Genomic DNA, 72089 nt, shown 5'->3' with positions numbered 1-72089 from the left:
TAGGTTATGTAAAATCAACATTCAATATTGGAAAGTATTTGTTATCATGGTTATTTTAATATTCATTCTCTTTTATAAAAAAAATTTATTTTTTGAATTATTTATCCAAACGCTACAACTTTAAAATAAGTACTTTTATAACTAAAAATCCAAACACAAAATAACTTATTTATAAGCTACTTTTAATAAAAGTCCTTATGTTTTAAGTTCATTTTCTAAAAGAACTTATTTAAGTTATTTATCCAAACTGGGCCTAAGTTTACCTTTTGGACTAAACACTTTGGATGACCCATTATTTATTCAACAACTAATGCTTTTGTTTGTAATATCATTACAGAAATATAAATATTTTAAAAAACTACATCGTCTTTGTCATGTCATTATAGATTATGACACAAAAGATTTATAAAATCAAACTATTTTTATAAAAGGGATGCAAAGGACAAAAATATCCCGTCGACTAAGAAGATCAAGGTCTCTGTAGATTAAAAAAATTAAATAATAAATTTTTTAGTTATAATTTTTGTGTGAAAGAATTTAATTTTTTACTACTAATTTATTTTACCATTCATTATCTAAAACATAAAAGAATTTCATCTGTATACTTTTATATTTGATTAGGTATTAAGTCTGTTGCACAAATAAAAATAATTAATTTTCACACTTGTTATTTAAAAATAATAATTTTTCTCTCTATATATAAAAATATAATTAGATATTAATATAAAAAATTTATATTGATAGTTATAAAATTAACTTAAAATCAATTTTTTTGAAATAATTGAATCTTGATTCAAGTTAATGTTAATCACAACATTAGTATATTTTTCTCCAAATTATATGTAATAAATATTTAAAAGAAGACAAGTTAAAATATAGATTAGAAAGATAAGTGGTAAAAAAAATTAAAACTAAATAAAAAATATGTATATAATAATAATAATAATAATAATAATAATAATAATAATAATAATAATAATATTATTATTATTATTATTATTATTATTATTATTATTATTATTATTATTATTATTTTGTGTCAATAATATTATGGAATAATTTTTAAATTAAATTAAATGTATTTTTATATTTTTATGAATTTATTTAAATTATATTATTTTATTAATTTTATTTTTTGTAGAGTAGAAAGATAGAGAAAGATAGAGAATGAGGGGAAAATGAGATAAAGATAAAGAAGAAGGAAAGAGGGAGTTTGTTAATTTTGGAAAAAAAATTTATTTTAATTATAATGAAAGAATATCTTGTGAAATATTTTAGTTCGTCAAATTAGTAATATAAAATATAAATTATAAGCTATATAAGAGTGTGAATGGTAGAGAAAAATAGAGAAGGAGAGAGAGGCGGATAAGAGGATGGAAGAAGAGAGTTTATTAATTTTGAAAAAAAAATATATTTCATCTCAATTTTATTGAAAATGTCATGTGACACATTTTAGTTGTTAAATTTGTAAGACTCAGAGCTTTTGAAAAGTCTTATTATGAACTATATATATTTATTTACAGTTTTAATTTCAGAAATTATTTTATTAAAGATAATTAAAGGCAGTTTTGATTAATTGGATTTGAAACAAATTAAGGCTTTTATAAAAACTCTATAATTATGGATTATTTTTCTATTTACAATTTAAAGTCATAGAAATTCAAAAATAATGATGCTTAGCTATTTAAATTAGAATTTTATCTAATTTTATAATTATTGAATTATTTTTCTATATTTAAATTATAAAGTTGGTAGTTATGAATTAATAAAATTTTTATATTGATTTGATTTAAATAATTTATATTTATATAATTTAATACTTTAAGTTTTAAGGATAAAGAAAATTAATTATAGTACCATGTATTTTCAATTAGAGTAATTGATTGAGAATCAATTAGTATGTTAATATAACAAATAATATTTTCAAGTAATTTTTTAGAAATTTAATTAGATTTCAAATTAATACTTATTCTCCAATTTTATTAAAATTATCCTATTCTAATTAAACCAAAAATTTCCAAATTGAAATCCTAACCCTAACTCAACACAATACACTCTCACACACACTCTCCAATCCAAGCTCTAGTCCCGTACCCACGGTCAGCAGAAAGAAAGAAAGAAAGAAAGAAAGAAAGAAAGAAGGAAAGAAAGGGAAGAAAGGAGAGGGGAGCCGCAGGAGAAAGAAAGAAAGGGGGAAGGGAGAAGATGGATATCCGAGAGGGGAGAGGGCATCGGTGGAGGGGAAGGGGCCGTCTCACCACCACCGCCGTTGGGTCGCCATTTCCATCGCAAGGGAGCAGAGAGCGTGCGCGAGGAAGAAGAAGAAGGCCATGCCATCGTGTCCGTCGTTGTCTTTGCGGGTACCTGTCGCCGCCGTCGTCCTCGTCGCGAAGCCAGTGCCATCGTTGTCATCATTGCAAACAATTGCTTCACGTGTGGTCGCCGCCCCCTCTGAGTCCGTCGTCAGGGAGAGAGAGCATCTGCGAGTGAGAGAGATAACTTGGAAGGGAAGCCGTTGCTGGAGGAGGAACCAACCACGCCGACGTGCTCTACCATCGGGAAATGCCACTGCCGCCGCTGAGATCCACTTCCGGTAAGGGTTTTGAGTTTGGTTTTCGTTTCTTTTGAGTTTTCGGGAGCTTTATCATCATTGCATGTTTGTTACAGTCACCATCCCTGAAGTTCTGGTTGTTGCTATCACTTGGGATGGCTGCCGCCAAACCGGTTCAGCATCCGCCGATGTTTCGTTTTCTTATTTCAATAAGTGTTTATGTTTTGAAAACTCTTGCGTTAGTATTCTGCTATGCTTCGTTATAAACTCTGAAGTTCTGATAACGTAAAGTTTTACTCTAAATGTTGCATGTCGCTTTAATGTTGCTGTGGTTGTTGCGACTATGGTTTGAGTTGAGGTTACGGCTTCCGCTGATCGCAGATTGAGACAAAAGATTTTCTATGATGCGTTTGGATTACGGGTTTGCTAATTAAGGTAAGGGCCTTTTCTAAAAATTAATTTATTTTTAATTGAAAATGTTATAAATTGATCTGATGTGCGAAATGCATTTCTGGTGATGATGTAAGTCTTATGAATTGTCTGATTTGTCTTGGATAAATATGGTTGTTTATTTGATTGGAATATTGTATGATTTTGTTAAATTAGAGATCTTTGATTGGTTTGATTTGAAATTATTTTTAATATTTGAAAGTCTGAATTTTTTTTATTGGAAACTGATTTGGTCTACCTGTTGGAATGGGTTGAGGATTGGTTTGGTTGGGACCCGAAAAGAGTGGCAAAGTCCAACTTTTAGGGAAGGTGCTGGTGAGATTTCTATAAAATTTGAGACTTTGTTTGAAACGATATTTTGAAAATAATGAATTATGTTTTGAATTGAATTATTGATAAATGAATTATGTTTTAAATTGAATTATTGATAAATGAATTATATTTGAACTTATTTTATTAAGAAAATTATTATATTTTGAATGTAATTTATTTAAGAAAAGAATTTTGTTTCACAGTCGATTTAAAGATGAAAATACTTATGTTTTAGAATTTGATTAAGTAAGCAGATCTGGAGGAGTTTTAGTGGATTTAGAAAAAAATTTAATTTCAATTGACTAATTTCACTTTACGACGTTTTAGGAAAAATTTGAAGTATTTTTTTAAAATTTTGAATTAGCAAAACTAAAATAATTTTTGGGCCTTTGGAAACGCTTCAGATTTAAGAGTGAAAGTAAAATTGGTTTTCGGTTTAAATGATTTGGTTTTGGTTTAAGTAACTTGGTTTTGAAATTAGTTTAAAATATTTGGATACATGACTTGGTTTTGGTTTAAATTCTATTTTATTTATTCAAATCAAGAAGCTAAGGTTTTAGAGGTTTTCAATGAATTTAAGAAAATGAGTTAGGTTATTCTTCCCTAAAGTCTTGAGACTCTACTGAGGAATTCTTTCACCAAATCTTGATTTAGAATGAATCATTTTGAGTCTTTCAGAAGAGATTTTGAATTTATCATGGTTTTGAAGTTGTTTGGAAGTTTTGGAAAGATGTTGCAGAAAGTGGCTCTGTTTTGAAAAGAAAATTGATTTGAGAAAAGTGGTTCTTGGCGAGATGTGAACTGAATACGTTTGTTATTTGAAAGTAAATGGGCCAAGCATAATTTTTTAAAATAAGATTTTGAGCTTGATTGATTGAAAGAGTGTGTAGGGCATTATATCCCTGGAGTGGAAGATCTTCTACTGCAAGAGTGTACCCGGCACTATATCCATGGGTTATGTGAAGACAGAGGTAGATAATCCTGCTCACATCCTTTCAGATCACAAGAGTGTACATAGAATTATATCTGTGGGTAGTGTGCCCCGCACTATATCCGTGGGGGTGGGGGAGGTTCCATTTATATATTCATGATCGAAAGACGACATTTCCATGGGAATGTGTCGGATTGGCAGTTGAACCGACAATGTGATATCACAGCCAGTAGAATAGACATTCATCATATGTATCTATATGACATTGTTTAGGTGTGCATATTGTAATTAGTTTGCTTATTTGAATAATTATGTTTAACTGCTAATTGCTATACTTGATGTAACTGCTTTGATTGTCTTTGAACCTCTTTACTTGTGTTTGTGACTGAAATTATTTGGATTGTGGTGATTTGATGTTGATTGAGTTGTTTGGGCCTGAGGCTGTGTTTGATTATGTGATGGGCTTGAGGCCGTGGCTGGTATGTGTTTGAGGTCTAATTCTGTATAAAATATCTAACTAGTTCAGCATCGACTTAATGAACCTATATTTGGAACAGGATGATCATCTATACAACTTAGGTAACTTCCTTTATGTTTATGGTCTAGTAAGGTATGAAAAATCAAACTGGTTCAGCATAGACTTAATGAACCTATCCTTGGAACATGTTGATTATTCATATTGTCTAGAAAAACTTTTAAAATTTTACAAAAAAGGAAAAAAAGGTTTTTTATTTTGAGAAATTAGCCAATTTCTTTTTAAAACAGGATTTTTGGATTTTGAATGTGAACCTTTGGTTTTTGAAGAGACACATAGAACGAGTAATGATCACTATACATTAGAAATATTTTATGTTACGTATCTTATTATAGCAATTCTATAATCCTATAGTGAGAACCAGCGAGGACGATGTTCTCACTCCCCTACAGATTTTTTCTTTTAACGATGTGGGCGACGAATTTTTAGAAGAGTTTATTTCATTTTATGTTTATTTGATATTTTTGTATTATCTTAGTTATTATTATTTTTCCTCGTCTTTATCTTTACATATTTTGTAAGAGGGATAGAAATTTGTGATATGTATGTTTGTAAGTTATTGTTATGTATATATATAATTTTAAAGTATTGTATCTAGTCTGTATATGTGTTTTTAATGAAAAAATATTTTTGAAAGGTTATGAGGTTTTAAGTTTTAAACATGCTCCTATTTTATTATTAAATATGTTTAGAGTCGTCGTAATATTCAAGCTATCAGAGTGGTACAAGCAGAAGCATGACATTCTGATAGTGAGGGTGTTACAAAATTAGTAATAAATATAACTTTATTTCAATTTTAATTACAATTAGAGAATGTCATATTGCATATTTTAGTTATTAATAATAATAATATGTAAGAGAGATAGAGTGAGTGAAGGAATGAAAGAGATAGAGAAAGAGAGAGAAAGGAGAAGATAACTTTTAATTTTAAAGAAAAAGATTTAATTTTAATTGTAATGAGAGAATGATATGTGACATATTTTAATTGTAAAATTAGTAATATATAATAGATGTCTTTATTAAAAATTAGAGAATTAGCATCTTCTTAAAGCCTAGAGTTCTAACAGAAAAAGGATGAATTGGTAACTGAAAATGATTTTCGTAATAATAATTAGGCCAATTCTTCGATATAGATGCAGAAATAAATTTACACATATAGATTTGGGTTGGAGGAGCATCTGATTGACAAGTATCCGTTTAAAAGAACAATTTCTATGGATCATTGAATGACAGCTATACGAATGTCAGTAGGAGTCAATAAAAGCTGATGCAATTTTTGAGACTAAGATAGGTTGATTAAATTAATTAGAAGTGGTGCCATTAGCCATTAGTTGAGCACATTTATATTATAGTGAATTGTACAAGATGTGAGCCAAAAAATCTTAGAACAATGTACGTAAAATTTTTTTATAAATGGGCCTAGAGATTTTTTGTAACAAAAGGTTTCTTGAATGAAACGTTGATTCAGCTATAACTACTAACACTATTAAGTATACTCTCAACAATAATAATATTTAGGCACACTTAATACTAGCAGTTATAAGCAGCAGAGGCCCAACATAGATGGTTTATCTATTTGCCTCATACAACGCTGTACCCGGATTCTAATCTCAGTTGTGGCTGGTTGTTGTTTTAAGAACCCATGATATCATAATAGTGTGTGTAAATGTGTGTGTATCCGGATTCTAATGCCTAGGATTGAGGGCTGTCTAATCCATTGACCAAAAAAAAAATAGATATAATAATAATAATAATATCTAAAAGATAAATAATGTTATTTATATTATTAACATTATGATTTAATACTTTTTACCTTCATAATTAATTTTAAAAAAATAAGTTATGGCAAATTTAGTGATTTAAATTTATAGACTAATTTAGTGATTAAAATTTGTTCAACATTAAGTTGTTCGATTAGTTATTTTTTAAGAAATGAATTAAGATAAAGGAAATATAAAATAGAAAAATTATGTGTAAATATTATGAAAAAACAGAAAAACTCTTATTATTTTATTAAGTTGCATTATTAACATTAATGTTAGTAATAATATTATGACTTTTGTTACTATTAATATTTTTGTCTTAACCATGTCGAATGATATGTACGTCTCAAACGAATTTGAGTTTTTTCCTGATATAATGACACGTTCAACAAAATCTTGTAACCAGGGTGGAGGGACCTTCAGTCTCTCAATGGTTCTCTTTTTTTGAACCGAAAACTCTATTAACCATTGAGATATTAATTATTGAATAGTGGTACTAGTGGATCAATCTTTCTTTTTTGTTTTGGTCAAGGGATTATTTTTTTATGCTAACGAGCTATAACTCAAATAACATAGTCTTTCGATCCTCATCTAGAGATCTCGAATTTGAATCTCACTCCAAAATTAAAAAAAAAATCATCTTTTCATTCAACTTAACTTTTTATTACAAAAAATAATTCCTGAGCCTATTTAACCATTTTAGTTGGACTTCTTCTCATTGATGGTTATTATTATTATTATTATTACCGTTGTTACGAATTTTGTTATCTGTACTGTTATTAATATTTATGATTAATATTAATATTATAACTACTAGTATTAAGTGTGCCTAAGTATTATTATTGTTGAGAGTATAATTAGTATAGTACTAGTAGTTGTAACTGGATCACATTTCATTCAAAAAAACTTTTTGTTAAAAAAAATTTCTAAGCCCATTTATAAACAAATTTTATGTACATTGTTTTAAGATTTTTTACCCCACTAATGTCACGCCCAATATAATATGAATGTGCTCAAATAATGGCTAATGGCACAACTTTTAATTAATTTAGGTGAATGCTATGGTGTCTATTACTTTGTACCTAAGTTACTAAAAGAGGTAAATAAATTATATTTAATAAATTTTACATGATTTGTTTTTTATTTTAAATATTTTATTTTTTACTTTAAAAGAGAAGTTAGACAATTTAGACACCATAACAAAAGCACCATAGAACTCACCATTAATTTAATCAATCTATCTTAATTTCAAAGTCACATCACCATTCCCTGACTATTACTGGCATTGGTATAGCTGTCATTCAATGATCCGCAAAATTATTCTTTAAATTGACACTTGTTAATCAGATGCTCTTCCAACATAAATCTATGTGTAGATTTATTCTTGCATTTATACCCAAAAATTTGCCTAATAATTATTGTGATTAACAATACAAATCATATGCACACAAAAAAACAAAAACAAAATTACATATCATATAAAGTTTGAGAAGAAATTAAACGGTAGCTAAAGCATGTGTATAAGTGTTGCTGTAGTTGCCTCTTAAAAGTGTCACATAGGGCTCGATACCAAATAGTAGTTAGGTTATAGTGAATTTTATGCGTGCATGTGTGTGAATAGATGTGTGTGTTTGACCAAAAAAATGAAGAAACTAAAACTGAATTGAACGCTTGTGGAAGTATGATCAAAAGTACTGAACCCTTGAGTTATAATATGTTATATGTAGCCGAAGATACCTAATAGAATCTATATATAGAAAGCAACGCTAACAGGTTTAATTATAACATCTTATCATACAAAATTTTATGTTTAAGTTGTAAAATAGAAGTAGTGAAGTATTATGACCTCTAAAATAAAATATACATATATATAGTAATAGTTGAAAATAATTTATAATGAAGGCCTTAAAGGATGATTTAAGCAAATTTGTGAAAAATAAAAACGCAACGCTCATGTACGAAAACTAGAATACGAAGAAGGCATATATATAATAAGAGCAGAATGTCAAAAGATACAGAATATCAAGCTCCAGATTCGACCTGCGAAGCCAAGGCCGGCCAGAGAATATGTACATACATACATATATATAAGTATATCCAAAACATCCCGACATACATAAAATAAGCACCAAGTTCTCCAAAAAGCTTCTAAATGGATTAAACATAAGTTACATATATATACATAGGAGAGTCTAAAAACATAAATACATAACCGACAATCCAAAATATAACATTCCAACTTTGCTTGCCATGGGAACCTCCAGCGCTCAGCGAGGTGCCGCTCGACCTGCATCTGAAAAATGACAACATACGTATGGAATGAGAACCGGAGATTTTCAGCATGATAGTGGTGCCCACATAAATAGTATATAAGGTGTCAAAAAAGGCAAAGGCAATCCTAGAACTCTGACACTCAGATTAAAAACTTAGACTTATACTTTAAACTAAAAACCACGTGAACTATCTATCGTACTTAGGTTCTAGTCCAATTTTAATTTAATACCCCAACCTCTCTTTTCTCCAACCCTCTAAAACACCGGTGAAACTATCCTCGTCACTTCTCCGCCAGACAAGGGATATCTCAGTTGCATAGACATACAAGACAAGCAAAGAAAACACAGATAGAATGCAATTATAGCAAGTAAATCGGATAGCAGCTAGTCATAGATAAGTAATTAGGCAAGCCAAAACAAATGCATACACAACCAAGTCAAACAAGTGCATATGATGCATGTCTATCTTTTGGCTAATGAGCTCATTTGTTGGTTATACAACCAATTACCCGACATGTCAGGTAGCTAACCTGTGCATTGTCTCTCTGTTGCCCACAAGTATCTTAGCACATCAGCAGACTGTTAGAGGAAGAGTGCCCTATCACCATTAAAGAGAATATGTGCCCTACCACTATTAGAGGGAATAGCTGCCTGTCACCCTTACAATCAGAGAGAAAACACAGGTATACTTATCATCAATCATCCTCAATCATGCCTCATTTATCATATTCATTCATTTTTAATCAATCATCATCAAGTTTAATTAGTCTTTTTCATCTTATCTATCATTCCTCACGTATTCAGCATTTCAACACTTTTCAAGCTTAAGTCACCACTTTGCAATCTTTCTTCACTCCCAAGTTATCACCCTTTCAAGGTTCAACCCCCCTCACCATTATTAAAACTAAGTTTTTGGGCCTTAGAGAGTAAAAATAGAGATTTAGAGGTTAAAAAATAGGTTTAAAATCACAAAATCCACTCTTTCCCAAAACACGGGTCTCGCATCCGCGGGCTCTGTCCACGTATGCATGCCATGTCTCGCGTACGCGAGGTTTAATTCACTATCTCGCATACTCGACCCTTGTCCACATATGCTAGTTCCCCTAGACAGTGGTGAATTTCTGTGTACGCAGCCATATGTCCGCGTACGCGGGTCCTGTATTTTCTCAAAAAGCTGTTACAAATCTGTAGAAACACTTTTTCACACCAAACTTTCTATGAGCACAAGTTTTTTTGTTAAAACCATTTTTAGTTCGTTCTTTGAACGATGTAAACTTCACGGACCCAATTTTCATATGAAATAAGTTTGGTAAAGTTTGAGCGTCCGAAAGCCGAGTTATAACTTGTCGAAGTTTGGTAAAAAATTAGTCTTTTGCCTAAAATTCTAAACCTCTATTTTTACTACTTTCTCAACTCAATACCAATATCCCAAGCTTCAAACAGCACCCAAAACAAATCAAATCATATCTCAACACTTATCATTCACTCCATAACACACCAATACATAATTTCATCATATTCAACCCAATCATCCATATTCAAGACAACTTTATATATAATCATCAATATATCAACACCAATCATTAAAATCATCATTTCTCCAACATCAACCACATTCGTATCAATGACCATCAATCCAACCATACCATATCAATTCAACACAATTTGCATAAACTAAAACTACTAAGACACCAAACACATAATTCAACTTATCCTAGGTCGTTTAGCCTAAGTTTTCACGTTACGCTATATATTACCTACGAAAAACCAAAATCATACCTTAGTCAATTCCTCGTTAAAGCCACAAATACTTCAATTTTACCATTCTTCAAGCTCCAATGCTTCAACTCCTCACCAAGTGCGAACTCCCAGCCATTAAGACTTAAATTCCCGCTTTCCAACACCACCAATTCGATCCAATAACTCACAAATTAATCTATACCAACAATATTACTCAAAATCAACTTAGAACTCATAATTATTAGTGATTTACAAGAGTTAGAGGTTTCTCACCTTACTAACGGAAATTTGGGACAAGACCTGACAAGTCCACAAAGCTTGATCTTAAACACCAAAATTACATAATCCCTCAAAATCAAAACCTCAAAATTTTGAAATTATGGAGAGATTGGTTGAGCAAAAAATAGTGAGATACTTATTACCAAATTGTTTAGTGAGCTTTGTAGAGTTTGACGCGGTGGTCGCGGGACTGCAAATGGTGTGGCGATCGGAGCTCCAAATTAAAAGTTATGTGAGGTTGAATGACAGGTTAGGTTTGGAGTTTCTTTCCTTCTCTTGGCTCGCTTTTAGCATTTTGCATGTGATAACACTACCACAGGAACGGAGGATAGCAGCAGATTATTAGTGTCTCTTTTGATAGCCGCCACTATCTGCTAGTTTAACAGCGATTCTGGCTGCGGTTTTGAGAAGAGCTGCGGTATAACTTAATTTGGCAGTGATTTGAACAAACCCGCCGCTAACCTGACTCTTTTAAGATTTGGCCTCAACTTGCCCTCTTTCTGTTTCATTCTATTTTTCACTCTCCCTGTATATACTCATTCCTCGACTTCTTTCGCTGTCGTCCCTAGTTGTTATCTACTCCGACTTTCATCCTAAACTTTTATCAGCGCTGCTTCTGCCGATGTCGAGGTCCTCTGTTTCATCTCTTCCTCCGGATCTGCTCGCCATCTCGTTCTACGTGTGCGTTCTTCGAATCTGCTGTAGATGCATGAGCGCCCTGCTTCTGTCGTCGCATCCAGTCTGTGTCGCCGTCAGTCTTTCACCATCACCATCCATCACTGGTTCTGCTCCTTCTTCCTTTCTTTGTTTGTTTAGGTATTCATTTTCTTATTTTGTCTTTTTTTTTCCTAGGTCATTGATTTCATTTTTTCACATACATTGCTGGAATAGCAAAACGAGGTGAATTCTTGAAATTTGTCCAATTATACTAGCTAATTGTGTTTGTTACAAATCCAATTTCTACTTTAGCCAAGGTTCTCAAAACCAAATAAATTGTGTTGAAAGATATCACCAGCGGAGCCCAGGCACACTCCGTTCCTTTGAAAAATCGGGTGAGTGTGATCTTGTTGTTCGAAGCTATATCTGAATCAGCAAAGGTATGTCTTCTAATTTACATTTTAATCCTTGCAATGGTGGTTGCCCAGTGTTAGTCACTTAATTTTGGAATTTTTATTTTGTACTCTTTATTTTCCTCAAAAATTGCTATACTTTATTGTAGGAAATCAAGCATGTGTTTCTTTACAAAGACTTGTGTATCTTACTTCTTTAAATAGCTAAAATTAAACATGAGGGATTTGGAGAGGAATTGTTCTGGTTTTGGTTGATAGCTATGCTGGAAATATCGACATTCTAGAAGCAGAATTTTCTGGAATAAAAGTTGGTCTGATGAAGGGATACGATCATGCTATTTGCTAGCCTGATTTTGCTACTTGTCTGTATTTCAATGGAAAATATAGTTGTTGTAGCATTACTTGCTACTTGGATTGGATCATAGATGAATAGATGAGTCCATAGACCTTATATATCATTGATGTTATTGAAAAGTTTGAGAGAAATAGTTTTTCATATTTTCCAAGAGTAAGATTCCCTTCACCTTTTGTCGAACGGCAAAAATTGATGCACTTTCTTGTTCTGTAGTGATGAACTGATGATCTCTCCTGGAGAGTTCGTGATTCTTTCTATATTAAATTTAACATTTTATGTTTTGTTTTGCTTATTTTGCTTTCTTAGCAGAGGTTTGGCAATGTTTCAAATACTTCCATCAATCTATTGAATTATTCTTTGTAGTGTGTAGTGTAGGACACAATTAGTCATGGGGCACCCCTTTAAAGACAAATAGTCAAAGATCATGAAAAAAATAAATAATAAGCATAAGAACAATTTTGTGGTTAGAATATCCATCAAATTATTTTCTCTTATGACTTATAGATGAATGAATAATATTTTTTTCTTTTGCTGAATAAATTAATATTAGTAATTTGTTATGACTCAGATAATATGCAAGATGACAGCTGGCTAGTTCATACTGCAAGTTTAATACTTAGTAATACATCAAAAGCAATAAATAAGCACACATGCCATCTTAAGAGGAATGAAAAATTATTACTCAATATTTTCTTTATTTGGATTTTATCTCAATTTATTTGTTGCTTTTTGTTTTGCATTATGCATGAAATCTATTCATACAGTGACGGGAAAGCTAGGTGATGTTTTGGCATGGCAATATCAATCAAATATGTTGCTTATTAAATAATATTCTAGTGGCTACCGTAGCTGATCATAATAGTGAGCAACTTGCAGGGTTTTGTGCTTTTATATTGGTATCGCTTAGATCATCTTGTGGAAAGTAAGTATTGGAATTGATTGTTGGCTAGTTAATTTTCAATCAACATATTTTTTCTTTTGTAGGTTTGTGGAGGAAAATGCTAAAAATAGAAAGCAAATGGCCATGGAGATCTTGTATGATTCAGTTTCTGAATGTGATTTTTCGCTTAAGCAGAAGAGATCAATGGTGTCAGACAAAAGTGTAAATATAAATTTTAGGCCATATGCCCACTTCCAAAGAATTCCTACATCTGATGAAGACAAAGATTCTGACTAGCTTCTTTGGTAATTGAATTTTCTTTTTCTTCAATGTTTGATTATATGTCATTATCTACTCTATTGTAACAATGGTGATATATTATCAAGTTATAAGCAGCTTCTAAATTTTTTCATATAATTGTTGAAAATTTTCCATTTTCCATATAGTTTTTTGATGGACTAATATTGTTAAAGTAGCTAGTTCTACGTTTTTTTCTTATTTGCTTCCAATGTTTTCTTCTTGTGATCTTCCACAATTAATGCTTTCCTAATGCCTCGAACCAATTACAAAGGGAATTTCTATCTTGCTTTGATTATTTTGCTTTTATATTTTAACATTTTGTAATTTCATTTAGTAATGTCTTTTCATTCTTTATTGCTTTCTGTAGCTTGTCTTATTCTCTCTTAATGATACCATTGGGTAAATATACATGCATTTTGATCAAGTGCCCTTATAGATAGCAATTTTTGTGCTCGAGAAGATTTATTTATTTATTGGTTGAGTATTTTTTTGGGGGGAGGGAGGATCAATCCACTCATTGACATTAAAGCTTTTACAGGGGAGCATTTATGGCCTCATTCTTATGGGTTGATGGCAGGTCCTGCTTTGATTGATTTACACAATATTCGCCCTTCTGATGTCAATGGTAAGAAAATCCACTGCTCGATATTTTAACAAATCAATATGTCATTTCATTTTATATTACAAGTTTCTTGCAGTCAAATCATCAAGGGGAAATAAGTATTACGATGAATGCATGACTAGTTCAAACAAATGTTTGAGTCCAGCAAACAAAGAAGCTCTGTTGGACACTGAAACAAACAAGTAGGGGTGGACACCGCCTGTAAGGGTAATCTTTTATGTATTTTTCAAGCCAATTGTAGTTAATTTCTAATCCTGCAATGAATTGAAAAGAGATATGACTTGGCAGTACAGTCATATCCCGTATGTCACTATACTCTTGTCACTTTAAAATTATAGCACCTGAGCTTAGCCATTTTAGTTGGACACATTGGATTTCTATTAAAATCGTTCTAATGATGTTCATTGGTAACTCGAATGGTACCTAAGGAGCTAATATCAGATGTTAAAGGATGATCATATAGGTATATGGTGGGAATTAAGTACTTAAATAAGTCTGTTTTCCAATTAGTTGTGAGCCTGTGATGTCAGTTCATATGGACATATTTATTCAAATTTTATTTTTAATATACATCTAAAGTTAGACTAATTAACCTCAGGTTAGAGGGGATATCGCAAGGGCTTTAATGTACATGGAAGTCACTTATGGGTTTCAACAATCAGGGGGAAATCCAGGTCTTTGCCTCTCAGATACTCCAAATGTTGGTAGGTTGGGCTATTGTTTTCAACATTGCATTTCACTGTAATGCTTAGACTGCTAACCAAATTTATGCTATACCTTAAAGTTCAAAGGGAAGTAACAATTGTGTGTTTTATGCAGAGAACAGGGAGATGGGGTTGCTTTCCGCTCTATTATCACATGAAGTTTGCATTTCTTGTTTGGCTACAGTATAAAACGCACGAATATTGTAATGTGTGTAGCTTTGTCTTAGTTGTGAGCTTTAAATTTTCTATTTTCTTTTATTTTTCCTTTGTTTCCATCATTGTACATAGGAAATTTACATATTGTATCCAATAAGAATAATGTTCTTGTCTATTGAACCTGGGAGTTTTTGCCACAAGTTTAGATTTAATATATGAAAAAATTAAGATTCATATTATTAAAAGATATATCTTTAAAATTAAACAAAAAAATCAGCATTTTTTAAAAGAAAAATCCAATTATTTTTTTTAATTTGTATTGAAATTAGCGGCGGTTTTATAACCGCCGCAATCAGTGCCAAATTTAAAAACGTAAGAACATTGCGGCGGTTTGTAACCGCCGGTAAAAAATGGCCTAAATCCTCATACTCATATATCGCGGCGGTTTAAAACCGCCGCTAAATTCATGGCCAGCGGCGGTTATACCAGCGGTTGCTGGAAACCGCCGCCAAACCTAATCCCGGCGTCCATAACTAGGGCGGTTTAGTAAGCCGCCGGCCTTTAATTTTGCGGCGGTTTAAAATCGCCGCCAATCATAAAAAAAAACCGCCGGTAAGTAGCGCATCTCCTGTAGTGTAAGAGGAAGAAGAAAGCTGAGTTGTGGTTTTATGTGTTGGATTATGGGTCCGATTTGGATTCGATTCGACATGTTTGTCTAATTTTGGATCAAATTTTTTAAAATTAATGTTAAAATTTATATTTTAATTATTTCTACTTTATTAAACTATAAAATTTAATTTTTTAATTTTTTAAATAATAATTAATTTATTGAATAATTATTTACTAATTTCGCAGATTTTATACTTACAAAACAGAAAGCTAACTAAAGGAAGCAAACTAATAGTGAACTAGCATCACTCCTAACTAATCTTTATCATAATTATATCCATACTTCTAACACCCTCTTCCAGTTCAAGCTTAGAGATTATCACACACTCTTAAGTTTAATCTTAAATTTATCAAACAGTCTTTGTGAGAAAGGTATTGTTAGAATATCTACCAATTGATATCTTGTGAAGGGATGTACACTATGTAAAGCTTCTTTTGAGTCACTAATTTCCTAAAAAAAATACAAGTCCAACTCTAGATGCTTGCACCTGCAGTGTAGAATCGGATTTACTGCCAAAAAACAAGAACTTTGGTTGTCATAATAAATGGTTGGGGGAGCATTTTGTTGGATCTTCAACAATTCAAGCAGCTAAGGTGTAAACATAATCTCAGTTTGAGTAGATCAAGGATCATGATATTTAGCTTCTGTAGAGTTTTTATTAAGCTTGGTTCGCTTATGACATTAGATTCGAACTAAGATATATTGTGTACCGTGATGGATTTTTTATTATCAACATTTCCGTTCTTGTCTGAATTTGTAAAGGCAATAATTCTATAATCACTGCACTTATTAAATGCTAACCCTTGACTCAACGCACTTTTGAAGAATCTTAGTATCCTGTTAACAGCTTTCCATTGCAGCTCTATTGGATTATGCATAAATTGAAAGATTCTATTTACTACATAGGACATATCATGTTTTGTTGTTGTTGTTAAGTATTGTAGAATGCCAACAATAAACGTATATAATTTAGGATCTTCACAAAGTTCTGAGCCTGCAGTGTGAAGCTTAGTAAAAGAGATCATTATTGAGTATTTGAGTTTGACATAACATTTGTTGTCAGTATCCCAGATCTGTCTAGCAATTCAGTTGCATTTTTTTTTTGGAATAACATTATGCTGCCTCCTTGTAAGTAAGTAACTTCAAGTAACTTCAAGACCTAGGAAGTAATTGAACTTTCCTGGATCCTTTAGTGGAAATATAGCATTGAGAGATGTGATTAAAGATTCAATTAGTATTTTACTATTTTTATCCGTAGTAATAATATTTTTTGAAATTATATTGATTTCGTCAATAGAAAAAAAAAAAAAGAAGACAAATAGCCACTTTTATAAAAGGATTGTGGAAAAAAATCACCTCAATTAAGAAGACCAGACTCTTAGTCCATAGACCAAGAAAAAAAATTCTAATAAGTCTTTTAGTTATATATTTTTTCTAATAATTTATTTTAACCTTCATTATCTAAAAAAATAAAAAATAAAAGAGTTTAATATGCATGCTTTTATATTTAATTAACAAAAATAATTAATTTTTATATTTTACTTAAAAATAATATTTTTTTCTATATAAAAGTATAATTAGATATTATAATAAAAAATTACATTGATATTTATAAGATTAACTCGAAACCAATTTTTTTTGGCATAATCGAATCTTAATTTAATTATATTATTATATTTTCTCCATATTATATGTCATGAATATTTGAAGAAAAGAGAAAAAAATATAAATTGAAAAGATAAATAGTTAAAATTTAAAAATAAAAAAAAAACTAAAAAAGTATATAGATAACAATTATATATTTTTTTTCCAAGTGATGAGCCATCAAATAGCTCTAAATATAAATTCTATGCTCTTTACATTTTTTCTAAATACAAATAAGATCCATAACAACTATAAAAAATTTAACTTTCAATAATTGCATTTTAACATAGGATTCCAAATACAGGATGCTTTTTCAACCAAGCCATTCAAGATGTAAGTGATTCTGAAATTGATATGAATTTGGCAAATTTCTTTATTACTATTTTAGGGGTATGGAATATTGGTAAATTATAGGAGTGGCTCTTTTAACTAGATATCTAGATTATTTTTTCCTCTTTAGAAGCAACCTAATCGTGTAGCTTAGAAGCTTACCCCCCCCCCCCCCCCCCCCCTAAATGAAGATTTTAGCATCAAATCAAATTTTGATGGAATTACCCTTCAAAAGGTCATATGAGTCTGAATGTGAATGAATCTCTTATCAGTTATCACTCATCTAAATTATGCAGCATGCACACGCCATGGTATGATTCGAAAGATATTAAACTTGCTTCTGCAAATAGAATTCAAAAAATAATGGAATCTGATTCCTCAATATATAGTCATTAATTTCATTAAAGATGGATGTGCAAATCCTCACCCATGTTATCTTCTTGTTGCTGAAATAAAAAGAAAGCATAGAAACTAATTTTTTTAGTTTGTTAACATTAGCTAAATTTAGTATTTAAGTATAATTTATAATTTAAGATTAAATATTAAATTCTTATTTTATTTTTATTTATTATTTTTTTTAGAAACAAAATTTGTTATACTTATCTTTATTTAAATTAGTTATATGTTTATTTTTTTTCTAATAAAATAATTATTTTAGCTTATTTTAAAATTTAAAACTAGTTTAGTATAAACAGATAATATTATTCTCTATATCAGATACAACAATAATAATAAAAAAAAATTAAATAAGTATATGTATATCTTTCATTAAATTTGAACGAACTTTCAACAACTGAATCATCATTCATTTTTTTTATATGGGGACTGAATCATCATTCATTGCCTTGAAACATGTTATCAAATGCGCAAACTACATTGTTCACTCTTATGAATAAAATGACTGGGATCCAATCCTTATGTACATTGTTCACTCTTATGAATAAAATGACTGGGATCCAATCCTTATGAATGAATTAGGGTGAATTTGAAAAGTACTTTTTGGAAGGGAAAAAACATATTTTACTTCTTAAAGCTTTAATTTTTAGTGATTTTATACTCAAAATTGTGTTTACAAAAAACAATCATTCTTAGTTTTTATATTTAGTTTTTAGTAATTGACATCTAATATTTATTTATTTTTATCAATTTTATTTTTTATACATATTATTGTATTAATTATAAAATTGTTATTATTTCTCTTTATATATGTTCTTTTTTTATTATTTATTATTTTTATTTTTTATTAATTTTTTGTTTAACATTATACATTTTTATAATTGTGATATTTATGTATTATATTCATTGTTATTTTTTTTATAATATGATTTATTGATTCCATTAGATAAAATAAATTAAACAAAAAAATTAACTATAAATAATAATAATAATAATAATAATAATAATAATAATAATAATAATAATAATAATAATAATAATAATTTATAACGTACTAAAAAAGTACTAGAATTACTAAAAATATACTATATGAAAAATATATTAAAAAAATTAAACATAGATAAAAGGGTAAAAAATGTATATGAGCCAAGGAGAGTTTAAAATTACCTAAATCAGCCAAACAAAATTTTGATACATCATTCTACCAAAAAACAAATTAATGTAATTCGAATCAATACAATTTGAATTAGATTTGTATGTAATTCGAATTGATATAATTCGAATTACTTGAAAGCATTGACAACACGTAATTCGAATCAACATGTCACGAATTATAAGCTTGGAGTTCGAATTGTATCAATTCGAATTAGCAGGGAGACGTGCTTTGAAGGGAGTTCGAATCAAGTTGATTCGAATTACTCCATTTTCGTAACAAATTCTAATAAATTTTTTTAATAAATTTATTTAAATTATACTACAAAAAATATTTTATTCTATGTAAAATAATTTTAAAAAATGGCTTAAAAAATGTTAGGAGTACTATAAAAATTTGTAATGTTCTAATGACTTAGGTACTCAAATTTTAAATAAAGTACTCTACATAGTCAATAATAATTTAGAAATTAAAGAAAATATTTTATTCCATACAAAACAATTAAAAATATATTTTATTTATTTTTCCACACATATTTCCTATCATTATATTGCCATTGGAATACTCGTATATTTTTAATTTCTCAACCTAACCTTCACAAATTCTAACACAATCTTCATATAATTTTACTTGAGATATGTGTCTCATATTTTGTGATTTGTACAAGTGAGTCAATATATATAAATGGGTAATAAACGTATCAGTACAAGTTTTATTATTGACTAATGATAACTCTATTTATATTAATATAGAGAGTAAATCAAATAAATATTTAAATTATTGGTCTCTAAAATTTGAAAAAAATATTATTCTTCGTTATAAATATGTTTATTATATTTTTTTTAATTTTTAAAAGCTGTTTTACCAAACACAATTATAGTACTTGTGCTTATTAAAAACTATTTTTAATGTGATTTTACCAAACGCAAGTGCTGTAGCTTTTAAAAAGTCGTCTTTTAAAAGACAGCTTTCATAAGCTACTCTTAAAAAGTAAAAGCTTTACCAAACCAAGCCTTATTCAAATTATACGGTGAGCAATTCGAATTTTATACAGTACTTTTCTGCCCATTCTTGATAGCTCATGAATATTTTTTAATAAATTTATTTAAATTATACCACAAAAAAAATATTTTATTGTATGCAAAATAATTTTAAATTTTTTTTAAGCTATTTTTTTAAAATTATTTTGCATTGAATAAAATATTTTTTGTAATATAATTTAAATAAATTAATTAAAAAAATTTATTAGAATTTGTTACGAAAAGGGAGTAATTCGAATTATATCGTTTCGAATTACTACTAGTTTCGAAAATAGAGTAATTCGAATCAACTTGATTCGAACTCCCTCCAAAGCACGCCTCCCTATTAATTCGAATTGGTACAATTCGAACTCTAAGTTTATAATTCGTGACATATTGATTCGAATTACGTGTTGTCAATGCTTTCAAGTAATTCGAATTATATCAATTCGAATTACATACAAATCTAATTCGAATTGTATTGATTCAAATTACATTAATTTGTTCTTTGGTAGAATGATGTATCGAAATTTTGTTTGACTGATTTAGGTAATTTTAAACTCCCCTTGACTTATATACGTTTTTTATCCTAGATAAAAAATAACGTTATAATTTAATATTATGTCTTTTTTAGTAATTAATTATTTAAAAGTGATTTTAACTAATATTATTTAAATAATATTATTTTATCAAAATTAATTTTAGTATAAAATTACCAAACATAAATCATGTTGACACAAACTTATTTTTACATAAATCAATTCTATAAAATTACTTTCATTCAAACTCTAATTTGACAAACGACAATTCAAATAGACTTAATTGGCTGAATTCTTGTATTGGCTCAATTTTTTTATTAGTGGAATTATTTGTATATTTTACTATTTTTTCATGTTATTTTCTAATTGTTGTGTTATACATGTATTTAGATTTTGAAAAGTAACATTTTATTAAAGATCAATTCGGCACTGGCGCACTGCTGTATTGTTATTTTTTAAAAAAATTTAATTCACTAAAAAATGATTTTGGCGTTAAAGATCAATTCAGCCCTGCCGTACTATTTTTTTTAAAAAAAAATTTAATTTGTTAAAAAATAATTTCAATTTTAAAAAACGGCATCGACCATATGGGTTGGAACTTAGGTTATTTATTTTGTATTACACACTGAAGTCCAACAATAAAAAAAAAATTCTCTTGTATTCTGTGTGTGTTCCTGAGAAAATAAAAATGGAAGGAACATAAACAATAACACAACCAAAATAAAAAGAGAAAGAAAGAAGAAAAGATAAAAAAAGAAAAAAGACCGTTTCTTTAGCGTACTTTGAAAAACCTAAAACCTTTTTGAGTTTGGAGCATGTAAAAATGAACCATGACACTACTAGAAAATCTACCATTTCATAGACAAAGGAAAAGGGTTTCAAATCCCGCCAACTCAATTTCAATTAAAATCAATTTGGCAAAATCAATTTTATACAAACTTTCATCTAAAAACTCTAATTCAAACACACACTAAAAGGATGCCAGTTGGTGTTTCTGCAAGTTCTGGTCTGTATACAGCAATCGTCTCTTCTTCGAACCATATCCTTGATACTGGTAGATGATACTGTAAAGGCACTGCTTCAGACTTACAATGTCAAACCTATCTATAAAGATTAAATCTCCATTCCTCGATTTAGCACCAGCAAATCGTTGGTACTCCTCAAACACAGAAGATAGGCACCAATTCTGCAATTTTCTCAAACAGCCGACAAGGCAACCTGTTCTATGCTTTCCTCGTTTGCAATGAATCAAAACTGGGTGATTTCTCACATCAATTAAAACTTTTAGAGCCTCCATAATTGAATCCCTCAGAATAGGTAAAGAAGCCTCCGTCTTCCCCTCAATTCCAAATTGAAAGAGCCGAATGTTCTGCGATCGAAGAAACTCCAGATTTTCTTCTGGATAGGGCTCTGGACACAAGTATATGATGGATCGAAGGTTTAGGGTTTGGAGAAAAGGGAAATTGGAAGGAGTGGGAAAACTGGATCGGAAAATCCAGTCCTCCACCATTGAGAAGTTCGGCGGCGGGACCAAAACGGCGGCGTCCTCTTCTACGGTATCAACCTCAACTATCAATCCCATTCTAACTAAAACCAAAAAAGAAGACTTTTTCGTTTTTTTCTCAAAAGAATTGAAGTTCTCTCTCTAAAATCGGAGACACCGATGGAATTGAATTAGAATTGGAAGAGAGGAAGGTGTTAGGATTCTAAATCCTAAATCTTTGAATCTTTGAGCTGACTTTGATGCATGGTTGATCTTTATACTTATTTTTTTATCTTATTTTTGTTATCTTATTTTTAAAAAAAAATAAAATCTGTTACACTTATCTTTGTTTAAATACTTATCTTTTTTTAATAAAATGATTGTTTTAGTTTATTTTAAAATTTAAAATTAATTTAATATAAATAAAATTATTTTTTTATAATATAACAATAATAACATACAATAAAAATTATTTACTTTTTTATAATTTTATTATTAAAGATTAAAGATTTATTATTTAAAATTTAAAATTTAATTGATTTTGGTTGAAAAAGGTTGATTATCTAGTATTATTGTGATATAAAAAACCAGGTTAACATATTTTATTTCATTCGATGAAAAAATATGCATCATGAAACAAATAAGTTATATTACGGGTACATTAAAATTAATTATTACTATAAATACATATTAAAATATAAATATATATTAAAAATAAATTAAATTATATATATTTATACATAAATATATTAAAAAATTTTATCGTACAAATAACATTTTTAAAAGCGAATAGAGTTGTTGACCTATTGATTCGGTTGCTCGTTAGAGCCAAGAACTATCTCTTGGACTTGGAATGCATGTTGCTATTTTTTTTTTTTGGTCGTGGAATGCATGTCATTGATAGAGAGGTTCGTGAAATCCAGTCTTTAGTTTGTAGACTTGAGCATTAATTAGTTTCTTCTTCTTTTGGGCCTTTGACCCTTTTCTTCAACCACAAAAATAAAGAATGATTGCCTTCAAGAATCCAAATAACATTGTTGCTAAGAAACAAAAACAACGTTCATGGTTAGTACCTTGTATTATATATGTTCACCGGAAAAAAAACTTGTATTATATATATTTTTGAAGGTTATCACAATTAACTTTGAGATATAAAAAATACTGTTATTTTATTGAAATATTCATATTACTGATAAAAATAAATAGATATATTAAATATATATTTTAAAAAATATTTTAGAGATAAGTTTTTAATATAATTTGCAAGTATTATTAAAAAAATCATTCCTAAAATTTAATAATTTTATACAAAGTAAATTTTATTAAAAAATTATTCTAAATGATTAATTTTTTTAAAAAATAAAAATTTAGAGATCAAATTTTGTCAGAATATCTCATCTATTATAAAAAATTAACAGGCATTATGAAAGAAAAAATTAAAAATAAATTATCTCTTATTTGTGTATCTTTTTTGTTAGAATATTTCATCTATTTGTTATTTTAAAAATAATTTTTTTTATACGTATATAAAATTGGCTATGCATTAATGAGAATAACTTAGTTGAAATTCGACATGTAATGATTGAGGAAATCATGAAGATGGGTTGAATAATATGCTCCAAAAACGTGAGTTACATATCTCACAGAAGACCAATTCAAAGCTTAGAAAACTCATCAGCGGCTTTTCTCATCAAGCTGACCCATCTTACGTTAACTGATGTCATTTTCGTTTGTTCTTGCTTCTTATACATATAATTGCATAATCCTCAACTAATCGAGCTTCTTCAAGGCACAGTTGCTTCCACATGAATTATCTATAATCTTTGATTTGTGTTCCACTGCAATGTGTTCTTTACTTGGAATCCAGTTTCTCGATCTAAATAAAACCTTTGTTCCCATGTGGTTCGTAGGGTGCCCCTCGTCGATGCAACAAACTCCTAAGAACTGATCACGAATTGTATTTCTTCAATCCTATACCCGATCCCATGCGTTTTTCCTCTAACAAAAATTTGAGAACTTGTTCATTTGCCAAACATTTTGTCACGGTACGGTGGTTCAATTTGCATGCATTCTCATTGATGAAAATCACTACAACTACATAGTTCTCCGGAGCTGGATAAAAAAAATTTTAGGGATAGGTTCTTGAAATTTTTAAAATCGCACACTTTAGTTTTAAAATACATAAAGTAGTTCTTAAGATTTTTTTCATTAGTTACTAACAGTAATTGCTAACGTAAAATATTGACTCACATATGTAGCCATCCATTAAGTGTCCACATGTGTAATTTACGGACTGTTTTGAAATTTTTTTAAATTTTTGGAGACTGTTTTGTATTTCATTTTTTGGACTGATTTGTCTACGTCGCACACGTGAATATTTAACGACTACGTGTGTGAGTTACCGTTCTACATCAGCAATTACCGTTAGTAATTAATGGAGGAGGACTATATTGTCTAATAGAAATAAACGTTGAGAATTATTTTATATATTTTAAAATTTAGGAGACTAAAGTATCTGATTTTAAAAATCTCAGGAACTGATTTTGGTATTTAGTCTTTTTTTTAGTTTCTCACTATAACCTTAATTTCGCAGGTTAAAGATTAATCCGTCGTAAATCTTGAGTTCTATTTAAAAATTTATCACTAGTTTATAAATTATTTACTGCATGCATAAAACGAAATTCAAATTTCTAACACTTAATTAAGAGAATTAATGAGCTAATCACTATAACCAAATTAATTTAGAGTTGGACTAATTTAACTGGCTTGATGAAACTTAACTGTCGTGGGAAAAAGTAGTTGTTTTTGTAGTAATGATTATATATACCTAATGTTATGGCAAGGGCACATAATATAGGTGAAGAACTATATACTATATTAATTTAGCTGATAAATTTGGAAATTCAAGTCAAATGAGAGATTTTCTTTTGGAATTTCTAGCGAAAATTATGAGAATATTGCCTTTTCTCTAAGAGTTTTTATTCTCAATTGGGGTAAATTTTAAAGTTGTCTTTAACGTTTAAATCATTCCATTTAAATCTCTAATATTTTAAAATTAACTCAATATTCTTCTACTGTTAAAGATCTGTTAATAAAATTGACGGCAGGACAAAACTGAGACAATTTTAAAACATTAGAGAGTTAAATATGATGAAAACGTTGGAGACAACAATAATATATAGAAATAAATCTTTATTTTATCCTTCAATAATATCATTTTTTACGGTACATAATTATTCAATTATTTTTTTTAATTACATCTAAGTAAATTACACTTAACCACATTACTTTTATTCTAAATAAATTTATTTTTTTATAATTTTACTCTTAAAGATTTTTACTCATCATGAAATATTTGTAAAATGACTAGAATCACATTACTTTATTATATATGTATCATTTTTTTTCGCAAGTTTATGTACTAGTCATTCTACAAACATTTCATGATAAGTAAAAATCTTTAATAGTAAAATTATAAAAAATAAATTTATTTAGAATAAAAATAATCTGATTAAGTGTAATTTATTAAAAAATAATTGAATAACTATATACCGTAAAAAATTGATATTATTGAAAAATAAAATTAAAATTTATTTTTATTTATCATTTTTGTCTCAACGTTTTTGTCCTATTTAGGTTTCTAATATTTAAAAATCATTTTAATTTTGTCTCGCCATCGATTCTGTTAACAAATTCATAATGACAGGACAACATTGAGTCAATTTTAAAATACTAGAGACTTAAATAGGACGATTTAAATGTTAAGGATAACTTTAAGACTCATCCCAACATTGCGAATAAAAACGATACTTTACTTTTAAAAATAAAATTTATATGAAAAATTTTGGAAGAAATTAAACATTGAGATTGGCTTAATAACATGTGTGATATGGGGAAAAAAAAGATTTTTAGAATTGAAATTGTTCACTAATACTAGCTGCTATAAAGAAATAATAGAAGCACAAATAACTAGAAAATTTAGGACAGTCAAAATTGGTGGTGGTTCTATTGTTATATCACTTTCTATAGAAAAAGAAGATAAAAAGGGAGGAGGAAAAGTTAACAAATTAAAGATGTCTAGAGTCCATGCCAAAAGAAAAAATAAAAATTAAAGATGTTGTGAAATATTTTTTATTGAAAAAAGCGAGAGCATAACTTTTTGCCAAAACCAAAAGTTATCATAAATTCATAATAGAGTGAAATTTAGCATTACATTTCATTTTTTTTTAATAATAATCAATATAAAATATTCTGACACAAAATATTATTATACTTAAGTATTTTTTTTTCTCATTTTTAACACATTCAGTATATAATTGTATGTTTATTTGTGTGTGAAAGTATCTATATAGATTATAGACTATTTATGGTCAAAGTATTCCTCCGTCTTAATATAAACACTTTTCTAAGAACTCAAATCCTAGAGATGTACTTTGAGGTCTTCCAATTTTAAGGTTGTAGTGTATCTCAACCTTTATATATCAATAAAGAGAGTGATAAGTATTGTTATTTGCGAATTTGATATTATTTTTCATCTATCTATGATTTTTTCATATTATCATTATTTTAATTTTTAGAGATAAAAGTAAAAGATGACCCATAAGAATTAAGAATAATTTAAAAAATAAATATAAATTTAGGCTTGATTATGATAAATTTTTTTTATGGTATTTCCAACTCAATGGATTAATAATTAATTTTTCGTTAATAGAAATTCTATTTAAAAGTTTATTGTTAGCTAGCCAATAAATTATTATATATACAAGATTAGATTTAAATTTCTGATATTTATTTAAGTGGACAAGTGATCTGACAGTTAAATAGACCAATTAGACCAACTGAAATTGGTTTGATTATGATATTTAAACTTTACTCAAAGATATATAGTATGACTTATGATAGAAGGAATTGCAAATCCCATAACGGATTATTGTGGCCCTTAATCCCTTTTTGGAATACTAATTTTTCTTCTTTTTCTTTTGGGTCAGAGGGCTTAGTTGTTTTTGAGTCATTGCCAAATGTGCCATGAAAAGATTAACAGCAACGTCTCTATTAAATCAGCTTCAGCTGTGTGACCCCTTTTTGATATTTTTATATCACTATCATGTTTTTTGCAGATAGCTATGTTATCCCAATTTTCATTGAATTTGGGCTCTTAACGGACCCATATCTGTGTTGGAAAGTAAGTCTATTACAGTCATTGCCAGTTTGCACCCTTGACCTCCTCAGACTAAGAAACAAACTAACAAAAAGTAAAAAGAAAGAAGAAGAAAATTAACTTGGCTTAGTCGAGTGATCAGCTCACCTGTCCGTTTAAGTAAATGTCGGAAGTTTGAAATCCGCCTATTGCATGCAGCAACCTATTGGCCAACAGACCCTTAAATGAAGGTGTTTTAGAAGAAATTCATTCATATCGAATTCCAGGAATATTACTCCAGAGAAAATGAAATTAAGAGTAGCATATATAATATAGAAAATAATTTCTATGCATTCAAAATATAAATAATTTTCTACACTATTAAAAACAATAAAAAGTGATTCCTTTAGGATGATTTGATATTTTTAAAACTTTTATTGATCGAAAATGTAAAACATTTTGGTACATAAAAAATAAAACCATAATAAGTTCAAGCTATTTTAATACAATAATACAAAATTATTCACAAGATATACTATCTTGCATTTTCAAGATTGGTTTCAGGTTAAAAATATTAGATATAAGTATTTATGTATTTTTATTTAACAGATTAAATTTTTAAAAATAATAGTATTTATAATATGATATTAAAATTTATACAATAAAAAAGTCTAATGTTTTAATGTTACTTTTGTTCTTAAAAATAATATAGAATTTTAACACAAGACAAAAATATATTTATACATAGCGACATACAAACAACAACACAAACACCTATATATATCACTCAATAAGATCCATAACAGAAGACATTGAATTGATGATCCAATTTATTGAAGAAGAACCTGTTGGCCCTCTGGATAAACTGGTGATTAAAATTAGGTGAAAATTGTCGATAAGCTTTAGTTTATATGGCATATCTCTTCCTTTCTACTTTAAAAGTCTCGGATTCAAATTATAAAGATTGTAATCGAAAAAAAATCTGGTAAATATATAAAAAACGTGTGGGTGTATTGTGTACTTAAAATTGAGAGTTATCTAATCTATCTGAAATACCTAAGATTGAGAGTTATTTAATCCACTTAAACTATAATTTATTGGCAATTTTTTTGTGTACTTAATTGGTAATTACTTGTATATGGTATTATATAATCAATTCTCTTTTGCCTTTATGGTTATGCCGAACCGAAAGGATAATGAACTTGCTTCATATAATAACTGGTAATGATAATGAGGGTTAGACAGAAATTATCGTAGTAGATTCTTATTTTTCTCAACATGTTTAAGTGTTATTTTACTTATACTCCTTGTACTTCTCTCCGTAAAGGGTCAAGCTTCAAACCAACTATGTCTATAAAAGAATATCGATTATATAAGTCAAAGACGTCATAATGCCTATCATGTATTATTATTATATCTAGAACATTTACACTTAAATTTCTATTGATCACTTTATTCAAAGTTATTAAGTCTTTTTCTACCTGCATGACTAACTTTTATTTAAGAGAAATGTTAGAAAATTGTTAAAATTTATTATTTTTTAATTATTAGTTAATTATAAATATTTAAAAATATAAATTAAAAATATAATATTAAATTATTAAACTAAAAGAATTGAATTAATAGTTAAAAATAATTGCCAAAAAAAAAATTCTGAATTCTGTGGTTCTCGAGTAGCATTTCTCATTATTTATTTCGTCCCCTTAATTGGCTGCTCTATTAATCTTCTCAGGTCATGTTTAAATAACCTAAAATCAAATTTCATATCATTGTGGGGCTATGATCAAAATATCAAAATTTTACAAATCACAAATCATAGTGCGAATGTTATCAGATTTAGTTCGAATTGATTGATTTCTTAAAAATAGATCTCAAATAATTCAGATTTTTGCTTATATATTTTTCTGAATCAAACTTGCACCATAATATAAACCTACGAGTACGGCACCTGTATAGACCTGGACATATATATGTTTGAATTGCTCCCCTGCATCAATGCTAGAGAAAATTGTGTGATTTTTAATGCAGGTTAAAAAATTTTAATACGAAAAAAATGTAAATTTTTGTTGGAAATAAAATTTTTTGTTGTATATATATATATATATATATATATACAAGTGGGTGAACGTTGTAAATACAACAAGTGTAACATGTAGGTCACGTGCTGATTTAGCACGCATACAGCGTGATGAACACGTGGCCCAATTTGCAGCAACACGCACTTTGCATGCTGTCCACGTGACGAACATCAAGCCAACACGTACTCTGCGTGTTGATGAACATGTGTCAGGCATGCAAGCAACACGCATACTGCGTGTTGGACACGTGTCAAATGCTGGTTGGATGGTTTTGCAACACAGAATATGCGAGGTAACTCCTCTACCTATAAAAACTGAAGCTCGTTACTATTTTACTGCATTGCGATAGAGGTATTTTTTTGTATTGTTGGTGTGATGGAGGGAACTGCAAATACAGTGGTTTACCACAATGATGAGATTATACAAAATATATATGAGGGCGTGAGCTTTGCTTATGAGAGTACATTTTCGTTTGTGGTTCCGTGCACTATAACATTTGTGGAACTACAATACGGGCTCTGTCAGAGCATAGAGAATGGTATTTTAAAGAGGGTGAGCAACATTCTCTACTGGAGTCCGGTTGTCGTATTTGGCGGCCTAATATAGTTTGAGGTTATGCCGATCGTTAACGAAACAAGTATTCAGCGGATGTCTCATATTCATCAGCAAACTCAGGTGAAATATCCAAGGATTGAGTTGTATGTTGAGTTTGAACATATAACTGCGGATGAGGTTCAACATGATCCAAATGTGCAAGATGACAGAACTAAAGCGTACGAAGTAATGAACAATGATAGCAATGAGGAGTTCGAAGCTACATATGAAGCCAGTGACGAGGACGAGGACAGCAATAGGAAAGGTGAGGCAGTTGCGAAAACTTTAGTGGTTTCACCCACAATTAGTCAACCGATGGACATTCCACCTTTTATGTGTAACTTGGAACTTGACGCCATGCATGCACTGGAATTTTCTGAATATGCGAACATAGGTATGTGAGCAGTGGGTAGTATGTTTTCTTAATTTTGTTCTGACAGATCGATGAGCAATAATTTATTCTTTTTATAGGTGTTGTTGATCCTGAGAACGAGTAGTTCAGGATCAGAATGGAATACGGTTTTAGAAAATCAGTCATTGCGGCAATTCGGAGTTATATTATCTCCAAATGAATCGATTACGTTGTTTAAGAATCCGAGCCACAAAAATTCTGTGCAAAATGCAAGACTTATGGACGTGGGTGCGATTGGCTTATCCGAGCTAGCTTGATATAGAAGAAAGCTTGTTGGGAGATTCAGAGATACAATGGGAGGCACACGTGTTCTATAGGAACGATCTCACAGGATCACTCTAAGTTGGACTTGAACACGATTGTTGAGGCTATGAAGCCATAGATTGAAGCCGACCCAACCATAAAGGTGAAATCTATAATTGGGAAAATTCAGATAAGATTCAACGATACTATTAGTTACCGAAATGCATGATTGGCAAAGCAGAAGTAGGTATCCAAAGTTTTTGGTGGATGCGAAGAATCCTACCAAACTTTGCCGTTATGATCAAGAGGGATGGCCTGTGTATGCAAGGGATGACTGTGCATACCCGTACTGGTGAACTACTCAGTCGCAAGATGTCATTCGACACACTCGAATGAAAGCAACGGCCCTATCGTGTCACACACATCAAAATGGGCATGTAGTTCGACTGGGGTGATAATGTCAATGTATGGCCGCCAGACAAACTACAAAATATTACATGCGCTAAGTTAGATTATTAATACCATAAATTATTCTTATAAATTAATATAGATACTGACCTCATCCATGTAATTTATATCGTGCCTAATAGACGCCACACTCCTCGACATCCACGCTTTGGTTCGTGGATGATAACTCCACCTACAATACACAAAATTATAACAGAGTTTAAATTACATATTGCCAATAAAACATAAATAAAATACGAGTCAAATTCCAATAAATTATGTACTATTACCTGCATGCAACCAGTACATTAGCTGGTGCAAGCTGCTGTCTTGGAATGGACGCAAGAAATGACATTCGCTCCCACGCCCAAACAAACAACAAATTAAGTGGGTGTCCATCTCCTTGCAATCGTATCACGATTCATGGCATAGTGACCTATAAAGATGTGCTCTCAACTCTAATTGCTGATCTACTAAAAAATTGGAGCAGTGGTAGGTACTTTGCATGGGCATATGCCGTCGACTTATCCGTGAAGAGGGTGGTTCCTAGCAGACAGAAGATGTGACACCTAACGTATTGCTGGACAGACTCCCAAGTTGTCTGTCTCTAATATGGTAAACCCAAGCCAGCTTTATGTAACTTTAGATGAATTACTCACAACGAGTTCGCTGCCGAAAATCGCCATGTCTAGTTGACCAAGAAGTCCTTACTGCTATTGGTCCAAACAGTTACAACCTCTCCATCAAGTGGTAGGCCAAATATGTGTAACACGTTCTCCATTGTTACTGTAATCTCACCAGCTGGCAATATGAAAAAATGAGTCTCCTGCCTCCACCTTTTCACAAGAGCAAATAACAACGCGGAATATCCTCTGATCTGTCACACTCTCGAAACATAGTAGAATCCTGTTGTTTGTAAGGTCTGGTCAACCGTCGGATGCCACTTCTCCGATGGATCAAGTTTACGCGGCAAAAGATTCTTGTTAACCTGGTATAAGACAACTGAAAACAGAAAATAAAAAATAATTTTATAATTGTCTAAAATTTAAAATCAAAATTAAATCCAAAAAATAAATAAAAATAACTACATAAAATTCGAAAAACTAATACAAAAATAATTACAGATAATTTGTGTTAGAGTTAATAATATTTATTCAAATTAATAAAATACAAATTACAATAAAATAAAAAACATTAAAACAAAAATTAAAAATAATTATATAAGATAAAAAAATTAAAACATAAATTAAAAATAATTATATTAAATACTAAACTTTAAATTAACAAAGATAATAAACTTACTACATTAAGTTGTCCAAATAATTAATGTGTTCTACTGCATCAGTATAATTACGAACCATAGTTATTAAACACACTACTTACTCTCACTCTCACCAAAACTCACCTTCTTTAGTCGCCTTTTTTCACTTTCAATCTCTTTCAATCACCTTCTATAAATTTTGAAATGGGAAATGAAAAACGAGAAATGAGATGTTGAAGCAACAACAAATTTTTTCCTCCCCTTTTAAAGGCACCATTATGCCGTTGCAGCATAATAGTTCCTAGAGCATGCCTGTTGGGTGCATAGAGACCAGCTGAAATAGTGGTCAACACGTAGAGTGCGTGTTGTCCGTTGCTCGACGCATGATGAGGATGTCTGAAAATTAAATGAATTATCAGAATCTTCAATACGCAGGGTGCGTATTACGTGCAACGTGACACATGGCGACTAATCACACGCAAAGGTGTCTCAAAACCAAGCGAGGAATCTCTGCTTTTTTAACATACAGAATACGTGTTGTTTTTCTGCTTGACACATAGCAAATTTCTGCTGAAAATACCTCAAAATTCTGCATAAAATTTCTAGAAATACAACACACTAGGTACATATTGTGTCAGTCTCCAAATAACAATATTCAACAAAAACTACTATATATTTATTTATATAAAAAATAATTTCGGTCTAATGCAAGACACAATAACAGTTCAATAAATTATTATGTCGTTTTGCTTAGAATATTATTGTTCCCACTAGTCATCATGCATGTTCTATATCCACGTCTTCTTTTCTTTTGGTACACAAATTTGTATATGGAAATTAATTGAATCAAGACAATAATAATTGTTTCAGTTCATGCTAAACTCGAAATAGAATTGTAAATTTCACTGTTCAACTAAAGCTGAATGCATGAGAGTTCATTTTCAGAACTCGCACTTATTAATTTTAGGTCCAGCTAGTAACCTATTCAACATGGTTTATATATGTGTGTATCATAAGTCGCTATTTTAGCTTTTGTGATTGTCTAAAACACCAACACAATTTTTCATGTGGGACATTGCCATATTCAGTGTCTTATTTTATATATATGATTATTATTTATTAATAATGCATGGAACTCTCTTTACACTACAACACTTGTAACATTTTGATACATCCACAATAATAAGGTAAAATTGTTAGTGATATCATGTTTGCAATTTTAAGAAATGAATTATTAAAATTTTTTTTCCATAAAAAAGCATTTGAAATTCTAAAATAATATTATAACTCGATTTTAATTATCATTTATTATTTTTAACTTATAACCAATGACTTTATTAGTTATCATTATCGATTTGTTGACCAAAAGATCTTAACATTAATATTATTCATCAATCTAACGTCTAAATAATAAAGTATATTTTTTAACTCATTTGAATTGGTTTAGTAGTTAACTCATTAGTTTATTTAAGTAAGTATTCAAAATTTAAATTTCATCTTATACATACAATAACCTAATGGCTAGAACGAGACTCATTTTTGAAAAAGTAAAAAATCATGAACTAAATAAAAAATACTTACATTATAAATTCATAAACCAAACAGAGCTCCTAACCTTCAACAGTGGAGGTTTAATGACTCATGATAAAGAAAAAACTAATCCTAATTATGAGAAATGGTATATAATCTGATGCTCTCTTCTGTGAACCTTGTTCACTTATTTATATCCTAAGTTCTATCTAGAATTCGAATTCAAAAACTCAATCTAATCTTATCTTTAAAGGATAAGATAGATAATTATCTACTTAAATTCAAATCAATCTTAACAATAATTCAAATCTAATTTAGAAATAAATCCTAACAACTAAATCTTTATCTCTCTAGAAGGAATTAATAATAACTAATCTCTTAAATCTTGAATCTTCGGATGAGATTAACGCTTCTCATGATTTGTATAATTGAAATTAGGTCTTAACAAGTGTTGCATCCTGGGAGTTGAGGCTTAGGAACGGCAGGCGTACTCCTTCAACTTAGACATTGGCCCAAATCGGTAGTTTAAATTCTGGCCGCCGAGCTTGAAGAACTGGCCGCCGAGCATGTGTGCCATTTAAGGAGGGTCGCAGGGAGTGTGAGCTGGCTGCCGGGTGTGTGTGATGGGCCGCCGAGCGTCCATACTGAAGGCTGGACATCTGGTTTTTATGCTCTTTGGGTCTGGATAGGCCTTCTTTGGATCGTTTTTGTGTTTTCTTTAAAAAGGCTTTAATCATTGATTACTTTGAAAACAAAAACTCTTGAAAATACAATAGTACTAACACAACTCTAAATATTTGAATAGATTTGAAATTTTACTAAAAACATAAGAAATTTGATTTAAATCTAAGAAAACAAATGAAAAAGAAACCTAAAAACTATTAAAGATGCCTAGGCATCACAACACTAACTTAAGACTTTACTTGTCCTCAAGAAAAAAAAAAGTAAATAGAGTTTATCTTAACGAAAAGAATTGAAAAGTTTGAAAATTTAATTTCAAAAAGTGGGATTTATGATAATCCTTGTGATTATATTCGAGCTTCTCTTATCTTTGATGAATCTCGCGTACTTAGAATTTGAGAATTTTTGAAAACTTAAGTTCGAATTGTATTATGAGAATTTTTTTTGCCTTATATGACTTGAAGGCAGTTATTTCACATTCTAATTCGAAAAAGGATCAATGAGGCTTTTGACTCTAAGTGTTCTGTCACAAGGCAGCTCTTAATAGGTTTTCAATTGATAATCCCAGGCCAGTTGACCCAAATTATAGAGTGATAAAGCACCCTACGCATCTAATTACCCAAGTCTCTCCTTGACACAATCACACTACAAACACATAACTGAAAAATTATTGATCCATACATTGATGCCCAGAGCCTCCTTGGACTCTAAATGTTTTGTCTCAAAGCGACTCTTAATGCGGGCTTTCAATCGACAATCTCGGGCCAGTTGACTAAAGTTATCGGGTAATAAAGCACCCCTTGGATTTATTTGCTCAAATCTCTCCTTGAAACACAAACATCACAGGAACATAACTGGGCCCTAGTCACTGGTGCTCAAAACCTTATCATTTTTTATTATTTTGATCTTTTCAGACTCTTGTTTTTTTCATTGCTTCAAGGAATTGATCTGAATTCTCATAATACTTTTTTCAGAACTTTGTTTTTAGAGAGTTCCCTTCCTTTTTTACAAAATTCAAATATCTTAAGTTCATCAAATATAACCACATATTTTTTAGCACCACCACTTTTGTTTTGAATTATTCAATTTTTTTATTAAGATATTCTCCATACAACTGATCACTGGAGGAGCAATCATACAAGTTTAAGTATTAAAAAAAAAGCAAAGTAAACAAAGAATGCAATTTATGCAAGGAAAAAGAAACAAAGTAAAATGAAAACAAAAGGAAAAAGATATAACTAACCACCAGAAAAGAGAATTCATCTTATCCAAAACACTTACTCATCCTCACTACTTTTCTAGTCCTCGGTCTCAATTATCACTTCCTACATTCGGGCATGCCACACTTGTTATCTCTCAAGTTCTTCTTGTATTTTTCTCTCAGTTTCCTCTGCCCTCTCAAGTTATGTAAATTTGACTTGAAGCTCTGGATAGCACATAACTTGTTGGGGATGTGAAATGTGTGCAGCCATACAGAGATAGTTGAGTTTAGCTATTGTTTTCAGCTAGTGTCGTTAGGTGTTCAGCTGGAACTATTGGAATTTCTTATAGAATTGTTGCAAGTCAATCACTTGAGCTTGAGATTGACTAGTCCTTGCTTGAAATTCTAGTGCAGGAGGAGGAGGAGACTCTGGTGCGTGAGGAGAAGGAGGACGAGAATGTTGTTGTGGTTCTTCCATTTGGTCCGCACAGATGTGCCTTCTTGCGGCCCTTTCCATCACTGCCTTAGTAATTGGCCTTTCAAGCTTGACAGGAATGCCTTCTTCAATGGATACTCCGGTCGCTTGGCAGAGCCAGTGAATGATGTCCGAAAATCCAAGTTTTATCCTTGATGTCTTGTTTTTTGCGATGACACTTATGTAGTAGAGGATGAGCTCCTCTACCCTCACTTCTTCTCCCCTCATAATGGAAAAGATGAGGACAATCATCTCCACTGTTACTTCTGAATGGTTGAAAGTTAGGGTTATATTATGTTGGATAAACCCAACCATCCTTTAGCAACATGAATGAGTTGAGTTCTTTTGAGTTGGATTGCCTCTCCACTTACTCTAAACTTTCACTACATCTCCGAGACACATATATCTTAGAGAATTTTTCCCAACCTTTTTTTACCAATCATCTTTATCCCACAGTCATAATAGTCATCCCCCAAGTTGTGAAATTAAAGAGGAATGTGGAGGACTCTTCGGACGTTTTTAGAGCCAAAATCAATACTTTTACCTCTTACATAGCACTTGAACGGAGGTTTTTGAGCTACGTCCTCTGTTGTCCTCCATGCATTTCCATAGAACTCTCGTACTAATGTAGCTCCCATTTGTTCTTGAGGGTACGCCAAAATCTTCCACTTTCTCTTTGTTGGTTTGGTTGGAATCTTCGGATATTCTCTGGTTTTCAAATCAAAATTTACTTTTGGATTGATTGACTTGTTTATCAACTATTGATTGTATTTTTCTTAATAAAGTTAAGAACAAAATCGGTGAGTGTCATATGAAAGGGTGGCCGGTTCCTTACCCTTTCTCTTTTTGAACAATAACATCTTTGGAATGATATTTCACACTACACAGAATGCTATCCAACACCAAATTTAAAATTTAAATGCGGGTTGAGAATGAAGTATGAACTAAATGGAAGAAGAGGAGTGTGTAATTTGGTGTGTGGTGTGAGTGATGATTTATGTGTGCATTTATAGTGAAACAAGAAGTGGAGTATGTGGCTATAGATACATGAATTAGTGTGTGGTATGCATGTTTTATAGAGAGAATCAACGAAAAATAAGAGCTATAGGTCAAGGTTCCAATTGTTGAGAGTTGAAATTATGAAGCAAAAGATAGTGTGTTCATGCATGTGAAAATATGACAAGGGCAGAGTTTAGGGAAGATAAATGTGCATGCATGCTAGATATGTAGTTAAAGTGATATGTCGTGAATGCATGGTGCTAACTCTTATTCATGGTGATAACTCTTAAAAGAAATCAGAAGCTTTAAATATGCAAGCAACTATCAAGATCTAAGCATAATTGAAAATAGGGAAAGCGATGCGCCGAGCGTTCAATGATTAGTTTGCTCCCCTGGGAGCTTGCCTTTGCCAAATGCCGGGTTTTCAAGATGGCCGCCGGGTGTGGCTTCTCTTTTAGCACATGGAGACCAGGCTTCCAAGATGGCCGCCGAGCATTCAACACCCCCTTTTCTTGATAAACTAAATAGAAAAAATTAAAAATAAATGCAATAAGAGAAAAAAAGGAATACAATTGTGGAATGCTTATAAGAAAAAGACAAAAATACTAACCGTGGTTGGGTTGTCTCCTAGCAAGTGCTCTTTTAACTTCATTAGCTTGATGTTTGAGTCTTCTAGGTTGGGAATCGAATTGTCTCACAACACTTTTGAGTGTTGTCCTCCATTAAGTATGCATCATTCATCTCCTCGTTGATTCAGTTTTTTAGAGTGATAGCCTCGCCTTCCCTCCTAAGATTATTAGTTGTCACTACTATCACTGCCAATGCCTCTTCAGATGTCCTTTTTTGTAATGAACCTCCAATCGATGAATCAATCGTCGTTCTTGAGACTTGGGAGACTCCATTATAAAAGAATTGGATTAGAAGCCACTCGGGTAGATCATGGTGTGGACACCCTCCGAAAATTTTTTTGTATCTCTCCCATGTTTCATGGAATGATTCACTCTCTTTTTGGGAAAAGGAAGCGATGTCTTTCCTTAATCGGACTAAACTTTTATTATCTTCTGTCGTTATTTCTTTCTCTTCTCCTTGCATGCACAAACACATAAAGAGATCAAACGTACCTTATGGAATAAAAGAATAAAGAAAGAAGGAAGAATTGAGCATAATATAGAAAAAGAAAAACTAAAAGAAAACAAAATAAAATAAAACAACATCTAATTTAATGATTTAATGGACATATGTTGTCAATCCCAATTATTCTCCGGCAACGGCACAAAAAACTTGATAAGAAAAAACTAATGCTCATGGATACTGGCAAGTGCACCAAATCGTTCAAGTAATATCGTGGTGAGTGGATATCATTCCCATGAGGATTAACGGATTGAAGCAAGCAATGTCTAATTAAATCTCTAAGAAAGAAAAGAACGGTGAAGAAGAGAATGGGAGAATGCTTTGAAGTTGGAAGAAAATCAATAGATGAGAATGTTGAAGGCCTCGAAGGTGGTTGATTCTTGGAAGAATAATGCTTATGCTTTCTTATTTATTTCATGCAAAAATCTTTTCACAGCAAATGATTTATAATCAAATCACAATCCTTTAGTAATTTAATTTCTCTAAACCTAATTAATCGCCAATTCCTTGGTCAAATAATCAAGAGAAGAGGTAAAAAACGGTTTCTATTTTAAGCCACATAATCTTCAAAAACTATCATTAGCTAAATTATGTCACTTATTCAAGACTAGCTCTAGATAATTGAAGATTATGATATGAGTTTCAAGCTAATTTCAAAATTAATTTTTCCATATGTAATACTAGAATCTAAGACAAAATTAGAATATTTCCTAATAGTTCTAACCATTAGTGATGAAGGACGAAATTCATTCTTGAAAAAATAAAGAAGTATGAATTAAATAAAGAAAACACTTACATTATCAATCCGTAAAGCAAAAAGAGCTCCTAACCTTCAACAGTGAAGGTTTAGTGGCTCATGATAAAAAAGAAACTAATCCTAAATGATGAGAAATGGTGTATGATCTAATGCTCTCTTCTGTGAACCTTGTTCACTTATTTATATTCTAAGTTCTATCTAGAATTCAAATTCAAAAACTCAATCTAATTTTATCTTTTGAAGGATAAGATAAATAATAACCTACTCAAATTCAAATCAAATCATAATAACAATTCAAATCTAATCTAGAAATAAATTCTAACAATTAAATCTTTATCTTTCTAGAAAGAATTAAAGATAACTAATCTCTTGAATCTTAAATTTTCGGATGAGATTAAAGTTTCTCATGATTTATATTTTTAAAATTGGGCCTTAACAAGTGTTGCATACTGGGAGTTGAGGCTTAGAAACGCCAGCCGTGCTCCTTCAAATTTGGGTGTTGGCCCAATTGGCAGTTTAAGGAATTCTTTTTTCCAGGCTTGGGGAACTGGCCGCCGGACGTGTGTGCCATTTAAGAAGGGCCGCCGGGCGTGTGTGCTGGCGGTTGGGATTGTGTGCTGGGCCGCCGGTCATCCCTGTTGAAGGTTGGGTGTTCGGTTTTTATGCTTTTTGGGTCTGGTTGGGTCTTTTTTTTTTTTTTACCATTTTTGTGTTTTCTTTAAAAATGCTTTAATCATTGATTACTTTGAGAACAAAAACTTCTAAAAACACAATAATACTAATACAACTCTAAATACTTGATTAATTTTAAAATTCCACTAGAAAACATAAGAAATTTGATTTAAAATCTAAGAAAACAAATGAAAAAGAAACCTAAAACTACTAAAGATGCCTAGGCATTAAAACCCTTAAATAGATTTCAGATCTGCACTAGATTAATCTTTGACTTGCAACAAAAAGATATTCATCAAGTTCTGCAAATGACATCTCATCTTATATTTCTATGCTCTTATTTCTAACATTCTATATTATTACAAAAATATTATTTTTATACTAAAATTAGCCATCAATATATTTATATATAGATATGTGTGGTTAATTTATTTTCAATGTGTATTTATATTTCAACATATATTTTATACTAGTGACTGATTTTAATATACATATAGCATGATTGATATTATTATACCTCTTAAACAATTGTTGACGTAAGCGTTGAAATATCTTTTACAAGTACACTCTCAACTATTCTCAATTCTGCTCCGACCAAAACCATTGAACAGCTCCCGACGAAGAACTCTTTAACCGAATTATAGCTCGGGGTCACTACTTTGCTTCGACTACATGCTTTAAGAGAAAATATTCAAACAAACTACATCTTCGACTAGTTATACATTAGGAAAAATATTACCAACATTGGAAGAGTACTTAAAATAAATTTTGTCCTTTAACATAAATGTGATTACACATGCTTGATGCATGGTAATATATAACATGTTAAAAAGTAATGCAATTTTTTGAACCATGTAGCTTAATTGCGTACTGTGTTTGATCTTTTACCATCTTAATCATTATTCATTTGTTGTTTAACTTAAGAATGATTCTGATATTTTACCTTTTATGATTCTCTATTTGTTTTTCTAAAACAAAGGAGGATCGATTTGTATGATAAATTCGGGGGTAGAATTGGAAAAAGGCAAAAACGGTTCAATGGTTTAGAAAGTTGTAGTGTTGAAACCACTACGTAACATAATTTACGTGGGCATTCATCTTTTAACTATGTAAAGTAATCTTCCAAAGAGAATTAGTTCTACTTTAATTAAAGCTCTTCAACTAACTTCTAATTTTTGTTATGCATTCTCTCACGTTTTGAACAATTAAATACATGAATACTAAATATGAGCCTAGATTTATAACCAAATCGTAATGGACTGAGATCAGTTTCAGTATATGCAGAAATTAACATACTTGTTTTCTTGTTTCTTATAATATCAATGATAAAAGAGAAAATATAATCTGCTATCACCAACTATCATTGATTCCTACTCTTAAGTCTTATTAATTATTGTGATGTTGCATGGCGGCAAGATTGGCATGCTTCCTATCCCTTTGAGTGAAAATTTGGGAACTTGTAATAGAAAAGGGAGAGGAAAAGCTGAAGTAATAGAAGTGCAAAATATAAAAAATTTGGGTAAGTTAGTTATAATCAAAGATGTTTTAACTTTTATATGTACCATATGTCTAAGATTGTGGCATAGAAAATTAATGCTCTTCGAAGGAGAATTTATTCATTTATTTATTTATCTATTTATTTATTTATTTGGGTCATGAGGAGAATTTATTTATTTATTTTGGGGTATAAAATAATTGATGAGCGAAAACTAATGATCACGTATGCTGGTAAGTATACCAAATCGTTCAAGTAATATCACGGTGAGTAAATATCATTCCTACGATAATTAAAGGATTGAGTATGTAAATATATGATTAAATTACTAATTAGATTGATTAAACCTGATTGATGAGGGTTGAAACTATGTCTTGCTTGAAACTTTAAATGCTTAAAAGCTTAAGGAGGCAGTGATGAACATGAGAGTAATTGAGAGAAAATAGTGATTGAGAATGTCAAGAATTTCGGAAATGTTTATTTTTCAAGAAAATTAAATCTTACGTTATCTATTTTGATGCATTCAAAGATCTTTTCACAACAAATAATAATAATTACATTCCAATTCTTTAACAATTCAATTTATCTTTAATTAATCAATCGCCAATCCTTTAGTCAATCGATTAATAAAAGAGGTTTAGCATTGATTTAATTTTAAATAATATTCAAAAGTGGTTCTAGATCGAATTATATGTCACGTATTTAAACTAGTCCTAAACAATTGAGAATTAAGAGAAAGACAACGTTGCACACTCTTTAAACAATTATTTCTAGTCAAATAAAAAAGTCATGATAAAAGTTTCAAGCTGTAATTTTAATATTAAATTTTTTAAAATAATAAACAGAATTCAAAATAGAGTTAGAATATTTTTTAATGCTTCTAAACTTTTAAAGAATGAAGAAGGAAAACTCAATTTTAAAAATAGATCAATGCATAACCTTAAAATAAAATAAAACTTAGATTAATAATCCATGAAAACATAATCAGAACTCCTAACTTTTTAACAAAGGAATTAGTAATTCATAGAGAAAGATGAAAAATAAAGATAAAAGAACAGAAGAAGAAGGTGTGGTATCGGATCCAAAGATCCTCTCCTCTTTTCCTGTGAACTACGTTCACTTATTTATATCCTAGGTTTACCTAAAATTCAAATTCAAAAACTAAATCTTTATCTTATCTTTTAGGAAGAATAAGATAACTAATAACAATAATTCATATCCTAATTAAAATCAAATCAAATAAAATTCTATCTTAACAGAATCTTCCATAACTTTGACTGAAATAAAGTTGGATTTTGATTGGTATTGTACTTGAGCTTGTGATGTGGTACGTCAATTTATTGAGGGCTTCAAGTGTTGCATGCCTAGGCTTGGCGTGGCACGCCAACTCTTGGCTTCATTGGGTGTTACATGCCCTTGGAATTGCGTTACGTACCAACTTATTAGGTTTCGAAGGCATTGCATGCCCTTGGTGGCGTTGCACGCCACTTGGTTCTTCCTTGAGAGCGTTACATGCCCTTTGCTGGTGTGGCACGCCAATTTCTTAGTTTCTGGAGCATTACATGACAACTTTCTTCTTTTTTTGGGTGCTGTTTTTGCGAGTTTAAAGATGATAGTTGTGCATGGTTCAAACTAAATATCCATTATAGACATATGCATATCATTTTAAAATTCTAGATGTTGGCTTTTCAATGCCACTTAAATTATCTCATTTGGACCTCTATAGCTCAAGTTATGATCACTCGAGTGTGAAGAGGTTAGGATTAACAGTATTTGTAAATTAATTACTTTTTAGTTGAAAATATAACCTGAATCCACAATAATTCCAAAAAATTCCAAATTTATAATTAGTAATGAAAACTTCATTTAAAATATAAAAACATATAAAAACTTTAATTTAAATAATAATACCAAACTTAAAATTTTATTTGTTCTCAAGCAAAAGAAAAAAAAAGGTTAAACTTAATGAAGAAGAATTGAATCTCTTTGTATGTTAATGTCCAACTCAATAGTGGAATTTTTTCAATAATTTCTTTGATCATAAACCGTCTTCTCTTATCGTAATAAATCTTGAAATCTTGAGAATCAAGAACTTTCACGACTCAAATTCGGATAGTATTATATTATGAGGTTTCTCTTAAACTTATTTGATCTTTAAAATCATTTACTTTATATTTTTAATTGGAAGAGATGTCCAAAGTGTTAACTCTAAATGTTTTGTCTTAAGGCAGTTCTTGATGTGGGGTTTCAATTGATAATTCTGGAGTAGTTGGTCTAAGTTACTGGATAATAAAACACTCTTCGGATTTATTAATTACCCAAATTTTTTTTTGACACAATTGCTCCACAAGCACATAACTAGATTTTTCTTTTCCCAGACATCGATATCCAAAGTCTCTTTGGATTTCTAAATATTTTGTTTCAAAGTAACTCGTTATCACGGACTTTCAATCAATAATCTCGAGCCAATTAACTTAAATTACCGGGTAATTAAGCACTTCTCAAATTTAATCACCCAACTCTTTTCTTAAAACAACAAGCACCACAGACATATATACAAAAATTACTAAAGATGTTAAGGTATCAATAACACCATTCCACCATATATGAGCCAGAGATAATGTAGTGAGAGGAAACATAATAACAGACTTAGCAATAATTATGATTTTATTTTGAGTAATTATCGAAAATTTTAATTTATTTTTTAATTATTTTTTAATATTTAAAAGAGTAAAAAATTTTAAATATATATGTTAATTATTAAAAGTATAAAAAAGATAAAAATAAATAAAAAATATTAAAAGTTAAAAAGATAATTAAAAAATAAATTAGAACTCGTAATTTTCATGAATTTTTATAAATAAAATGTTATTTTAATAATTAAAAGTAGTTTAACAACTAATAACTGAAGATAAATCATCTTAATTGTCTTCTTAAGTTTTGTTAGTATTTAACAACTAAAGGACAATTTAAATAATTTTATCTCTGGATTGTTGATTATATTATCAAATTATTTTTGGTTGTTGAAGTTATAGTTTTTTTAATTAGAATATTGCTTTTCCATATAGTTGATTAAGGATTATGGAGTAATTTAATTTATGATATTATTTTATACATACCTAAAATGTGTAAAATAAAAAAAAATCATAAATTCATGTTAATATTATCTTAATTTATTAACTTTATATTATAATGAATTAAAATATATATGTCAATAATTTAAAATTAAAGTCAAACAAATAAAATCTAAAAAAAATCTCTATAAAATTTGCTATCGATTCTATTATTGATAAATATAGATATTTTAAAGAATATTATATGCTATTTTTTAATCTTTTCTATAAATATACGATACACATTTTAATGTTTATTTATGATAAATTTAAAATTAGATCTTTTAAACGAGGAGTTTAATAAAAGTAATAAGGTGAAGTATTAATTATTATTGAATTTGTAATAACTTTTATCATATGTGAGTTTTATTATCTTAATTTAAGAGTGATTGATATTTTACTTTATTATTTTACTAATTCTCTCATTTTAGATGACTTTGATCTATTTTATTAGTATTAATATTTAGTTTTATAAAAATTTTTTAAATATTCTATGATGTCTATGTTTTTTCTTTCTTTCTCTTACTCTTTCTGTCTCTTTGTTAAAGGTAAAAATTGTATTTATTTTGATAAAATGAGTATATAAAATCTTTAGAATAAATGTCCATTTGTATTCATGATAAATAAAAATCCTGACATTTGTACGCATGATAACCTGAAACTAAAGTTATACCCATAATAGATGCCCTTCGTGGGACAAAAATGCCCTAACTTGGATCTGAACTTGGTTCGTGAGAATCTGATCCTAGGTGACACTCCCTTCCTTATCTTCAATCCCTCTCTCTTTCATTCACACTCTCTCTCTCTCTCTCTCTCTCTCTCTCTCTCTCTCTCTCTCTCTCTCTCTTCACTCTCCAATACCCACTATGACCCCTTCTTCCTCAACACTCTGCTCCCTCCCGGAGGTGACATTGCCGTCACAGGCGTGAGGGCGCTTCCTCGACGAGGATCTGTTGCTGTTCCACTTATGATTCTTCATCATTGTTGCTGTTTCCTCCCTGATGCTTCTTTTGCTGGTTACTTCTTCTTCTCTCTTCTCCGTAACTGTGGTAGTGGTGGAGAAGCTTCTGTTCATGCTGCATGGTTCTTCTGAGAGTTGAGACACTATCTCTGAGACTTCACCTTCTTTTTTGTTGATGATAATGGGGTTGAAAATGGGATGTGGGTTCTTTGATTCAATTTTGTCATCAGGATTTTGAAGAGGAGGCAAAAGGGTGTTCGATTGTGGCTTAAAAATTGGAACTTGATTTCGTTTGGCAATGGGTGTTTCTGATAGGACCTCTTTCACAGATTCTTCCTCTAACACTGGTGGTGGTTGCTGCTATGGTATTTGTTGGTTAAGGTTTGAGTTGGGGAGAGAGGGTGTAAGGTATTGTTGGGAAGTTTGATTATTTTGGTGATATGAATTTTGATTTTGGGTCTGGAATTTGCTGATGCAGCAACCCATATGAAGATTTGAAAAAACAATGCGAGAAGATAATCAAGAAGGAGGAAGAGGAAGAATAGGCAGCAATACATATGTAGGAAGAAAAAGAAACACACCCCATACTTGGTTAGAGACTTGATCTTCGTGCTCTCAAGCTCTCAAGAATAGGTAACTCTTGTTCGTGACCCAATTATCGAATTCATCATCACGCAATTGGGAATCGAAAAAACCGCTCCTTTTCCTATCCCTGTCCCTTTCCCTCCTCTCAAAACCGTTACCAATCATTGATTTCTTCGCGACGGCCCAATTATCAATCTCGTCGGCACGGGAAGGAGCCAATTCGCGGTTCGAATCTCTAAACCCACCATTCCGCCTCGACTCGTCAGAAACCCTAGAGGAACCCCACCTCAAATTGGAGGAATCATCACCACCACCGGAGCTTCTATTGGCGCGGTCACCACCGTAGTTTTTGAAGCCACCGCCAAGACGGTTGCGGTCATGGTCGAGCTCCTCGGCGGTGCGCTGGCGCGGACCGGTGGGGAGCACGATGGGATCTTGGTAGTCGATTTTGGCGGCAGTGAACTCAGCAAGGAAAAAGGTCTGGCCTTTCTTCTTCTTGGGTATTGGGGAGTGAAGAGAAAGAGATTGTGTGTGAGTGAGAGAGAGAGAGAGAGGGGTTGAAGATAAGGGAGGGAGTGCCACCTAAGATTGGATTCCCACGAACCAAACTCAGATCCAAGTCAGGGCACTTTTGTCACACGGAGGGCATCTATCATGGGTATAACTTTAGTTTCAGGCTATCATGGGTACAAATGTCAGCGTTTTCATTTATCATGGGTGCAAATGGTCATTTATTCAAAATCTTTATCAAGACAAGCAAAGGATAAAGTGGAAATTGATCCAAAACATATCAAGAAGAGAGATTTCACTTTGGTCTTTTCACGAAACTCTTTATTTATGGCGTCTGCATATTTCCAAATTTTTTATAATGTTGTTTTATTTCCTTCAAAGATTCACTTATTTTTTGAAATCCATATTTTTTAGATAAGTGTTACAATAAGACTTATCTTTTTTTTTTTTGTTGATTCTATCTTCAGACTTCTTTATACATTTTCAGCCACCATGTCCGAAAAGCTTCAACCTCTTTTTTAATGCTATGGATTTAAAATCTAACAGTTTGCCAAATGAATTTCGAGTGTAGACATGATAAGAAGCAATATTTAATCGATTCCACAACTCCATTGCAACATGCGCAGACAGGTGTTAGGGATAGCAGTAATCTTCGCGTTTAGCTTCTTCCTCACCAGAAGTCCTCGCGATTCATTTTCCAAAGCAAGATCTGTAGTTTTGTTGGACAATCCAACTCCCAAATAGAAGTTTAAAACTCTCTATTCTTGAAATGGTCAGCTAGAAACTTAATTGGGGGATGAAAGATCTGAAAATTCACTTTATATTCTGTACAAACAAAATAAACCCCTTTCTTCTCTTTGCACCACATTAATGTATCTCTTTGTTGTTGTATATGGATTTGCATGATGGGTTGAGCTATCTTTGGAGTAAAAGTGTTATTGCTTAATTACACATTCCATTCACCCGTTCAGTTATCAGTTGAAATATCCACACAAAATTTGGATTGTAATTCTGACACTGTCTCGCCATCAATGTTTTTTGTCTCCCGACTTAGCAATCCTCCAAAATCCTCACATTAGAGTTCCTCCTTAGTCCCTACTCTTCACAAAATACCCTTCTCGATGATTTACTTTCCTTCAAGAAGACTTCTCCTAACCCATGAAAGATTAGTATCTATATTAGCTTTTAGAAAATCAAAGTGCCTGAAGTATTTACTTCTAAACACTTTTGTCACCAGGGGGTTTGATTTAATAATCAGTCTCCAACTTTGCTTTCCTAATATAGCCAAATTAAAGCCTTGAGGTCTTTAAATTCCAAACCTCCTTGTGCCTTTAGTCTACATAGAATATCCCAGCTAATCTATTGTATTTTTCTTTTTTCCTATTTTTGTCCCCACCAGATCAGAATTACATGAGTAATCTCTAAATTTCTTTAATAAATGTTTTAAGAAATTTAAAGCATCCGAAGGTGTAGATAAGAATTGCAGCTCCAACTATTTTAATCATCTCACAACCATTAACTAAGAGTAAGGATTTTTTTTCATTGTTGCAATTTATTTGCCACTTTTTCTTTGACATAGCTAAATATATTTTTCTTGGATTTTTGTATAGTTGTTGGCAAGTCTAAGTATCTATTTTGAATTCCAACATTTGGCACTTGCAACAAATCTACCAACTCTTCTCTATCTTAATTTGGAGTGTTTTTGTTAAAGAATATAGTCGACTTATTCAAGTCTACTGTCCACTAATCTCTCCATATATTCTGTAAAATCTGCATAATATGTTGGCATACACTAGAATTTGCTTTGCTGAAAATAATAGAATCATCGGCAAAAAAACAAGTGGATAATTTTAAGACTGTTACTATTAATCTTCAAACTAATTAGGTCATTACTCTGTTCTCCTCTATAGAGCAGGTAGGATAATCTCTCTGTATAAACAATGAAAAGATAGGAAGAAAGAGGATTTTCTTGACAGATTTCACTTATAGGTTTAAAAAATTTTTTAGGTTGTCCATGCACAGTAACAACATAGGATACAGTAGTAACATATTCCCTCAGCAAATTAATCCGCCAATTATAAAAATCGAATGGTTCAATCACCTTCCAAAACAAATTCTATTCCATTCGATCATAAGCATTACTCATGTCTAATTTCAAAGCCATGTTTCAAACCTCATATCTCTTATTCTTTAGGAAATGCATGCATTCATGTGCAATTAGAACATTGTCATTGGTTAAGATACCTTTTATGAAAGCACTTTGATTATCACACATAATTCTATTCATAATAGGCTACATTTTATGCACTAAGACCTCTGAAATAATCTTAAAAAATATTGAATTAAGACTAATTGGTCGTACCTAAGCCTTAGTTAAAGTATTAGAAATCTTTGGAATTAGGCATATATGAATATAGTTGAAAGATTTTAGCTTTCTACCTCCAGTAAAAAACTTTCTACTGCTTTAATAGTGTCAACTTCAACAATATTCTAGAAAAATTGAAATAATCTTGCCATATACCCATCCTCTCTTGGGAATAAATATGGGTTAATTGAAAAATAGCTCTTTTAATCTCAGCCTTTGTTACTGGTCGTGTGAATACCAGTTGTTCTGACCTGCTACCTTTTTCCTCATAGATGAAATAACTTCCATAGGATCTACAGTGCTAGTCAATTGAAATAGAGTCTCAAAATAAGACTAGGTTATCCTACTTATTCTTTTTGAGTCCGTATGAGTCTCCCCCATTTTATTTTCTAGTTTTTAAATTTTATTGGAATTGTTTTTAATTTGCACCTTTGAATGGAAGAATTTTGTATTTTGATCTCCAGTTTAGTCATTGGACTCTTGCATTTTCCTTCCAATAGCGTTCTTCACACAGATAAGCCTCTGTCGATTCCTCTTCTAGTCCTAGAATTTAAATCTTGTCTACCTGTTCTGTTTTGTTTTTCTCTTTCCCAATTTGCTTTTTTAAATCCTCAATTTGCACCTAGAATTAGATTTATGAAGTTGCTACCATCTATTAGACGATGTTGGCAGCGCTTTAATTTTGTGTGTAGCTGAAACATCGGTGAACCTATTATTTCCTCCCTCCACACATTTTTCACAATATGATTCACCTCATTAACCTCACACTATCATTCTTAAAACCTAAATCTCATTTTAAACTTCTTTTGCTCTACCTCTGAGGATAAAATCAAAAGTCTATGGTTCGAGCCTTGGTCATCAAGATGCCTCACACCTGAGTTGGGATAGTATTCTAGCCAATTTGGAGTTGCTAGAAATTTGTCAAGCCGTTTCCGAATTAAAGCACCCCAAACTACCTATTACACTAATATGGTGTTTGAAAATCCCTTAAAATTCAATTTTTATGGGAACTGAATTCAATTCCAATATTTGAAATAAAAATAATTAAATTAGTTTAGATGGAATTCAATTCAATTCCTTTGTTTTCTCTCAAAATCAATTCCAACCCAAAAAGGTCTGATTTGAAATTTCATTCTATTGAGATTTCACTTAAAACTTAAAATATATAAAATGTCCTTATAATCTAGTTACTTATTCTTAACTTCCTTTACTCACTTTCTCTCAACGTCTCCCACCTTTCAACACACTCTCTCCTTTCTCACCGCCTTTATTCCCTTCCTTTCCCTTTTTTTTCTTCAATTCACTTATTTAATATATATCTATTTTTTTGAAAGGTCTACTATGTAAAAAAATATTCACACGTATAGATTTTATGTGTTTAATTTAGATTAATGACACCAATCATTTGTTAGTCTACTACGTCTGAACATTTTAAGCAAAGTTGTGTCAGTCATGACATCAACAAAAGTGAAATAATTTTGTCTCATTTTAATGACATTAATTAGTTGCTATAATTTGATATTAATAACTAGCTTTTTCTTTACTTGTTATGTCATTAAACCACTCAACAAGTTAGTTCTTAATAGTTCATGTTTGTTTTTTATTTTGATTTATCGTTGAAATCAACCATAGAGAATCATTTAATTTTTTTTATTAATAATAATATTTTTAAATTTAATATTTTTAGATCAATCTAATTTTTATTTTTTTAAAGAGATGAACAAATTTTATTTAAAAAATATAATTTTTTATTATTTCATATAATTTAATAAATAAGTATATTTATTATTTAAATATGATGTTAAATTAATAAAGGATAAATGTGTCCATTATAAAATTTGAATTCATTTGATAAACATTCCAAAATACTGAAATTCAATTAAATTCTATAGTTTTACTAATTCATTTCAAACACTAAAATTCAATTCAATTCTATACCATTAAAATTTTCAAACATATTGTAAGTAAATTTACTCCCTTAATTCATATCCTAGATCCACCAAGCTACTAGAATTGATAAATTGATTGAAGCCTTTATTAGATGATATCGTCTTCATTCTTCTCCTTTCCTTTTCGTTGTAGCACTATAGAATTACCCTCCATTTTTCTTAAAAAGTTCAAGATGACATATTGATATCTTAGTCCCTCCTCACTACTCAAATGAACCTCAATCATCTCCCATTTTATCAGTGTATTACGATTCTCTTAGCTCTAATGTATGAAGAAAGAGTCACAATCAGTTATTGAAATCTGCATATTTAGTTTTCATGCCAACACCAAACTATCTACTGTCCCTTATGAATCAACATACTGCACTCTATTACATCCCAATTTGTTGCATTGTGTCGTCACAAATGAAGAATTCTTTTTTCTCTCACAAAGAAATAATACCTTGGAAGAATGAGATTTATTGACCTCTTGTATTTTATGAACTGTTAAGAATTTTTTTCAAACCCTAACAGTTTCATATCATCATCTTCATAACTCCTCAAGTGTCATCTTTGGGTTGGCACCCTCCCCTCTTATATCTGAGTTGTCTTTTGTAGTACATTATTTTTCTTTTTTATTCTTTGTATTGTCAGCTCACTTCTCCTTTTTTCTCCACTAATCCTGTTATCATTCTCTTCTAATCTACTAGCAAGCTGTTTCAATTTAACTGATTTTTGTTTTTTATTTTTCTCTTTAGATTTTTTTTTCAATTTAAAAACTAGATTTGATAATTTTCTCCAGTTCTGCATCGTTACCATCCTTCTTTCGTTATGCTATTATCACTTTCAAATTTGCCTTGCTGCTTACCTCCTCTATCTCTTTTGTATTACTCCACTATAGATTATGTTTTTGTAGTGCAATAGACTCTAACTTATCTCTCCCTTTTTATTCCTCCAATTCTGTCCATAAAATGACATTCTTCCACATTATTTCTTTCACTTATTTTTCTGCATTGACAACCAAAAAAATTCCTTAAGAGGATTCACCAAAATAGGTTTGTGCGAGACCTCCCTCAGTTTCATCTCTATCTTTGGCATATTTAGATTAATATTCTTCTTTTATCCCTCAATTCTCCATCCCACTTGTTCAGCTTTTAACCAACTCTTCCATTATTCTTCCTTCACGTCACCTTTATTCAGCTCCTCCAAATCCAAAAACTACCCCCAACTCATTTTCTCATGGCCAATATGACCATAATAGTAACACAAATTTTCAATGCGCTCATATTTAGCTAACAGTTAAATAACTTGTTTGTTAAGTTTTGCAATCTTCAGTATTTTTTTCGGTGATTTGGTTAAATCCATTTGAATATGAATTTTTATGATTCTGTTCTCCCTCCCCTTCACTGAAAAGAAATCCACATCTAAAACCTCCTTCATACTCCCTCCTATCTTTCTTCGTAACTCCTTTGTCTAATAGTGCTCTGAAAATCTCTAAAACTGTGACCATATTGGCACCAAGAATAATTCATCATTTTTTTTATTGATGTCATTAACCAGTGCTTGAGATTTAATATGAAATTTTTGAACATCTACAGACTTTTCTTTTCAATTCTAAGCAAATTTATTTTTTTAGAGAAAAAAATTGAAAGAGATTGTCCCAACTCCATCATTTTAAAATCCTCCGGCTATGACTAAATTGATCTCATATCACTTTTAATTGTCCTTATACTGAATGAGTAATATGCTAAAAATTCTTTCAACAAGGCTTTTTAAATAAATCTGTATATTTTTTTCTATCTCCTCTTCTCCAAAATTAATGATCTCTTTTTCCTCTCCCCTATTATGATCCCTCACTTCCGGCCTCGTTGCCCCCTCTACGATCAACCATCACACCCAAAAAGATGCATTCAGATGTAGAAGAATTTGAATTCTGATATAAAAAAATGATTTAAAGAGACTCTCTCGAAAAAACTCTAGCAGGGCACACTTTTAAAAACTAAGCTAATCACTTTTTATTTATATTGAATTGAATTTCAATTAAATTAAATTAAATTATGTTTTCTTTCTTTCTATTTTAATATTAACTGTAGAGAACATAAAAATAAAAAAATATATACTCACCAAAAAAAATAAAAATATTATGCTATATAAATATGTTCTTAAAAAGTTAAAACTTGTTGTAATGAGAATAAATGAGGTGGATGACCATCATTAATATAGGCGGTTGATTTTGTTTTTAATACTTAATGGCTCAACTTTTCATGACAAACATAAGTTAATGAAATTGAAATTGTAAACTTCACACGCCTATAAATAGTAAAGCAATCTGAGAAACTATACACAGCAATAAAATAAATATTTCTCTCTCTCTTTACATTACAATATAAACTCTCTCTCTTTATCTCTCTGTGGTTTTAAGTTACAATAATTACAATATTAGTAAATATAGAGATTACTTCTATTATAGTGAGATAAGAGTATTGGTGAACGATAATACTAGAGTCTTCTATTTATACTTATTTATTTTATATTTTATTATATCTTTCTTATTTATTTATTTTACAACATGTTATCAGCACGAGACTCTGATCAAATTTTAGGAAGACTCAGGTAACAAATTTTCATTACGTCGAAACTCTCTTATCTTAAATTTAATGCTCTTGATATATCTAAAAATAGTTATTTATCATGGATACTGGATGCTGAAATTCATCTTGATTCAATGGATCTTGGAGATACCATTAAAACTGAAAATAATACATCCCAGAAGAATAAAACCATAGCCATGATCTTCCTTCATCGTCATCTTGACGAAAGATTTAAAAATAAATATCTCACATTAAAAGATCCTGCAGATTTGTAGAAAGACCTTGAAGAAAGGTGTAATCATCAAAAGATGGTGATACTTCCTCAAGCCCGATATGAATGGACGCACTTGCGTCTGCAGGAATTTAAATCCATAAATGAATTTAATGCAGCAATGTTTCGAATCACCCCATGAATGAAATTATGTGGGAAAAAGATAACTGATAATGATATGTTAGAGAAAACTTTTTCGACCTTCCATGCCTTGAATGTGCTCCTACAGCAGCAATATCGAGAAAAAGAATTTAAAAAATATTCTGAGTTAATTTCTTGCCTTCTTGTTGTTGAACGCAACAATGAGTTGCTTTTAAAAAATCATGAAGCACGCTCAAATGGCACCGTCCCATTTTCTGAAACAAATGCAGCACATCATTACCCTAGAAGAGGTAAATGGCAAAGTTTTAGTAACAAAAAAATTATGGAAGGAAAAAGAATTATGTTCACAAGAAAGGATCTCACCAAAGGTGGGATAAAGAAAGAAATAATGGGGAAAATAAATCAACAGAGGATAAATGTTTTTGTTGTGGTGAAAAGGGCCATTAGTCGTTACCTGTCGTACCCCAAGGCACCTATTCGATCTTTATCAAGCATCTTTAAAAAAAGACAAAAAAAAAGAAAACAAATTTTGTTTCAAATAATACTGAAAATTACACCACTCATTATAATGTATCTAATTTCTTTTAGGATCCTGAAGGAAATATTGGTCATTTGATCAATGATGAAATAGTTTAATATGTGAGATTGTTAAGTATTCATGTAAATAAATAATTTAAAGAACTTCTTGTTAAGTTTTATTTTCTATGCATCTGAATTTTAAGTCTGATGTATATAAATAATGTTTAATAAAATATTTATGAATTTCAAAATTACTGAAAGTGCCAAGATAATAATAATAAAATTTTTAGTATATATTATACTTCTTAGAAAAATATTTTCAATCAAGGAAATAATTTTACTATGTAAATATTTCTACTCATTTTATTATTATTTGTCTTTGAAGAAAATGGCAAGGGCATATAGTGAAGATGTTTTCTTTGCGGATAATGCAAGTTCGCACACCATTCTCAAAAGTAATATATATTTTACCTATCTTATGCCAAAAGAAGAATATGTTAATACTATTATTGACTCAGGCATGGTGATAGAAGGCTTCGGAAGAGCTATAATTTTGTTTCCTGGAGGAACAAAACTCATAATAAATAATGCACTATTGTCTACTAAGTCTCTAAGGAACTTATTGAGTTTCAAAGATATTCGTCGAAATGGATATCATATTGAAACAGTGAATGAGGGAAATCATTAATACTTATGTTTCACAACTCATGATTCAAATAAAAAGGTTATATTAGAAAAGTTACCCTCACTTTCATCTGGGTTATATTATACCAAAATTAGTGCAATTGAATCACATGCCATTATAAACCAGAATTTACTATCCCAAATGAAGTCATAACTTGGCATGATCGATTGGTTCATCTGGGAACAACTATGATGCGGAGAATTATTGAAAACTTCCATGGACATTCACTAAAGAACCAGAAGATTCTTAAATCTAGTAAATTTTGTTGTGCTGCATGTTCTCAAGGAAAATTAATTTTAAGAACATCACCAGTAAAGATTGGATTTGAGTCTCCTGAATTCCTAGAAAGAATTCAAGGCGATATGTGGACATATTCATCCACTTTGTGGATCTTTTAGATATTTTATGGTTCTAATAGACGCATCTTCGAGATGGTCACATGTATGCTTGTTGTCTTCTCGCAACCTGGCGTTTGCGAGATTATTTGCTCAAATTATTCGATTAAAAGCACAATTTTCACAAAATTCAATCAAAGTAATTCGTCTTGATAATGCTGGTGAATTTACTTCCCAAGCTTTTAATGCTTATTGTATGGCTAATGAAATAAGTATTGAACATCCAATAACTCATGTTCACACACAAAATTGGTTAGCATAATCACTTATTAAACCCCTCCAATTAATTGCTGGACCCTTACTTTTGAGAACAAATCTCCCAATCTTGGCTTAGGGGCATGCTATTTTACATCCCGCATCACTTATTCGTTTGAGACCAACAAGTTACCATCAGTTCTCTCCTATATAATTAGCTTTTGGTCAGCAGCCAAAGGTTTCCCATTTAAGAATATTTGGGTGTGCAATATATATTCCCATTGCACCATCTTCTCGCACCAAAATGGGACCCCAAAGAAAATTGGGGATATATGTTGGATATGATTCTCCCTCTGTAGTAAAGTTTTTTGAGATACAAACTGGGGATGTATTTAAAGTCTGATTTACGGATTGTCATTTTGATGAATCAAAATTTTCAACATTAGGGGGAGAGAATAAGCTTCCTAAAAAAGAACTTAATTGGAATGCATCATCCTTGATGCATTTGAATCCTTGATCAGGGCAATGTGAACTAGAAGTTCAAAAGATTATACATTTGCAAAGAATAGCAAATGAATTGCCTGATGTATTTTTCGATACAAGGAGGATAACCAAATCTTATATACCAGTGAAAAATGTCCCAATTCGAATTGATGTCCCAGTCAGACAGATAGCCACTGAAATAAATTCACGCTAAAATCGTGGCAGGCATGTCGGTTCCAAAGACAAAAATTCTCGAAAAAGAAAAGAGGTAAATACTATTCCTGTTGAAAAAGACATAGTAAAGAAACCTGCAGTTGTCCAAAATTCTGATATAGTTTTAACGACAGAAGAAGACGTTCAGGTACCTAAAAATTGTGAAAAATGACAAGATCTCGATAAATTATATTTTTACACGAGAAAAATGAGACCAAAATAAGACAATTATCGATGAAATATTTGCATATAATGCGGCATTGAATATCATGCATGAAAGTAAGGATTTTGAGCCAAGAACAGTCGAAGAATGTCGATAAAGAAATAATTGGCCAAAATGGGAAGAAGCCATGAATGCTGAGTTAGACTCACTTGCAAAACGTGAAGTCTTTGGACCTGTAGTTCGTACACCAGAAGATGTAAAACCTCTTGGATACCAATGGATATTTGTGAGAAAACGAAATGAGAAAAATGAAGTTGTACGCTACAGAGCTCGACTTGTGGCACAACGTTTTTCACAAAGGCCCATTATAGATTATGAAGAAACATATTCCCCTATAGTAGATGCAATAACATTAGGTTATTTGGTCAGTTTATCCACATATCATAAACTACATATGCATTTGATGGATGTGGTAACAGCCTACTTATACGGATCATTGGATCGTGATATTTATATGAAAGTTCCTGAAGGACTAAAGATGTCTAAACCATCCAATGAATATTCGCAGGGGTTATACTCAGTTAAATTACAAAGATCTTTATATGGTCTAAAGCAATCTGGACGAATTTGGTATAATCGTCTTATTGAGTATCTGGCTAAAAACAGATTTAAGAAATTTGCATCTAGATTCATTATAATTGCTATGTACGTTGATGATTTAAATATCATTGGAACTCCTGAAGAGGTTCCAACAATTATAAAAGCTCTAAAAGAAGAGTTTGAGATGAAAGATCTTGGAAAGACTAAATTTTATCTCGGCCTGCAAATCGGGCATACAACAAATGGGATCTTTATTCATTAAACAACATATACAAAAAAAATCTTAAAGAGATTTTATATGGATAAGTCACATTTATTAATTACCCCAATAATCGTAAGGTCTTTAGATGTGGAAAATGATTAATTTCGTCCTAATGAAGAAAATGAAGATATCCTTGGTCCTGAAGTACCATATCTTAGTTCTATTGGAGCGCTAATGTATCTTGCTAATAATACACGACCCGATATATTATTTGCTGTGAATTTTTTAGCAAGGTATATTTCCTCTCCAACCAGAAGATATTGGAATAGAATCAAACAAATATTTTGATATCTTCATGGAACGGTTGATATGAGATTGTTTTATCCCTATGGATCCAAGCCACAATTAGTTGGCTGTGCAAATGCTGGATACTTGTCTGATCTACACAAAGGGAGATCTCAAATAAGATACCTGTTCACATATGCTGGTATAGCTATATCATGGAGGTTTACAAAATAGACGATTGCGGCAACATCCTCTAATCATGTTGAAATACTAATGATACATGAAGCTATTCGCGAATGCTTTTGACTCAGAAGTTTGATCCAATATATTCTGTCATCATGTGGACTGATTGATCAAAAGATAGCTCCAACTGTCCTGTTTGAAGATAACACAGCATGCATTGCTAAACTTAAAGGTGAATATATCAAAGGTGATAGAACAAAGTATATTTCTCCCAAATTATTCTTCACTCATGATCTTCAAAATTAAGGGACAATTGATGTCCAACAAATCCGCTTAAGTGACAATCTAGTAGATTTATTTATAAAGTCACTCCCAAAATTCTCCTTTGAAAAATTGGTACATCAGATTGGGATGCACCGATTTCGAGACAAGAAGGGGAGACTGTACTCTTTTTCCTTTGTTAGGTTTTTTCCCATTGGGTTTTTCTTGACAAAATTTTTAATGAGGCAGTTATCATCACAAAGGATATTGTACTCTTTTTCCTTCACTAAAGTTTTTTCCCATTGAGTTTTTCTTTAGTAAGATTTTAATGAGGCATAATCCTAAATGGTCATTTAAGAGAGAGTGTTGTGATAAGAACAAATGAGGTAGATGACTATTATTAATATGGATGGTTGATTTTATTTTCAATACTGAATGGCTCAATTCTTCATGACAAACATAAGTTAATGAAGTTAAAATTGTAAACTTCACACACATATAAATAGTGAAGCAATCTGAGAAACTATACACAACAATAAAACAAATATTTCTCTCTCTCTCTCTCTCTTTACATTACAATAGAAACTCTCTTATCTTTCTGAATCTTTATGTGGTTTTAAGTTACAATAATTACAATATTAATAAATATAGAGATTACTTCTATTTATAGTAATAGTAAGATAAGAATATTAGTGAAAGATAATACTAAAATCTTCTATTTATACTTATTTATTTTATATTTTATTATATTTTTCTCATTTATTTATTTTACAACAAAACTTTTCATTTTTATATATATCGTATATATACTCTTCGTATCCGCTCCTGAGATTTGTGAATCTGTCTCTCCTTCAATAGATAGGCATCTTATGAGCATATATTATTATTATTATTATTATTATTATATCAGTTTCTATAATTTTATTGAATTTTTAATTAAATTTCTATTGGGTTTTTCTCTCCTTTGTGAGGCTCAAGCCCAACATTTTGGGGGGTGTATTCTTGCACCCTAGTGTCACAACCCTAATTCAGTTTTTTGAGGTTTTTTGAGAGAAAGAGAGTAGCCACAAAAGAGAGAAAGGGAAAAACAGAATTCCTATTTTTGTCCAAAGCAGCAAATTTCAAATAGCAGTTTCTTAGTTGTTCACCGTTGGATCGGCTTGAAATTTAAATTGCATGTTCCTATCATCTTGTTCTTCATTCTGGTTGGTGGAGATGTTGATTGGAGATTTTCAATAGGAGAAATTGGTTGCGCAAGAGAGAAATTAGGTTTCCCATTTTTACACAGAGCAGCAATCTTGGAACGGCAGTTTCTCATTCTTTCACCATTGGATTGATGTGAAATTTGAACTGTAGATTCTTCATATTTTGTTCTTCATTCTGAACGGTGAAGATTTTAATTGGAGGTCTGCAAAGGGAGAAATTGGCTTTGACATCAGCTCTATTTTTTTGGATATATTTCATCTTCTTGCCTATTATTTGTGAGCTTTGGTGCATTGATGTTTTAGCTGGTTATATGCACATTTTTGTGCTTTATTTGAGACTCTCTTGTACCTCATTTGATTATAGTGGAGCTATTTCATTGGTCTGGACGACCCGTGGTCTGGACGACCCGTTGTTTTTACTTCTCACGTTGAGGGGGTTTTCCACGTTAAAATCTCGGTGTGTTCTTGTTATTGCTTTACTTGCTATATTTGCTTGTTATAGTTGCTGCCATATTGTGTTGTGAGTGCTTCCATATTGTTCTTGTGTTGGATATTTGTGTCAATTTCGCTGCTAGGCTCTTTCAAACTGGCATCAGAGCTTGTTGGTATTTTTCTGGGCTTGTGATTTTATGAACAATGGAAGATAATACTAATACTAGTAGGATGATCACTCTTAATGGTTCTAATTATGATTTGTGGAAGTCAAAGATGGAAGATTTGCTTTATGTCAAAAATTTTCATCAACCAGTTTTTGGTACAGAGAAGCCTAATGATAAGTCTGATGATGATTGGACTTTGTTGCATAGACAAGTCTGTGGATATATTAGGCAGTGGGTTGACGATAATGTGTTGAACCATATTATTGGAGAGACACATGCTCGGACCCTTTGGATTAAACTTGAACAGTTGTATGCTCGAAAAACTGGGAATAACAAGATGTTTTTGATCAAGCAGTTGTTGGCTTTGAAATATACAGATGGGACATCAATGACAGATCACTTGAATAATTTCCAAGGAATTATAAATCAGTTATCTTCCATGGGTATCAAGTTTGATGAAGAGGTTCAAGGATTGTTACTTCTTGACTCCTTACCAGACTCGTGGGAAATTCTCAGAATGTCATTGTCTAATTCTGCTCCTGATGGTGTAATCTCTATGGATCTTGCCAAGAGCAGTGTTTTGAATGAAGAGATGAGAAGAAAATCACAAGGTACATCAACTACACATTCAGATGTTCTTGTTTCTGAGTCTAGGGGGACAAGCAAAAGTCGAGGTCCTAAAGGTAGAGATCAAAACATAAGCAAGTCTCGAGAAAAGTATAAGAATATTGAGTGTCATCATTGTGGTCAAAAGAGACATGTGAAGAGATTTTGTTGGCAGCTAAAGAAGGAGAAAGTCAAGGCAAGTAAAGATAAGAGCACAAATAAAGAAGATGGTAGCAAGGAGGACAAGGTTAATGTAACTCATGATGATTTTCTTGTTGTTGAGGAGTTTGAATCTGTTAACCTTGTTGATAATAGTACTAGTTGGGTGATTGATAGCGGTGCTTCTATTCATGTTACATCTAGGAGGGATTTGTTTACGTCCTATACTCCTGGTGATTTTGGTGATGTGAAAATGGCTCATCAAGGTGTTGCAAAATGTGCTGGTGTTGGACAGGTTTGCTTAGAAACCTCCAACGGTACCAAGTTGACTTTAAAGCGTGTGAAACATGTTCCAGATATTCGGTTGAACTTACTTTCTGTTGGTAAGTTGTGTGATGAAGACTTGGATAGCTCATTTTCTCGTGATCGCTGGAAGCTCACCAAGGGTTCCATGGTTGTTGCTAGAGGTACAAGACACTCTACTCTTTATTTAACTCAAGCAAAGATTATGAAAGATGTTGTTAATGCTGCTGAGTTTGTTGATGAAACTGATTTATGGCATAAGAGATTATGTCATATGAGTGAGAAAGGTATGAATATATTATCCAAGAGGAATCTTTTATCTGGTTGTAAGGTTGCTTTGCAAAAGTGCAATCATTGCTTTGCTGGAAAACAAAACAGGGTTTCTTTCAAGAGCCATCTACCTTCAAGGAAGCCAGAGATACTTGATTTGGTGCATTCTGATGAATGTGGGCCGATGAAGACAAGAACACTTGGAGGGTCTATCTATTTTGTAACCTTTATTGATGATCATTCTAGGAAATTATGGGTTTACACTTTGAAGACCAAATATCAAGTTTTGAATGTGTTCAAGCAATTTCAAGCTTCTGTTGAAAGAGAAACTGGGAAGAAGTTGAAATGCATTCGTACTGACAATGGTGGTGAGTACTCAGGTCCATTTGATACTTATTGTAAAGAGCATGGTATAAGACATCAGAAGACTCCTCCAAAGACTCCTCAGTTGAATGGCTTGGCTGAAAGGATGAACAGAACATTGGTTGAAAGAGTTAGGTGCTTGTTGTCACAATCTAGATTGGCAAAATCCTTTTGGGGTGAAGCTTTGAGCACTGTTGTTCATGTCTTGAACCGGACACCATGTATTCCCTTGCAATTTGAAGTGCCAGAGAAGGTATGGTCAGGTAAAGATGTTTCTTATGATCATTTAAAAGTCTTTGGATGTAAAGCTTTTGTTCATATTCCTAAAGATGAGAGATCTAAACTTGATGTAAAGACTAGGCAGTGTATTTTTATTGGCTATGACATGGATGAGTTTGGTTACAGGTTTTATGATCCTGTTAGCAAGAAGGTGATTCGAAGTAGAGATGTTGTCTTTGTTGAAGACCAAACATTGAAGGATGTTGATCATGCAGAGAAGCCAATGGTTCAGCCTAGTGATGATTTTTCTGAGATGGATATTACTCCCTCTATGCCTATGGTAGAAGATGGTAGAGTTGAAGCTCAAAATAATGAGCATGATACAGGTGCAGGTGAAGATGGAACAGTTGATCCGATACTTGATGAAGTTGGTGATGATGATCAAGATGAAGAACCAACTTTGGAAATTCCTGCAAATGCACTCAGAAGGTCTACAAGAGAGAGGAAGCCTTCGTCAAGGTATTCTCCACATGAGTTTATTTTGTTGACTGGTGGGGAGAACCTGAATGCTTTGGAGAGGTTGTTGAAGATGAAAGCAAAGCTCAATGGCTTGAAGCTATGCAAGAAGAAATGAAGTCCTTGCTTGAGAATGATACCTATGAGTTGGTGAAGCTATCGAAGGGTATGCGAGTTTTGAAGAACAAATGGGTATTCAGAATCAAGAATGAAGAACACAATTCTAAGCCTCGGTATAAGGCTAGATTGGTTGTTAGAGGCTTTAACCAGAGAAAAGGTGTTGATTATGAGGATATTTTTTCTCCTGTTGTGAGGATGTCATCCATTCGTGCTGTGCTTGGATTAGCAGCATCTCTTGATTTAGAGATTAAGCAAATGGATGTGAAGACAGCTTTTCTTCATGGTGATTTAGATAAGGAGATCTACATGGAGCAACCGGAGGGCTTTGTTGTTAAAGGAAAGGAAGATTTTGTGTGCAAGCTTAAGAAGAGTCTTTATGGGTTGAAGCAAGCTCCAAGACAGTGGTACAAAAGTTTGAATCTGTTATGTGGGAGCATGGTTACCGTAAGACAACTTCAGATCATTGTGTATTTGTGCAAAAATTTTCTGATGATGATTTTATCATTCTTTTGCTTTATGTGGATGATATTTTGATTGTGGGCAAGAATGCTTTGAGGATTAATGAGTTGAAGAAACAGTTGAGCAAGTTCTTTGCTATGAAGGACTTGGGTCCTGCCAAATAGATTTTGGACATGACTATTACTCGTTATAGAGATTCCAAGAAGCTTTATTTGTCACAGGAGAAGTACATAAAGAAGGTGCTTCAAAGGTTTGGCATGAATGATGCCAAATGTGTTGCTAGTTCTTTTGCTCCTCATTTTAAGTTGAGCACCAAGCAGTGTCCAATCACTGATGAGGAGAAACAAACAATGGATGAAATTCCTTATGCCTCAGCTGTTGGAAGCTTGATGTATGCTATGGTGTGTACTAGACCAGACATTGCTCATGCGGTTGGTACTGTGAGTCGTTTTCTCTCTAATCTAGGTAAAGAACATTGGAATGCTGTTAAATGGATTATGAGATATCTCAAAGGTACAACTAACTTGAGTTTGAGTTTTGGTGGTGAGAAACCTTTGCTAGTTGCTTTACTGATGCAGACATGGCAGGAGATATTGATTCTCGAAAGTCTACTTCAGGTTATTTGGTCAAGTTTGCAGGGGGAGCTATTTCATGGCAGTCAAGGTTATAGAAGTGTGTTGCACTTTCTACCACAGAGGCAGAGTTTATTGCAGCAACTGAAGCATGTAAAGAGTTGTTGTGAATGAAGAAGTTTCTTGCAGCACTTGGTTTTAAGCAAGACCGTTATGTCTTGTTGTGTGATAGCCAAAGTGCTATTCATCTTGCCAAGAATTCTACTTTTCATCCAAGATCTAAACATATCGATGTTAGGTATCACTGGATACGGGATGTGTTAGATTCCAAGTTGTTGGAACTTGAGAAAGTTCACACTGATGACAATGGTGCTGATATGATGACAAAAGCATTGTCAAGAGAAAAGTTTGAAACATGTTGTTTGATCGCCGGAATGGCGAGGGCCTCCACCTAGTCGAGAAAGGGGAGATTTGTTGGGTTTTTCTCTCCTTTGTGAGGCTCAAGTCCAACATTTTGGGGGGTGTATTCTTGCACCCTAGTGTCACAACCCTAATTCAGTTTTTTGAGGTTTTTTGAGAGAAAGAGAGTAGCCACAAAAGAGAGAAAGAAAGGGAAAAACAGAATTCCCGTTTTTGTCCAAAGCAGCAAATTTCAAATAGCAGTTTCTCAGTTGTTCACCGTTGGATCGGCTTGGAATTTAAACTGTGTGTTCTTCTTGTTCTTCATTCTGGTCGGTGGAGATGTTGATTGGAGATTTACAGTAGGAGAAATTGGTTGCACAAGAGAGAAATTAGGTTTCCCGTTTTTACACAGAGCAGCAATCTTGGAACGGCTATTTTTCATTTTTTCACCGTTGGATCGACGTGGAATTTGAACTGTAGATTCTTCACATCTTGTTCTTCATTTTGAACAGTAGAGATTTTAATTGGAGGTCTGCAAAGGGATAAATTGGCTTCGACATCAGCTCTATTTTTTTGGGTATATTTCATCTTCTTGCCTATTATTTGTGAGCTTTGGTGCATTGATGTTTTGGCTGGTTATATGCACGTTTTTGTGCTTTGTTTGAGACTCTCTTGTACCTCATTTGATTATAGTGGAGCTATTTCATTGGTCTGGACGACCCGTGGTTTTTACCTCTCACGTTGAGGGGGTTTTCCACGTTAAAATCTCGGTGTGTTCTTGTTATTGCTTTACTTGCTATATTTGCTTGTTATAGTTGCTGCCATATTGTGTTGTGAGTACTTCCATATTGTTCTTGTATTAGACATTTGTGTCGTTTCCGCTGCTAGGCTCTTTCAATTTCTATATTTTTTTTTAATTGGATTTCTATACCATATTAAATTTTGTAACTAAATCTCTACTGTGATAAAAATATTGGAATTAACAGAATATTCTGTTAAACTACACAAAATATTCAATTAAATGTTAGATATATTCATTTTGTTTAATGGAATATTTTGCTAATTCTAACAATTTTATCACGACAAAGACTTAATTACAAAATCTGATATAGTATATAGGACTCAATAAAAAAAAATAAATATAGAAATTTAATTAAAAATTTAATAAAATTATAAGGAGCTATGACAGAATAATTAAACCTTATTATTATCTTATATAATAATAAATATTTGTGATTAGTTAAAGAATGAATGGAACTTTTCAACCTAATTAAGAATGAACATGCTAGATGATTATATAAAATAAAGAATATAATTAAATAATAATATAAAATAATTTACATCGTTAATATATTCATCATAGAAAAATTATACATTTTTTGGTCCAAAGAAAATGATATTTGAACATTAAATAAATGTCATTCATCTTGTGTTAGGTGGGTCAAATGTTTTTAATTTTTCTTTTTGCGTTTTTCTTTCATTATTTTTTTCCTCTTTTTATTATGGATAGATGTACCAAGATTTGAATTTAGGGAAAAGAGGTGTGAGTACTTAGGACTTAAAATATCTAAGAATAGAATTAAAAAGAGAGCATCGATCAATGATCATAGATTCATAGAGTAGGATGATCAAAATATTAAAAAAAATTAATTTGAGAAGCTTAACTTTGGTAACCTTCAAGTATAAAATATATCTAATGATAGATTATTAACACTACTAGAAAATTAGTTATTACAGACGGATATTTCTGACAGATTTTATTCTACGGAAATATAGAGGGAATTTTAGAGAGATTTTTTGTCGAAAAACAAAAAAATGGATTAGCATAAATTACAGACGGAAAAGAGAATCCGTCGATAATTCTGTCAGAAAAAATAATTTTTTTCGTAAAAAATGGTTACAGATGGAAAATTCGTCTGTAACTAAATAGACAAAATGCTGCGTTTTATTAAATTATTACAGACAAAAAATCCGTCTGTAATTTAAATTTTCCGTCGGAAATATTAAATTAACCCTAATTTAACCTTAAGTGTCTCGAGCTTCATTCACACTCCACACAAGCTTCTTCCTCTCACTGTCACACGAACAGCTTCTTCTCTCCGTCGCACGAACAACTTCTTCTCTCCGTTGCACGAGTTTTTTCCGCCGTTGCCGCCGTTCGCGTCGCACGAGCTTCCTCCGCTGCCGCTCTCGTCGCATCTGCTCCCTTCATCGCCGTTGTCACAGAGCTCTCTCTTGTCGCGTTTGCTCCCTTAGTGAATTTCAGGTATACTCTGATTTTGTGATTCTGGTACTTAGGGTTCAATTTTTCTGTGTCAATTTTAGGTTTATCAAATTTTCTTAGCAGTTTTTATCTTGTTATTGCTGTTAATGCTGATTGAGCTTGTTGTAGGTTTATCAATTATTTTATTATCAGCGAAGAAAGAGATTTTTCGTCGGTCATTTTTGTAGCGATTTGTGAAACTCGGTGGTTGTTGTTAACTCCGTTGGTAACTTCTTCTCCGGAAAAGACCAGCTTCCCTAGTGTGACCCTGACATCATCGCTGTAAGCCTTTTCTTTTTCTTGATTTCATTTTCTTCATTCAGAATTGATATCAACTTGTGATTTCTTGTTATCTATTGGTCGTAATTTCAGTCTTGATGTTTAGGTCAAAATCAAGTTAGCGCTTGCAATAGGTTTAGGGTTTAGATATAAATCAATCACATATCTTTTGTTACTTTAGTTAAGGAGGAAGAATTGCAGCTTCTATGAAACAATTCCCTGTTATGATGGATCATTGTGTAATTAGTTAAAGCTATAGCTTGGAGCATGATATGTTTCATTCACAAAAGAAATTGTTGATAACAATTGAAACCTCCTTGTCTTTTTATTGCTCCTTTGCTGCTTTTTATTACTCGAGTTTTTGTGCAGGAGTGTGAGAGAGAGGTTGCTGAGGCTGGGAAGCAATCCGATAAGTATTAGCAGAATTTTCATTTCACTTATTTGATTATTTGATTTGTGTTTGTGATTTTGTGACTGTGTGTGTCCCATAAATGGTGAATTTGTTCCCCTTTGGCCAAAGTATTTTTGTTCCCCAGATGCTGGTAATTTATTGCTTGTAATGTTTTAATATATATTAGAGAGTAAAGAAATAACATAGGTTTGATATATTGATATATTGATATATGTCTTTATGCAGGTTCAATATCCAAGTAGTAGTGATCTGACACACGTCAAAGATTCAAGGTTTGACTCGTTCATTATTTTGTTTTAAATGATTATATAGACTGTTTCTTCATTTTTTCTATTTACAATTTTATCCTGTCAGACAATATATCTCAATGTGATCATCTTGTACATGCACTAACTCAAACTAAAAAATACAATGGACAAAAAAATGTAATCCTTGACAAAAAAAGAAAGATAATCACTTGCAACTAGTTAAGTAAATTAATTAGAAATATATTGTAAAAAATCACTTGGAACTAGCTTTGATTTTGAAAAGTGTGGCATTCTTCCAAATTAGGAAATTAAAGTGTGTCATCATAGGTGAGTTGAGGATTTAGTTTCAATTTCTGAATGTAAATGATTCAGGAGTTGTTAATGCATTATAGAGCAGTGACTTTTTGCTTGTTTTAAAATCCAGTGATCTAGTGATCCACTTGTTTGATCATGGCTTCTTTGAGTATGCCTTCTGTTTTAGAACAGAACAAAGATGATAACAACAACAAGAACAATAGTATAAACAACAAGTTTTTGCTTCCAAGAAAGCCTATAAGTTTATGCATTATTTGCATTCCCTCAAAGTTGAATAATTGAACTTATTATATATAGCATCAAAACTTTAGCACTAAATGTTTTCTGATTAGGTAAGGTAGCAATAGTTGACTTTTTCAATGGTAGCGAGAATTTCAGGCAAACAAATTGAGGCAAAACACTGCTTGACAACCAAATCCAATGATTCTGAGGATTCTTTAACTGATGGGAGCAGAAGTAACCTTTTGGAAGTTAACGGTTAGTGTTTTTTGGTGCTCTCTATAATTCTTAAGTCTTTTGGGGCTTCCATGTTATGCCACTCAAGCATTTACCAGTGGTGTCACTATTTTCACTATTTTCAAGTTTCAGAAGTAGATCACCATGAAAGACAAGGAGAAGAAGCTCAGCAGAAAGGATTGTCCCTCACTGATGGAGATAAGGTATAATTTTTTATATTAAATATAATTTTAAAGAGTCTAATAACTAACTAGAGAAACAGTTTCTGATAGTCAATTTCAATCAATTTCACTTTACTATTTCTTTTGGATTGCTTACTTGAAAAATTGAGGCCACATGCTTTTAATTATTTTTTCTTTATTTGTTTGTTTGGATCTTTAATTTCGAGTAGCTGTGCTATGATTTATGATCTATTCCACTCTCGGTTTCTTTTGATGCTGTTTTTCTTTCTCCAAGTTTTTTAATTGTTCATTCTGTGAGTTGTCGAGCTGGGTCAATTCGGTTTTTTGTGTCTAAGGTTTAGCAACTATGCATTTTAGCTTCCTCTGCATTTCTATTCTTGGATGTGCATAAGAATTTCGTTTCCATTTGATACTTGGTATAAGATTATATTTGGAGCTCAAGACAAAAAGGACTCACAGGTTCATAGTTTTTAAGATTGAGGAGAATAAGAAGCAAGTCATTGTGGAGAAGCTTGGTGAGCCAGCTCAAGGCTACAAAAATTTCGCTGCTTGCCTCCCTCTTAATGAGTGTCGCTATGCTAAATATGATTTTGAGTTCTTGACCGAAGGCAATGTCCCTAAGAGCAGGATTTTCTTCATTGCTTGGTAATTAGATGTTTGCTTGTTTGTTTGTTCATATGCCTGCTGGTTGCTTTTACTATTGATTGATATTAATTTGATTTTTGTGTGTCTGTGTCTTTGTGATATTAATTTGATTTTCTAGTTATAAATTAATCTCTAAACAGTTGCATTACTTGTTCCAATTTTTCTTGCGTACTACTTGAATAGCATGATGAGGTTCAAAATTTTAAATTTCTTAACCCTGTGCTTTTCTTCTTTTTCACAGTTTTGTACATGAATATGATCCCTAGTAACTTTACGATGAGATTAAATACGAATCAGCAACTTTCACCGGAGTTGGATCTCTTCATGAAACAGAGGCTCCAAAATTATGAGTTAAGACGAAAGAAACTTGGCACTCAAATTGGACAGACTAAGTTCCCCTTATGTAATACTCCAAAGTTAGGTCATCTTCTTCTTGCACTAAAACTATTCGATGAATTGCCTTACTCACCTGTCAAACAAAATTTCTGCTAACCTACGTGTTTACTCCCTAACAAGTTGCATATCAAAATAATTAATTAAATTGATGTGTTTATCTGAATTATTTCACATTAAATACCAAACTCATATGACATATATAATAGGCCATGGATTTCTTATATATTGACTTAGAAATTATTTATTTATTGTTTTCACTTTTCAGAAGCACACACTCTTTTTTGGCGCGAAGTCAACAGTAACTGTGCCGTTATAGTAACTCTCTTTCCCCTTATCAGCTTATCTTATCCAAAAATTCGGTATGAAATCTTCCAATCTACTCTCTCCCTTTAATTTCAATAAAAGTTAGGGGAGAAAAGAAAAAAGCACCAATGCTTTATGCTTCCCTTCATTCGTGCATAACTAAGTAACTAACCATAACTTTTATCTCTCACAAAAAAGCTTCAATGGCAGAGAAGAAGAACGTGCTTGTACTTGACACTGTGACCAGGAGACTCGCCTCCATAGTCAACCACCTTAGTGCTTCTTCTCAATCTGATCACCCTTCTCTTCATCCCCACAACCAACTCCAACTTGGCCTCTGTGACTCTTCAAATTCTTGAAATTATAGCTACGAACGTGTTCACGGTGATGTTCCCTCCCACGACATCGTTTGGAGGGTCATCACTTCTGATGTTGACTCCGACAAGGAGTTCACTGACATCATCTACGAGAAGGCTGTTGGGGAAGGCATAGCCAAGGTTTGAGTTTCAGCTTTTAACTTTTTCAAGTTCATTTTTATTTTGAATTTTTGTGATTGGGTGAGTGTGGTTGCAGATTAGTATTAATAGGCCTGAGAGAAGGAATGTCTTTCGACCCAATACAGTTAAAGAACTTATTTGTGCTTTCAATGATGCCAGGCATGATAGTTCTATTGGGGTTGTCATTCTTACTGGTTAGGTATGCCTCCTCCCTACTCCAGTGTTTTTTATAAATTCTGTAAATTGATGCATTGACCTCAAAAATTAAGGTTAATTGAGATGGATTTAGGCCAAATGGTTGGGGTTGATGCCCCTTTTGACTAGAATTTAATTTTGATATACTATTATCCAATCAAATATACTCTTAGAGTCGGATGATCATTCAAGTGATTGGTGTTAAAATGAGTTTAATTGAATGTCAGTGTATTGCATCAAATTAAATCATTCCTTGATTATTTTAAACATGATGCTTCCAGTGAAAAGGACATTTGGCCATGTTGTTGTCACTTTGACATGAATGGAATATTCACATTTTATGTGCAAACTAGTGTGAACTTGATTGATGTTGATTTGCCTATTTATTTTGTAGGGTACCAAGGCATTTTGTAGTGGTGGTGACCAAGCTTTGAGGACAGCAGATGGTTATTTTGATAATGAAGATATTGGTAGCCTTAATGTGTTGGACTTGCAGGTTTATTGATTGTTGGCATCTTTTTATGAGGCAATTATTAGTGTTATTATGCCAATATATAAGATTAGTATGATTCTTGATCCTAGTGTTGTTGAATCTTACGATGAGATTGTATTTCCTGAACCGTCTGAGAGTTTTCTGGCGTGTGTGCAGAATCATCCTGCTGTTGTTGTGCTTAGGCTTCCTGTTGTTTTGAATTTGCCTAATGCAGGTGAGTTCTTTCAAATGTTCTTTTTCATTCCACATTCTGTGAAGAACCCTTTAATTACTTTATTTTTGTTCTGATCTCTGTTTGCTTTTGTTGTTCTCTCTGTTTTTCTATGTTTTGATTCTTTGGCATAGATCGATTTACTCCAATTCTAATTTGGATTTTAATTCTATTTCAGTCAGGAGATGTCAAGATTAACTTTCAATGTGGAGCTTGATGCTGCTAATGTAACTTAGTTATTTATTAATATTTTAGATTATCCTATCTTTAAGTTCTAAGTGTAATTTGTGACATTTATGTAACATTGGGATGGTCATCTTATTTTTTTTGGGTATTTTTTTATTAAGACAATGAGATATTGGCCAATGATGTTGAAAAATAACATCCAATTTTATAGGTATCATGTAATGAATATTATGTTTATTTATGTGATTGTTGGCTTTCTTTTTTCAATTTACAGTGTTTGATGGAGTAAATTTAGAAAACAAATTTAAAGTATTCATTTTGCAATGAAAATATCTAAAAAAATTCTATTTTATCTTACTGACGGATTTACAGACGAATTTTCTGTCTGTAATCAGAACGTGGGATGATTTTTCAAAGTTCAAATTACAAACGAAAAATCCGTCGAAAAATTCGTCTGTAATTACAAACGAAAAATCTGTCGAAAAATCTGTCTGTAATTACAGACAGAAAATCCTCGAAAAGTTCATCGCCTTTGGGAAATTGATAGAAAATTTACAGAGGAAAAATCCGTCGGTAACTGCTAAAAATCCGTCTGTAATTTTCCGACGGAAAAAATTCGTCGGTAAATAATTTTCGACGGGGCTTTTATAGAGGGACAAAATCCGTCGGTAACCAAAAATCCGTTTATAATAAAGACTAAATCCGTCTATAAATCTGTCTGTATTAATCCATTTTTTAGTTGTGTAAGTAACTTTGAGTGATTGGTATTATTAAGGTTATGAGTAATTTAAGCATGAAATCTTAGATAGATTAAGTAACTGAGTGAATGGTATTATTAAGGTTATAACACACAAGTAATTTAAGCTTGAAATTTTTTAGACTAAAATTGATGATAACATGTTATGTTTTATATATAGAAAAATATATGGAACAACTCCTAATTAGTCAATAATAAAATAACTTAATTAATTACAATTATATTAATAATTAATTTTAAATTTTTTAAAATTAAAATTTAAAAAATTTAAAATTAATTAAGTAAACCTAATTAAAACCTATAAAAACCTTCCTCTTTTCTCTCACATTAACCTACCCACCTCCAATAATTACACACACAAACCCCTCTCTCTCACCGTCAGGCCTTCTCCACCTTTCCACCGTGACCCACTCCTCTTCTAACACCGCTTTGAGTAAGAATTGAAATATCAGATTTCAATCCACAGGCGGATTTCAATTTTAGTTGACAACACCAGAACAATGTGGGAGAGTAGCGTAACAACTGAAACACCCTCCTTCTCAACTCCATAAATATGATCACTCTCACCGCCACCGCCATG

General features: G+C 31.4%; 1 protein-coding gene, 2 long non-coding RNA genes, 1 other non-coding gene and 1 pseudogene across 4 annotated transcripts; 4 read left to right on the top strand and 1 right to left on the bottom strand.

Annotated features, from left to right (window-relative positions):
• Positions 1–21545: 21545 nt before the first annotated feature.
• On the bottom strand, positions 21546–22385 carry LOC112718203 (inositol diphosphatase DSP5-like). Its single transcript, XM_025770065.3, has one exon. The coding sequence runs from the start codon at positions 22252–22254 to the stop codon at positions 21643–21645; it is 612 nt and encodes a 203-aa protein (XP_025625850.1). The 5' UTR covers positions 22255–22385; the 3' UTR covers positions 21546–21642.
• Positions 22386–35822: 13437 nt separating this feature from the next.
• On the top strand, positions 35823–37097 carry LOC140175821 (uncharacterized). The gene is made up of 2 exons (XR_011866491.1): positions 35823–36056; positions 36149–37097. It is a non-coding gene; the product is annotated as an uncharacterized lncRNA (long non-coding RNA).
• A 1050-nt stretch (positions 37098–38147) lies between these two features.
• Positions 38148–38254, top strand: LOC112719135 (small nucleolar RNA R71). Its single transcript, XR_003161450.1, has one exon. It is a non-coding gene; the product is annotated as a small nucleolar RNA R71 (small nucleolar RNA).
• Positions 38255–66593: 28339 nt separating this feature from the next.
• LOC112718202 (uncharacterized) lies at positions 66594–67650 on the top strand. Its single transcript, XR_003160684.2, has 3 exons — positions 66594–66755; positions 66851–66897; positions 67555–67650. It is a non-coding gene; the product is annotated as an uncharacterized lncRNA (long non-coding RNA).
• A 1723-nt stretch (positions 67651–69373) lies between these two features.
• On the top strand, positions 69374–70369 carry LOC112717389 (1,4-dihydroxy-2-naphthoyl-CoA synthase, peroxisomal-like; annotated as a pseudogene).
• Positions 70370–72089: the final 1720 nt, after the last annotated feature.

The sequence above is a fragment of the Arachis hypogaea genome, chromosome 10, assembly GCF_003086295.3.
Source record: "Arachis hypogaea cultivar Tifrunner chromosome 10, arahy.Tifrunner.gnm2.J5K5, whole genome shotgun sequence".
Lineage (NCBI taxonomy): Eukaryota > Viridiplantae > Streptophyta > Magnoliopsida > Fabales > Fabaceae > Arachis > Arachis hypogaea.
This window is presented reverse-complemented; position numbering and strand designations above follow the sequence as displayed.

Coding starts and splice junctions, on each gene's coding strand:
- LOC112718203 (XM_025770065.3), bottom strand. CDS start 22,254: ATGGGATTGATAGTTGAGGTTGATACCGTAGAAGAGGACGCCGCCGTT.